Source organism: Lissotriton vulgaris, chromosome 5, assembly GCF_964263255.1.
Source record: "Lissotriton vulgaris chromosome 5, aLisVul1.2, whole genome shotgun sequence".
Taxonomy (NCBI): domain Eukaryota; kingdom Metazoa; phylum Chordata; class Amphibia; order Caudata; family Salamandridae; genus Lissotriton; species Lissotriton vulgaris.
Genome location: NC_141693.1, coordinates 1,497,815,546 through 1,497,887,634, shown reverse-complemented (window position 1 = coordinate 1,497,887,634; position 72,089 = coordinate 1,497,815,546). Strand labels below are relative to the sequence as shown.

General features: G+C 45.6%; 1 protein-coding gene across 1 annotated transcript; it reads left to right on the top strand.

The window, feature by feature from the left end:
* The first annotated feature begins 15,235 nt into the window (after nt 1–15,235).
* LOC147712838 (hatching enzyme 1.2-like) lies at nt 15,236–46,142 on the top strand. The gene is made up of 9 exons (XM_086923509.1): nt 15,236–15,386; nt 23,527–23,590; nt 23,709–23,795; nt 31,810–31,962; nt 33,552–33,669; nt 34,600–34,778; nt 36,074–36,155; nt 43,562–43,683; nt 45,973–46,142. Exons 1-9 carry the CDS (start codon nt 15,303–15,305, stop codon nt 46,002–46,004), a joined length of 921 nt encoding a protein of 306 aa, XP_086779635.1. The 5' UTR covers nt 15,236–15,302; the 3' UTR covers nt 46,005–46,142.
* The last annotated feature ends 25,947 nt before the right edge of the window (nt 46,143–72,089 follow it).

The window sequence follows — 72,089 nt, the reverse complement described above, 5'->3', positions numbered from 1 at the left end:
CCCAAGTATCTGAGTAAAGGTTGATTATCGCCTCCAAAAGTTTGGTTGGTGTCCCCAACTTTGCATTTTGTCCTATAGCTTTGCTCTTAGTACTTTGTCAAACGCCACTTTAAGATCGATAAAGCACATGTACAGAGTGCAGGATTTTGCGTAAGCTTGATTAGCTAGTAGTGTGACCGCGGAAATGTTCACGAGGGTGCCCATTCTGTCCTGAAAACCGGTTTGCGTGTTTGGCATCAAATTTTGCGGCTCACCCAGTCTTCTAGATCTACCAGCAGATTCGAAGCGTACATCTTAGCCTCAACGTCATTTTGTGCTATCATTCTATAGTTTGCAGAGTCGGAGCATGAACCTGATTTATGTATGGGATTTAAGATACTTCCCCACCAGGAGTCTGGGATCATGCCTGATGCTAGCATGTGTGTGAAAAGCAGAGTAAGGATACCAGACCAGAATGAAGGGTCATGTCGGAATAGTGCATTTGGCAAAACGTTGGGTCCTGAAGCTCCCTCAAGCCGTACTTTTTTTACGATTTTGAGGACCTGCTCTTCTGAAATAAGGGAGAGTTCTGATACTTCTGACTTAGGTGTGTCGTAGGCTATTCTTGCAGTAGGAACTCCATGGTTTGTGACGCCTAAGGATGGAATAGCGTTGTATGTATGTTCGATATGGGCTCTCCAGGTGTCCTCAATTATGTCCGAGTTGAAATGCCAATTCTTGCAATTTGATAGCTGGTTAATTACTTCCCAGAAGAGCTTGGAGTCTCTTTGTTTGTTTGCATGAAGGAGTTTTTCCCAGAGAAGTTCTCTAAAATCTTTCTTAGCCGCCTTGATGTCCCTTTTTAGGTTTTTTCAAGATTTTGATTCCTTAGACTGTTAGTGAACCACGCTGCCCCTGCTGATCTTCCTGCTTTGCGGCCATTACCTTGCTTTGAGAATTCATTGTTTCGATTGGGAGTAAAGGATACCCAGGCCTTTATACATGATGATTCAACTTTGAAACTCTCCAAATGGGCAGTGCATGTAGCCATGATGTCACCAATGTTATGGCATTGCGTTTGTAGGGACATCGCTTTATCTGTTATGGAGGTTGCCATGTTTAAGAGCAAAGTAAAGGTTTGGGGATGGTGGTCGCTTTCTGTCCTTTCTTATATTTAGAAGTTCAAAATGTATGGGAGAATGTCCTGATCTGATAGTGTATAGTCAATAGTTGAGCCTGTTTTTTGCGTAACCCTGGTATATGCTGGGAAGCTCTTGGGCAAGACTCATCCATTTAGCACACACATTGATAGTTCCTCAAGCATGGATACATATCTGTTACTGAGTGTATCACGTCGTTTGCTGGGTTGAGTATGGCATATTGATCTATCTTTCCTGCCATGTAGTAGGTTCATATTGAAATCTCCTGACAGAATGATGTAGGTGTGTGGGTGAGCGAGTTTTAGAGTGGCTAGTGTTGTTGTTAGAGTCTCGATACTTGATCTCTTTTGTTTAGATGAAGAGTGGATGTAGACATTCAGTACTAGCAAGCTAAAAAAGGACGAGGCCACTAATTTGATGCATGACATCCAAGTCGAGTCAAGGTCTACTTCGGAGACTTGCCATGAGATGTCAGTCGAGATAAAAATAGAGAGGCCTCCTTTAGCTCTTTCCTGTTTCGAGTCTCTCTTGGCCAGATTAAGATATTCTTTATATTCTATGATTGGTGAAGGGTTTGTCTGCCATGCCTGTATGCTTGACTGCTTTTGGATGAGCGAAGGTGATGGTGATTTTCCTTCAAGTTTGTACTGTCCCTTAGTTGGGCTATATTGATCCGGACCTTTCACATCTCTCCGCACACCCTCTGGTGGGTTCAATTGCTGTAGCTGGGTTGGGTAACCGGGGGAACTAGCTTTGGAATTGTCAAAAAAAGTTGCTATAGTGATTTCATGACCGGTTGAGTCGGGATTAGGTCTAAATTCTATGCTTTCTAAATTCCAAGTGCCAATGTGACTCAAGGAAGGAAGTGCTTTGAATAGTTTTAATAATACACTTCTGTTGAGGATGTCATGAGTTCCCCTTGATACGTAGTGGGGGATAAAGTCTAACTTATTGTTGTTGTTAGTAAAGTCAGAAAAGAGCATCCCTCGTTCGATATCTTGCCCCTTTTTGGTTTGTTTTTCCTCCGTGATTTGTCCCGGGAGGATCGGGCATAGATTCTGAGCATTGCATATGTTGTTTTGTAAATGTGTGTTGTTGTTCTTTACAGTCGTTGCTGTGCCGCTTCCCATGGGGTAGCTGTTTGTTTTATCAAGGTTAATCCTGTCCTCACTGTCACCCTCCTTGGGCGGGGTGGCGTCCTTTAAGCTGATTGTGGTAGATTCTATAATATTCCATCCAGGTATGGGTATTGTTTTCAAGGTTTGTGTGGCCTGGGTTGTTGAGTACCATTTCTTTTCCTTTTCGTTGGGCTTGAATATACTGGATACATTTACTGGCTGTGAATGTTCCATTATGAGTTGATTACAGCTTTTTGAGGTGTTTGGCTTGTTAGTGGATGGCTGTAAATGTTCCATTATAGGTTGATTGTGGCTTTTTGAAGTGCTGGGCTTGTTGGTAGGTGGGGTTGTGTCAACCTCAGGGCTGACGTCCTCAGTGTTTGTAGATGTTGCACATTCTTCACTTTGGGTTACATCTTGCTCCTTCGTGATGCTGGTTGTGTTCGCTGCCTGTCTTGTTTTTTTCCCTTTCTGGCCTTTCTCTCTTGGATAGTGGAGCTGTTACTTTTGTTAAGTTTACTGGTTGCTCGTTGCAATAGTCTATTGGTGGAGTGGCCAAGGTGCCTGTGTTGCCCAAAACTCTTGTTGGTTGTGGTGTATTTGTACTTCCCGGTGTTTGAGCTGAGTTAGTCCCCAATACAATAGTATTTTGCTCCCTGAGAGGGCTGGGTGTTGCCTGATCCTCTTCCCTCAGTGTTTCTTTTGCTTTCTCAGCTCATGAATTGGTCTTAGATAAGGTATCCCTGGTGACCCCCCGTAATTCGGACATTAAAGTTGGGACTACAGCTAATTGATCTATTATTAGAGTGCAGTGGCAGTGACACATTTGATAGGTAATTTCTCGGTCTAGCTGCACCCTCGTGACCATTTCATTGAAGTGTTGCAGCTTTTGTTCCACTCCCTGAACATAGATGACTAGGGTGTTTAAAAGATCCACATGGACGTCTAATTTATCGGCGTGGTACATCATGGCTTTACCGATGGTGTCCAGGGTGTTTAACAGATGCAGCCAGACTGTAGATGGTGGTGGGCTGGCTTTCTGTTCCTGTAGTAGTTGGAGGTCCGGAGACGGGAAATCCAGGGAATTCGGAACCTCACTTGTTTTTTTTCCTTTTTTGTGACTGTGGCGCCATGGGAGAATTTTCAAGGTTTTTAATTTTAAAGGGCGTGTCTCGTGTTGGTCGAAAAACGAGAGTTCCTGACAATTTTGGTGGACTATTCCGATGGATGAAGTGGCGAGATGAATTGGTCTTGCTTGTTGGTATCCAAGTCGTCAGCGGCTAGGACCTCCGGCGATGTGTGTGTGTTTCCAAAAGGACTAAGGATGTTCAAGCTCCTCAGATATGTTGTGATAAGTTGATGTGTTAGGACCACCTCTATGTTACAGGTTTAGCTGAGTGAGGATTGTTGTTGCTGCTGTGGTTGTGATTCTGAAGTAAGCGGATGATTAGTGCCTTGATGGCTTTAGCTTTGTAAATTTGTCCGCTTTCTGGAAGAGCTTTGGTTGTATAAAATTGCGAGCCTTTGGCGTCACTATTTATCGCGTATTGGGAATCTAGTCCCGTTTCCCTAAGTTCTTCTGTTTTGTTCTTGTGACTCTTGCTGCTTCTGTCCTGCAGGGAATTCGTATCGTCTTCACTTTGAGCGTCAGAGACATCAATGCTAAAATTGATGTTTGTGTTTGGGGTGTTTCAGATCAACGCAGTCCTGGCTACTCTTGACGGTTTTTGTGGCCACTTTTAAAAAACCGGTGATCAGCGCCCGTTTGGGCATGAATGGTGCCTGGATGGGGCCGATGGAGTGCCTTTCTTGCCTCCTTCATGAGTGACATGTGGGGCTTACTCAGTGACTTTTTTGATGATGGTTAACTTAGCACTTGCCATTCCAGATCTTTCTGCGGTGGGCGTGGATGAAGCTCCCAACACGTGTTGCTTGTCGCTGGTTGATTGCCTTGGCTCTGTTTGGGTCGTTCCTCCCTGCGTGATTCTAGGTGAGGAAGGTATCCTCCATGACCAACGCTGGGGGGAATCCTTTTCCATTTCTTTTTTGGGATTAGCTGATGTTTTTTTGTTTTTTTTTCTCCCCTTCCCAAGTTTTTCCAGACCTCATGGCGAGTTGTTGTCCACCCGCCTAATGAACTGGAATGAACTGGAACTGTCGGTTTGGCGGTGAGTTTGGAGAAGTTCGCTTTGACTGGTAGCAGGTTTCAATGTTAGTTTTGTTTAAAAGACTTTGATTTAATTTGATTTAATCAAGCTGACAAGTTAGTAATGTGTATTTGGGTTTTAGCATGTCCGTCCTGTGAGGACAAGCCACGGGGGGGCAGTTGAATTCCGAGTCTCCTCACACCCGTCCCCGCACCTGTGTCTTCTCACCATTTGTCCACGCCTCCACTGCTGGTCACCATCAGCTGGCGAGCGTGCTCCTTCTCTTCGGACTCTTAACGGTGCTCTTTGCTGCTCTTTACTGTGCTCCGTGGTCAGTACTGTCAGCCGCTGTCAACCACCGCTCGCTGATCGCCATCTCCTTGCGCCCTCTGCTGCAGTAGTTTAATGGTGAGCTGTCAGCCGCTGGTCCTGGTCCTCGGTCTTTCCCTCTATTCCTCTTTTTTTATTTTCTCTGTCTTTCAGTTTTTTGTATTTTTTTATCAGATGGGCCTTCCTAGGCCTCCCAGGCACCACTTCTGCCTCCTCCGCTCCCTCTCCCTAAGTGGAGCTGGAGAAGCAATCAGTCGTGGCAAGAGCTCGCTGCCCCCCCCGTAGCTCACTCACCACCGCGAGGTTGTGTGGGGGCTTGAGGGACTCTGTGATGTCGACGCTGGCCAATGGAGACCAGCGGGGAGCCAAGAAGGAGATTTGCGAAACCGCGAAGCAGGGGTTATTCAGCGGCTCGGCGTCTCCCTCTGCAGCAGTGGTCAGCACGAAAACACGCCCAGGATCCTCAACACAAATCCCCATACTTCATACTTCGGTAGTTGAATTCTCTCCTGGTTACCCTGTTTTGGGTGGGAAAGTGCTGCAGGGTGGCACTGCAAGTACTCCTGAAATGGTATGAGGATGGCGGGCTAGGGCTGCCCAGATTTGATCTCTATTATTACGCGGCTTATCTTCAGCATGCTGTGCAGTGGTTGGATGAGGGTGATAATTGGGAAAAGCGTCTGCTTGATCGGCGAGTGTAGCCGGAGGAACTCCCTATGATTTTGATAGAGGGTGCCGGGGCGAGCTCGGAGATGTCATATGTGGTTAGGCAAATGTCTGGTTTGTGGCTGAAAATTGTAGAACGAGTGCTGGGGCGGGCTCCCTTCCACCCGGAATTGTCTATCCGGCAGTTAGTCCCTGTGCAAAGGATGGTGGAAAACATGTCATTCCAGGCATGGAGAGAGTGTGGTTGCATGGTATTGGCAGATTTATATATAAATGACACCTACCTTATGTTTGAGCAGGCGTGTGAAGGGGTCAGTCTTGTACAGGGGCAACAGCGTCAATATGCTGGCCTGAATGAAGTGGCTAAGGTGACATGGCCAACGTATCCGGATATGCCCGGGACCACTGTGACCTTGGATATATTGCTGACATGTGGCAGTGGGTGTATATTGGTGTCTTTGTTGTACAATGCCGTGAGGGCGGACTCTGGATCTTTGGCTCTTAGGGCGTGTGATGCTTGGAACGAGGATATGCAGGTGCCATTGCTGGAGATGGACAGGGTGAGAGTATGTACGTCAATCCTTATGGTGTCTTGTAATGCCCTAATGAAGTTGTTGCATTATAACTTCTTGCAACAGGTGTATATGACACCGTCGAGGCTCCATCATATTGATGCCTCCCGTTCGCATGAATGTCCTAGATGTCCTAGTGCCCATACGGGGTTTATGCTTTTTGCGTGGGAATGCCCGGAAGTTCATCAGTATTGGCTTGCTGTAGTAGTGGGCTCCGTGGAAGGGTGGGAATCGGGCTGGGAGCAATGCCTTCTAGGGCTGGGACCGCAACACAAGAAGTGTTGGCTAAACAGAGGGTTGCCATTTGCTGGATGGGTGAGTGGGCCCCCTCTTTTGTGAATTGGATGAGAGATGTGGCAGAGTGGTCATTCCCAATGGAATTGCATGTGAAGGCCTGCTGTAGGGACGAAAAGTTGAAACAGGACACAGCAAGTTGGAGATAGCTATGTAGAGCATTGTTGAATCCAATAGGCCGGGCAATGAACAGACCAGTGAGTCGGATGGTGATAATAGTATGTAGATGTTGGTACTCGTGTCAACCCTAATTGTATATTATGCTGCACCTGCTGCTGAGTCATGGAAAAGTGTAAAGTGTATTCAACTGTGCAATGTGCTTGGGACTCTAAAGCGTGAAATGTAAATAAGTTGATGGATATTGTCTCAAAGGATTTTGTATATGACCGCTCAGTTTAATGTGAAAACTTACTAATAAAGTTTTTTTTAAAGTGTAACATTCGATGTTATGCAAGCAAGCAATGGGATATTAAGGAAAAGGGATTAATATCCGCTCAAAGATGTCCCCTCAAGGTACTTTAATTTTATTGGCTGACACATAACATAGCAGGGGACAGACTAGAGTAAACATTGTTATAGACATTCTCTATTTGTGATATGATGTTATGTGGGGTAGAAGTAGAGTATAACACAGCTATCAGAGTTGCGAGAAACATTTTAATATCCAACCACGGTTGCGAGTTTTTGTACGTACACAACATGTTAATAACTGAGAAATCTATGTTTGTTCAGTAAAATATGTGGCCAAATAGTAAAAGGCTTGTAAATTGAAATATCCAAAAGAAAAGAAAGATTACCCAATAAACACATAATGGTAAACCAAGGAGACTGGGGAGCCTTGTCATTCCAGGTGAACGACTTTTCAGAGATGAAGTTGGGGAAGACATGTCACCCACAAGTGCAACATGGTGTGAGCCCACAGGAACTAGATCGCATCTAGGGATCATTAGGGTCCTTTTTGGTGTCTCTCGATCTGGCTGGGGCACAAACCAGCTGGGTACTGGATCTCTGCATGAAAGGGCAGGCTGCAAGGGTTCAAAGCAATAAAAGGTAATGCAGGGAGGGTGTGTGTCGGACAGTCCCAACTTCAACTCACCCACACTTTTAGATGCTTTGTAAACCTCTTCTGCTCTCTGGTAAGTGGAAGCAGGGGCTTCCAAAGACTGTATCTACATCTTTGACTTCTTGTTTCGGCTGGGGCTTTGGTACAGGCAAGGTCCACAGCAAGTCAGGCCATCAGACCCGTCTATTGCGATCCTAGCCTCACGAAATGGGCAGCGCTCCTCTCCAAAAGCTCTAAAAGCATGGAGGTCTATCAATGTAAGTATCAAATCATATCTATATTGACATGTTTATTTCTGCGATTAGAAATCCTACATACCCAGGTTGGGCAGAGTTTTTCTCCTCATCTTTGCTTCTCTGAAGGTCATCGTCTGCCGGGAATGGCCTGTTGCCTACATGGCACCAGGTAGATACAATCTCAGGTACTCGCCTGCTGCGGAGAGAAACATTTTGTTTGCCTCTCAGGCAGCACCTGGGACAAAGAAAGCAGGAGAGAAAGAAAGGGGGGTGAGCTGTCCTTGTACGTTCTCTGAAGGTATCATCGATCCTACCTTTGCTCCTGCTATTTATACCCAAATTTGTTTGGGGTCATCTGATCTCAACCTTCAACCAACAAGACAGAGGTCCTCATCCTCGGCTCCATCCCCTAGGCCTCGGACGACTCCTGGTGGCCGACCACACTGGGAGGCGCACAGACTCCCACCGACCACGCACGTATCCTGGGGTTCATCCTCGACTCAACTCTCTCCATTACAAAGCAGGTCAACACTATCTCATCCTCCTGCTTCAATACCCTCCGCATGCTCCGCAAGATCTACAGGTGGATCTCCACCGAAAAAAGAAGAGCAGTCACCCAGGCCCTGGTTAGCAGCAGGTTGGACTACGGAAACCCCTTCAAGGCAGGAGCCTCGGCCAAACTCCGGAAATGACTACAACGCATACAGAACGCCTCTGCACACCTGATCCTCGACATCCCTCGTGACAGCTACATCACACCCCACCTGAGAGACCTGCACTGGCTTCTCGTCAACAAAAGGATCACCTTCAAGCTCCTCACCCAGGCACACAAGGCACTCAACAACACCGGACCTGCTTACCTCAACAGACGACTCACCTTCTACACCCCGAACCGCCAGCTCCGCTCCACCAACCACACCCTCGCCACAATCCCCCGCATCCAAAGAGCAACCACCGGTGGCAGATCGTTCTCCCACCTCGACACAAAGACCTGGGACACCCTCCCCATCCCCCTACCGCAGACTCAGGACCTGCTAACCTTCAGAAGACTCCTCAAGACCTGGCTATACGAGCAGTAGCAGCATACCCCCCCAGTGCCTTGAGACCTTCACGGGTGAGTAGTGCACTATACAAATATTCTGATTGATTGATTGATTGAACCGGAAAGAAATATTCAACAAAAGTGTTGCTTATGTTCTTATGTTTGCGTTTGTGTTCGTGAAAGCTAGGCATATAATATTTGCATCTATTCAAACTTATTAAAAAAAAGTAAACATTAATGGGCCCCATTTGTCACAGGTCATTGGGCTTAAATTAGAAGGGAAGGGCCAACAATGTATGTACGTATATGTTTTTCATTTACACCACTTAATGTCTGTTACAGTTAAAAACAAAGGTTATGTTTATCTCTATATCAATGTTTATTATCGACAAAAGTATAAGGACATGCATCCCTTTGACTCCAGGTCCATTGAGGATGTCTCTGGTATCACGAAGAATAACAACAATACAGGTGCTGCGAGGGCCGCCTGGTCCAACGAGATCCCTTGCCAGGCTTAATTCTACTAGGACTGCCCCTGGGTCTCGTGCCAGACTGGTTCTAAATCGCCCTGGTGCCCAAGTGCCAGCACACCACAAGGGCGGGGGTCCCTTAACCAGTGCCCCCTCCGTTGTTTAGGGATGCCTGTCCCTAAGTATGACATAGCCAAGTCTTAGAATAGATCATCCATCTGCCTTGGACCTTTAGAGGGAAATCCATCAATGAGCTGAGCTCTCATTCACTCTCGGAAACTCAACTGGAGGAGGAGAAGGGGGACCCAAGGCTTTAAGTGGGCCGGGTCTCGCTGGTGCTGAGCACCGGCAGTTTTTTAAAGGGGGCCTCGAAACGGGTCTCTCTTGGGCTTTGTTTTGTTTTCTGGCACAGCATCTGTTTTTTACTGGACTGCAGTGACAGCATGTTCAGGTGAGCGTTGTAGGGGGAAATCCTTCAAAGAGATTCATTTTTTCTCTGGATCACCCCTTCTCTTTTTGAAACTCAGGAGCAGCAACATTGTTGTGGTGTCACCAGGGCTTTAAGTGAAAGCTTTTTCAATAATATATACAAGCCATAGTTGCTGATTATTTATCTTATGCAACTAACAACCATTGACAAAGCCAATAGTACTGACTTGTTGTAGGTATTATGTTACTTGCTGTATCATATATCTGGATGCAATGACAGAAACAGCAAAATACAAGTCAGGCGGCACACCATGCTAAGCACAGATTTTTAGCTTATGTATTTTTAAACCACGCCCACAATTACATTACTCACGCCCCTTTGAGAGACCCCCCAGTTTTTCATCCCACTTAAAGCCCTGGGGGGCCCTTGGCCTTTCTTTGGCGAAGCTAAACAAAAGCCAGCCCGGCAGTGATCTCACCATTAGACTGGTTGAGTTGACCAGCTGCATCATTGCTTTCAGGGCAGCTCCCCTGCTGATTTAGGGCTTAATGTAACCACTGCCCCTTCTTACCTACCATACCAAGCCTTGGGTTCGCACCCTCCATAGACAGATAATTCACTAACACTATAATCTTTTGACTACAGCTCCAATCGTGCTACTGTAACACCTCCTACGGTTCCCCAGTTCCACAGATGCTGTGCATCGACAGGGACGTATGCACTAGCGCTGTTATTATGTGTGACATTAGTTCAGGACAGGCTTTGCCTAGGCGTCCCTATGAACAGGAATGAAAGGGTTCAGGGCTGTGTAGGTACTTAGCATTAAATGTCCAGAAAAAGTACCACACTGATTACCAAAGAGCGACAGGTCTTTAAAGGAAGTAGGCAAGCGGCGGCGGGGAATTTGAGGCTATGTGCTGCACGAGACTCAAGTGAGTCTCTCTCTCAATGTCAGCCCGCCGCGCGGCGCAAAACAGTCTGACTCTGCAGGCAGCTGGCCGGTTCAATCAGCAGGGTGGCCAGCCAGGCCAGCGTGAGCGCGGCGCCCGGGGACGGGAAGAGTGGCCCACACCAGCAGGCGCAGCCTGGAAGAACTGGGCTGCAGCACAGAGAGCAGGGCCGGATTGGCAGTTGCAGGCACCGGGCAATTCCCAGGTGCTCCGCAAGGGTGGGGGCCGCAAAATCGGCCCTGTAACAAAATCGGCCGAAAACCGGCCCCAAAGAGCTCGGTCGGACCCCCAACCTCCCCCCAGGGGGGGCGGTCGAGCTCTTTGCCAGGGCCGGTTTTGGTTCCCAGTCCGGCCCTGAGAGAGAGTCAAGTGCTGCTCAATGCATCCAGGCACCAGTGCAGTGCCAGTCACAGACCTCCACCGCATGATGTCTGAACTCTAAAATCAAGTGATTTAGTCGACTAAGTCGGTGACAGTAACAGGTACTAGGTTAGCATGTGGTGCAACTGACATCATGCATCCAAAAAAAATTGGTAGCAAGATAAAAAGTGGCATTAAATGTGGAAAGTAAACCTGTGGTAATGAGGTAGCACTCAGGTCGGTATCAACATCTATATTTCGCAGTGAGCAAGGTTGTGTAGATCATGGTACAAAATTATAAAACCTCACTCTAAAACAGCACGTTGTATGCAGACTTTGGAACCGGGGAGCAAGTGATGTTGTATTAAAGAGTAAGATTTCTAAGCAACATCACTTTCCATTCTCGCCCTTCTATTTAGATATTTCTGAAGATTTGGGTTTTGAACTGCTGCCAGCAATGCAGTTTTGTTGCCGGAAAACTAGGACTGGCTAGGGCTGTCTGTGTCATATGATTGGCCAGTTGTCAGTCAGTCATATGATCAGCAAGAGATTTTTTGTAGCCGCTTGTCCCTTGACATGCAAAGGCAGAAAGGCTGTGAATGTAGGAACAATAGTTCTGAGGAAAAAAGAAATAATAAGGGTTAAGCCATCCAGAAGGTGAGACAGGCAGCAACTACGCAGAGAGGTTATAACTGCGGAGGGAACCCTTCTGTATTTTACAGCCCACCCTTCCCCCTAGTCCTACAAAGAACTGTGCCAGGTATTCACATCCACTTGCCCATAGCACTGTGACCTATTACTAACTACATGAATCATGATCTGAAAAAAATAATTTCCCATAAAAAGCATCGATCTGCAGGGCTGCTCTGTCTGGTCATCCTTCCGGATTTAGTGAGCCTGAGTCCTGGTGGTTTAGTTTTACCTCTGCAGTCACGTGATTTATCACAGTAGCAGGCGCAGGGCTAGGGTGACCAACCGTCCGGAAATTTCACGGACTGTCCGTAATTTGGAACTCGCGTCCGTTGTCCGTGAGGATCCCTTTTACGGATGCCTTTTGTCCGTAATTTTGCCCATCACAGGGAGCAGCACTGCTCCCCTGTGTGAGAAGCCTTAGGGCCATATGTATGAACACATTTTCTTATAGGCACACAATGGGTAAAAACCTTTGATACATCTGGCCCAAGATCCCTTAATGCTGGCGCCGAGCACAAGAGCAGCCCCACCCCGCCCATTGTCATTCTGTATGTCCGCAAATTGCCACATACTGAATTTTAATGAGGCAGTCTGGGGTGTGACAGCATGTGGTGGCCTCCTCCTGCCTCAGTGTACAGCAGGGCATTCTGTTAGATAAAAGGTAAAACGCCCATGCTGCAATGTTAGAAAACAGTTTACATAAAGAAGCCTGTGAAACAAGTTAAAAAAAGCAGGTTATGTTCTTTCACTATCTCATCATTTTAGAACTGAAGTATTTTTAATATTATATTCAACAAAGCCATGGTTACTGCTTTTTTATTTTAAGCAAATAACAACCATTGACAAAGCCATTAGTCCTTGTGTTTGTTGGTGTAATGATACTTGCTGTATTATATATCTGGATGCAATGACAGAAACAACATAATACCAGTTGCGCAAAACACTATGCTAAGCACAGATTTTAAGCCTAGGTGTTTTAAACCATGCCCTTAATTACATCAAACACCCACTTTGAAGAGACCCCCCAGTTTTTTTACGCCACTTAAAGCCCTGAAAACAGCACCATGTCACAGTCACCTCATATCCTGGCACTGTGCATCATGCATGACCCATGATTTCTAGTTTTCAGATTGCCTATGTGCAGGGGCATAGTGAACCCTCACCCACTCCACTCCACCCCTTGCTTTAAGAACTACAGCAAGGTGAAGTTTTTGATGGGCCTCTTCTGACTGCAACTCTGCAGACAAAGGCTCAGCTCATAATGTGAAAAGGTGGGTGAGTAAATAAGTGAAGGAATGTGTGAATGGCTGGATGGATTAGTGAAATGATGAATGTATGAATGAAAGGGTGAATGGATAGATAATGAAAGAAAGGATGGATGGATGAGTGAAGGAGTTAAAGTATGGATGACACAAAAAGGTAAATAGATGGATGTATGGGTAGAAGGGTAGATGGATGGGTAAAAGGGTGGATAGATGTGTGAAAGGATGGATGAGTGACCCACCCACCTCCGCCTGACCCAAGACCACCTCGCCTTCAGGAAGCAGCTCAAGACCTGGCTGTTCGAGCAATAGCGGACCCCCCCTCCCCAAGCGCCTTGAGACCCTCCGGTTGAGTAGTGCGCTATATAAATGCATTGATTGATTGATTGATGATGGGCGAGTGAATGGGTGAATGGATGAGTGAAAGGATGGATGAATTGATGAATTGATAAGTGAAAGGATGGATGGATGGATAAGTTAAAGGGTGGATGTAAGGATTGATGAGTGAGTGAAAGTATGTAGATGGACAAAAGGATGGATATATGAATGAAGAAGTGAAAGGGTGGATGGATGGGAGAACAGATGGATGAGTGATAGGTTAAATGGATGGATTCATGAATGGATGAGTATATGGGTGGAAGGATGGATGGATAAGTGAAAGGGGGATGAACGTGAAAGGGAGGACCAATGACTAAAAGGGTGAATGGGTTGAAGAATAAGTGACTGGGTGGATGGATGAGTAAGTGAAAGGATGACTGGATGGGTGAAAGGGTAAATGGCTGGATAGATGAGTAAATAGATGGATGGGTAGAAGAGTGGAAGGATGACTGTATGGATGGATGGGGTGAAAGGGGGGTGGATGAATAATGGATGGATGAGTGAAAGGGTGGATGGAGGGATGGATGAGAGAAATGATGGATAGAAGGATACATGGCGGATAGGTTTGCAAATGGTTGAATATGTTTGGATATAGGTGGGCACATGGAGGGACAGAATGAATGGTGAAGGACTGAATGATGTGAAAAAGAATGATTACACCTTGTAGCACCCATTATCCTAAGTAACATTTCCTATACATTGACTTTCATGTTTATATGAGTCATTGCTTCTATATAATGTGTGTGTGATGTAACGCACTCTGACACCCAACCCTACATACTTGGGGAGAGTAACACTATAAAAGAAATTAAATACACATGAGAGACGGTCTATGTGAAAATTAGGGGCACCCTTGGAGGGTGGTAGCAAGGCCGGACTAGCGAAACGGGCATCAGGTGTTTCCCTGGGAGGCTGGAAAGGGAGGTGAGCGGTTTTGTTACTTGGGGCTAGCACTGCCAAGTTCCTTGTATATCCAGTAGTTTGCAATCAACAATAAAAGCGGTCTCACTTATATTCAGGTGTGGTTCACCATCCTCTGGTGACTAATATACCTGCTGGAGCGAGATGCCAGTTTTGAATCGTCTAAGGTAGCAAGCAGCGGCCATACTGAAAAAAACGTGAAGTGCACGATTGACTTAACCTAATATAAACTTATTTTGACTTGTACTTAAGTGGTTGTCTATTTACTTACTTGTGTACTATTGCACGACCTCCTCTGACGCATCTGTAAAACTTACCTTTTGTCCCGAAGTTTTGTCCTGAATTTTGACCTTTTGTCCTGAATTTTGACCCTTTGTCCGGAATTTTTACACTCGCCATACTGAAATTGCACCCATGCCAGTTGGTCACCCTACGCAGGGCACAGCCAGGCCAGCTCTGTCTCCTAACTTGTGTAATATCATGGTTATGCCTTCCTTTACAGTACAGTCCGGTTACAGGAGGGAGCAATGGTTAGTGTCCTTCCATTTCTGGTGCTCTGCAGCAGTTTCAAGAAGTTCTTGAAGTTTCTTGTTGCTCAAATGGCTGTAATTTCTGATATTTAAAAGTTTCCCTGGTCTTCAGTGCATTTTTTTTGCCCGCGAGAAAGTGTCGCACATAGTCCTTGAAATGTCACCCATAATTTCACTCAAATTTTTTTTATGTCACACATGGCAATCTGAAACCTTGGCAGCTATGTAACCATATTAGCCCAATTACTCTCACCCCGGCCCAACATATACAGTTTAGTGTGCTGTCCTTCCATCGAAAGCGCCTCGGGTCTTCTTAGGGGTTATGAAGCGCTACTTAAATGTCTCAGCAAAACAATGTAAACTCGTATGAAGTATACATTTATGGCGGCAACACTGAAGCTCTTTTGCTGGTTTATTTCACAGGATTGCAAAAAGCACACTTCATATTTTCAAATCGTTTCTAACTAAAACTTTTGAGCGGCATGATGGTGCAGGCGCGTGATATGTTTTTGGGAGATGAAGGCTGTGGCTAGTTCTGGTGCACGCGTCCAGGCTCTGGCCAGCGGGGATCCATCGGTTGGGACACACAGTGGGTTACCAAAGACTTCCTCCCTTCCAGAGACCTCCTGCTGCACCTTGGACAGGGGTATAAAGCAGGGGTCACGGAGAGCGCCAGACGTCCGGCCGAACCTCGAGGAACCATGACCCTGCTGCTCCTGTGCGCTGCCCTCGCCCTGCTTCCGGCCACGCCCCTCGGGGGCCCGCTGCCAAGTCGCGCCAGAAAGGTGAGATGGATGATAATAGCTGGTTTTCAAAGCGCCTCATGTTAAACTTACTCTGTTTTTAAGCGCTCCAATTAACTCCTTTATGTATTAACTTATGTGTCGTCCTAGTATGGATTTAGGGGTTTCATGTATGCTGCAGTGACTCCTATTGGGGGGTTTTGGTCGCTTTAAAGGGAAATACAACATCACGGACAGAATTCGACAGTCATATCAAACGGGCAAAGAGAGGGCAGTGGGCGGATGGTGTAGGCCAGGTAGGATCTGCTAGCAGAGGTATGCGAGCCACTGAAAGGCCACGCCGGATCCCGCCTGGCGCAGCTCTAGCTCCGCTCTAGCTCCCCTTGGACCATCGAACCCAAAATGAGCTTTTGTGTGGCTTCAACCTGCTACCCACACTCTCACCTCACGGACTGAGAATTAACGACAAATCATTAACCTCCGATACCAAACAGGCCAGGGAAAGAGATTTCCATCTGGTGGCTGCATTGCCAAATGTGTAACAAGAAAACCTGGCAATCAGTCCGACCTCCCTGCTTAACCAAGTTGTGTAATCCTGGGCAAATATTTTATTTTGCCTAAACATATTTTTCTTAATTATCGAATCCAAGAGCACGTTCAAAGAAGTTCAGGATAAATGCTGTACAAAACCCTCTTGTGTTTGTTTTAGTGGACTATCAGGTTGCTCCATCTTTAGTTAGAACCTAGGCCACATGAAGGGTACACAACAAATAACTTGCCTCTTAGTTACGCAATGGCTTTGTCGTATGGGCGGGGCAGATGGGTGAAAATGTTTTTAGTTCACTTTTAAAAACTATCACTTCTAATAAATGTCTCAATGCAGTGATACAGTCTGGGGCCATATTATAGAAAGTGCCCTATGGGTGCAACAGGCATGTGTGCCCCCGGGGCACTTTGGTATTACAGAAGTACAGATAGCGCTGGCGCACATGTAGCGCCTGCACAATCTCAAGAGGGTGTTCCCATGCAATGAGGGAATCTGTTTGGCTCTGCGTCCACGCCGTATTATGGACGTGGACACAGATGCACAAATTGTGTTATCCTAGGCAGATTCTTTATTTTACAGAACCTCCTTTTTGTTCATTATCACAAAATAGACCAACTTCAAATTTATCCTTCACTGTATCACTCTCTTAAATTTTCCCAATGTTTTTATGATTGCCATATTTTACGCTCATGCATTTTTCCTGTCTTCCTTCCTTATTTTTCGCCTTGTACCCAAATTTCTTTTTTTATTGCAAACGCATTTGTACATTTATGCCCTTTTAAGAGTCTTTAACTTTGTATTCCATTGTATTCTGTTTTGACACCTGTCTTTATCTTTTTATTATTATCAAATAAAATTCTTTTGAACTTAGAAATATGTGACTACAGCATGAAGGCTAAACAAAAACCTCTTGCGTTTGATTTAATATTCTATAAAGTTGCTTCTTAAAAAATAAGGCTCTAGGCCTCATTTAGGGTGCAGTTGCCAACTGCCTTGCTTTTGTGTTCACTAATAGCAGGGCAGGGACAGGAATGTTTCTCAGTTCATTTAAAAACTTTCCCTTTTAAGAAATTATGTCTCAATCCGGAGACATACTTTGCTGTGATAAGGTGAAAAACTTCCACGTGTTAAAGAAATAGACTTTTGTTTATGTTGAAAACACCATACCATAATTTAACCTGGTTTGTTTCATGAGTTACATGACAAATATGTTTAAGACTGGCACAAACACTGGCTCTTAGAGCCAGAGCAGACCTTTTGTTTAGCTCTGACTCAGCTCTCCATGTTAATTTATTGTCTCGTCCACCTCTTTGCATGTTTCTTGATGATTTGCATGCCAAATATTCTCATTGTTTGGCTCGTGGACTGGTTTTTTCGAGCCAAGCCACTCTCTTGGCTTTGGTTTGGCACCCTGGTAATTTGTTGGCTTGCACACCTCTAGCTGCTTGATCATTCCATACATGCAGGATGGTGAAGGCTCTCCAAAATTTGAACCTCAAGCCAGGAAAAAGATGTTGCTTGGCACACCTTTAAAAGAGATTGACAAGTGTGTGCCTGACGCATGCTTAGTCACTTACTGGGCCTAAGGACTGAGCCAGCGAGGTCAGGGTGCCTAGATTCAGAGGAATGCACATGGAGCATAGAGCTTTTTCTTAATATTTTTTTTCAAAGTCTTCTGGTGCTTGTTCATTTTTTAGGTCGAAGAGTTTGCTAAAGACCTCTTGGAGGCACTCAGAAAGCTGACCTAGGAATGCCTTCCGCTTGTTTCCTACCATTGGCTTTGTGGTGTGCAACTCACATTTTCTGGCTTTCTGTTTGCTGGTGTTATTTGTTTAAGGCTGTTCAGCTTGAGTTCGTCCCTCTCGTTGCACAAACCTTGTTTACTGTATTCTTCCACCAACTCGATTACTGTAATCAAAACTTTAAATCTTGTTCTTCTTATATTGTTGCATGGCTGTGCATTCAATGACAGAGGTCAAATAGCAAGCACTCTCTCCTGATGGAGCTTGGTGTTTACTTTTCACTCACTGACTTCAAATGAGAGAATTTATATGTCAATCATGCTGAGTATCCATGTAAGAGGGAAGGGTGTAGGATGTTTTTTTCAAGCACATAACTAAAAGAATAACTGCACTGACGTTTCAGAATTTATTAGAATTACTACAAATGAGCACATTTTGTTTGTAATTCCGAAGTGTGGTAGAAACAAATATTTGAATACGATCAAAACACATCAATACCCTAGGTGATGACATTTGCACACATTATCATTTGTGTGCAGTAACACTGTTTTTCAGTGCAAATGTAATGGTCATTTCTATTGAAAATTTGTTGTCTTTAATGAAAATGCCCTACCACACCATGCATACTCCACATTCTGCCATTCCACTCCACTCCACGCCCTTCCACTCTTTGCCACATCACTCCATTCTTCACCACTTAACTCCACTTCATGGCATGCCACTTCACTCTATGGTCCTCTACTCTAAGACACTCTATGACTCGCCATACCACACCACTCGACTCCTAACCAATCCAATCTACCCCACATCACTTCAATCTACCCCACTCCAATCTTTTCCAATTTACCCCACTCCAATCTACCTCAGTCCAACCCACTTCACAACAATCTGCCTGACTCTACTTCAAACTCTACTGAAAGTGATCCAACTCCTCCCTACTCTAATCTACCCACTCTTCTCCAATCTACAACACTCCAATCTTCACAACTGCAATCTACCCAACTCCAATCTTCCATAATCCACCCTACTCCACTCTAATCCACCCAATCTACCCGACTCCACTGTACTCAATTCACCATACTCCATTCTACTCTACACAATCTACCACACTCTAATTCACTCCAATCTACCACATGACACCCAAATCTACCCCACTCCTGTCCAAGCTAAGCCACTACACCAGCCCCAATCCAACCCACTCGACACCATTCCAATCTACCCAACCCCACTCGGCCCCAAATTACCCTACTCCTATCTACCCCATTCCATCCAACCGCTCCAATCTACCCCAATCCAATCTACCGAATTCCAATCTATCCCAACCTAACCCAGTCTACTCCACCCCAGCCCAATCTACCCCACCACAGCCCAATCTACCCCACACCACTCTATACAACTCCACTCCAATCTACCCCACTGGAACCTACCCCAAGTCAACTTTACCCCACTGTAATCTACCCTACTCAACTATAATCTACCTCTCTCCAATCTACTCCTCTCCACTCCTATCTCACTCCCATCTTCCCACTCTACTATAGTCTACCCCACTTCCCTCCAATCTACCGTACCATAATCCACCCACTCCACTCCACTTGAATCTACTCCACTCTAATCTACCCCACTCCACTCTAATCGACTCCTCTCCTATCTACAACACCCCACTCCTGTTTGCCACACTCCACTTCAATCTACCCCACTCCAGTGCACTTCACTCTGCCCCATTCTTTGGCACTCCACTCCAATTTACCTCAATATATCCCACTCCACTCTATCCTAGTCTACACCACTCCAATCCAATCTACCCAACATCACCCCAACCTACCCCAATTCAAGATACCCCACTCCCCCACTCCAATCTACCCCATTCTGCTCCAGTTCAAACAACTCTATTCTTCTCCAGTCTCTTCTATCATGTCCATGGACTGGGACAAAATAGTTTTACACAAAGATAAATAACCTTTTACATATTAACATGAACGTTTGTGTTCTAATAAGGCATTCTACCTAATAGACTTTAAATATTGTTAACATCGAATCACTTTATTTAGGCACCCATTTGATGTCCCACATATTAACATGAATAGTTGTATTCAAATTAAGCAACCTTCTGAGTAGAATTTTAATACAGCTATGATGATTTGCCTGTAAACTTTAAAGCTTTTTGCTTCTTTAACTGATTTTATCAAGTGATACTACATGGTGCTGCTATGTTTTACTTAGCATTGATGCACTTTACTTAGGCATTCAACTAATTCGATTTCTGTATTTTAAATGAACTATTGTTACAGTTTTAATTAACTGAAACAATAAAGAAATCATTCACTACTACACTCTAGTCCACTCCACCCCACGTCAACCTACCCCACACCACTCCAATCTACCCCCACTCTACCCCACTTCACCCCACTTCAAACTATTCCACCCATCCCACTCTACCCCACCCCACACCACACCAATCTACCCTACTCCCCCAATTTACCCCACCCCACTCTACCCCAGTGTACCCCACTCCAAACGATCCCAATCTACCCGTACTCCATTCCATGCGAGCCTACTATAAGCCACCCAATCTACCCCACTCCACTCCAATCTACACGACTCCACTTCAGTCTACCCACTCCACTCCAATCTACCCCAATCAGCCCCACTCAACTCTTACCCAATCTACCCCACTCCAATCTACCCCCATATATTCCACTCCACTCTACCCCAACCTACCCCATTTCAATCGACCCCACTCCACAGTACCCCAATCTATCCCATTCCACTTTACCCCAATTTACCTACTCCAATCTACACCTTCCACCTCACTCCATGTCACTGTTAGCCATGTTGAACAGCAGCCACACAGGTGTATATAATGGCTAAAACACATTGCCAAAGCCAATAGGTCTAGCATAGGAAAGACCCATTGGCTTTGCCAATGCTTGCTTTGACCTGGCCCTCTTATCAGTTCCTTACTTTTCCTGTTTCCCTTTCCTTCCATCATCCTACCACCCTCACCTTGCCCCTCGGCCCCAATTTTGTACAGGCGAAAAGGAGCTGGGGCACAACATAGGCGATTCAGGGGAGGGTCGCTGTGTGTTCACAGGCTGCCCTCTGCTGGGAGGCAGTCAGCTTGGTCTGATTTAGGAACACAGAGAGACCCCCCCCCCTCCCATTGATATTACCAGCCTTAAAAAGAGGTGAAAGAAACAAAGAAATTTAAAGCTGTATGGGGTTGTACAATACCATGGCTGAGCGAGTCCGAATATTTAGTCGGCGATACGCCTGGCTCTGACCCTGGCACTGTCGTGTACAGGGTAATGGGTTAAGGATTCGTATTTTGGTGACTGGCTTTGGCCTTGCTGTGGTAAAAGGTGCGCACTGCTGATGCTACATACCCGAACTGGCACTTGTCTTTTCAGGTCCTGAAGCGTCAGAATGAGTCTGTGCTGTCATTGGAATTGCCCAGGAACCCCGGTGGCATCACTAACCTTCAAGATAGTCGACAGGCCCCCAATACTCTCACAAAATTCATTCTTGAAATTATCAGCTGCAGATAAGACTCTGAAGCGGAGGCACTCCTATATATGCAGGCTAGAGTGATTAGTAAACATTGCGGTGTGGTGAGAGTGTGGATGGAGCTGGAGCTTAGAACACCCTGCATCGAGATCAAGGTTTGGTAGGATGCAACAAACTGTTCGTTGGCCAATGCTGTAATGGTGGTCACCATGACTGCAGCCATTGACAAGTAAGCAGAGAAGGACTGCTGCATGTGTGAGTGTGTAGTAAGTTGTTTGCTGTGGGTCTCTGGAGTGTGACAAAGATGTCAAGGGCCACAACTTTCACTGAAGCCCCTGTGTACGTGAGCTGAGACACTCACAGTGTTGATGGGTACTTAGCATTGAGAGTGGATTCATTTTGAGACTTTGTGACAAACTGCATTTTAATGTACTTTTAGTGGTACTACTAAACTATTACAAAATACTGTTCACAAACCTACAAGTTTAAATCCTCACTTTAAATTCTCCTTTCTTTTCTATGGAGCGATCAACACGCATGCCAGTCTATTACTTAGTAGTAAATGCGGGAGAGACCAGGGGAGTGGTAAATAAATGGGATGTAGTTTCTACAAAATGAGTGGGATTTAGGGAGGAGTAAGAACACGTTATGGGAGTATATTGAGTAATATGAAATGGGTGTGCACTCACACACAAAAAGAGTCAATGCATTGCTATTTACAAACTGCATTCTAAAGTTACTACAGCCAAAAATGACCTGAAACAGTAGTAAATATGCTCCAATTCAGCGCTGGAGTAAGTCCAGCACCACACATGGCCAACCACTGGAACTGCAATAACCTCGCATCAAAATCATTGAGGTAAAGATGAGTATCGTGTGGATTGGAACATATTGGATTTGGCCCTACCACTGAAAAACACTTTTGTTGCTAAGCTTGTGCGATGAAAGCGGTCAAAGAAATTGTACACAGACATGCTTGTAAATGGACTGGGCAGCTGACTGAATGGGGGTGCAGTGCTACTGTACTCGGATGAGTCACTTTCCTATTTTCTCATTGTTTAATCTTGGTTGGTAACTAAACGTGCAATTTGAAATATTTGCTAGTTCTGTAAGGCAAGATTAGGTATTTTCCCTGATCTGTAATCTCCTGTGTATGTTAGATGACATTTACTTGGATCTGAGCAGCAGACATATAATATATGAAACTTATTATTGTTGCTGTGCAAAAACTCTATTAAAATTTACTGAGAAAAAAATGAAGGTAAACACTTAAAATAAAGACCTTTAGGAAATAATGTTAAATGATTTTAACTATTTAATAATATATATAAATGTAATTTAAAATTAAAAGACTATCCAAAAAGAAAACCTATTTATTTCTTTTAAAATATATTGACAACCATTTTAAAAATTGTAAAATTAATGTATCAGTGTTGTTAGTTTTATTACTTTGAAATAATTCAATATATTACATTTATTGATTATTATTACATAATTCAAAAATATATATTTTAAACTTTAGATGAGGATTTTATGAATTTTAATTTAAGATAAAGAACTTATATTTAATGTAATATATTTAGATTAATTACATATTTAATTACAAATAAGTTAATAGTGCTTTAGCATCTTTTATTTTGTTCTACATTTAAAATAAATATATCTCAATAATTTGCATTATTGTTTAACATGACAAATATTTTTAACAATTTTTTCAAGTCTTATTAAGTGTTTTTACTTTTCCCTATACTTTACCATAAAGAGATGCCTGCCACCGGGGCAAAGATCTCCCTTTGGTAAAGTATAGGCAAACTGTAATGTCAATTCTCCACAAAAGCATCTGACTGCTAGGGCTCAGATGTGGACGCAAGTGACGTTTTGCTGGCGTATTTATAACTTTCCATGCAGTTGTTCATCAATTATTCTTACTATCAGAAGCAGTGGTTTCATACCACATGACGAATAAGCACCAACATTTTCAACAAGCATTTCCAATGGATTTCGTGTTAAAGTGTGCCAAATGCCTCCATGGTGGCTGAATGTTTGCAGAGCCATTGAACGTGCGAATCAGCGTAAACTTTATGGTTCCGGTAAAGCCACAGTAAGCATTTCGATGTTCCTGACAAATGCAACATCGTCCTCTTCCAAGAAGTACTTGTCCAAACTCCTCTCTGGGCTATGATAAAGGGTTTGGTGTCCCTTTTCCTATTATCTAGTCTTTAGCCGGCTAGTCATCAGAAGTCCATTTGGTGCCTATATGTGCCTTGTTAGCACAATAATTCCCAGAGCTTTGTCATTTTATGTTGACGGCTACCTTATCAATTGGTTAATGGTTTTAAAGTCGAGGCTACTGAGGTGTGATATTTCACAGATATGTTTATTTTCCCAGGCACAGAGTTGGCCCCTTGGCAAAGGATGGCATGGTGCTTCGTGGGAGAAGAAACACCACCTGGGTAATTATTCAATGCCACATGGATGCTTGAGGGAGAGCTTATTGTCACTTTATTTTCTCATGTCAAAGTCCCATTATCCAATGCCTCACTTTAAAATATCATTGATTTGTTGTCGCAGGATGGTACGATGCGCAGAGGGAGTACGGATCTTGGGAGGAAGACCCTGAACCTTCAACTCAAATCCTTAAAGTTAATGAAGCTTCTGGTGAGTCCTGGTAATGGATGGCTAAGAGCGAGGGCTGGGAGCAATGGCTAGAGCTTACAGAAGACCTGCAAGGTGCCATGATGACTGCTAAAGGTAGTACTTGACTTGAGCCAGTATTTGCTAGTGGTCGGCACCAGCACTTATTGGTCCTGCCCCGGTCACATGGACTATTTCAGGAGGCTTGTGGTAATCCAAGTATGTTGCCGCACGGTAATGTAACACAGTGGAGACTGCAGGTCGTCTGTGGGCTCTTTATGAGATAAATAGGTAACTCTTCTAGTAGTAGATGCAAAAGTAGAAGGTCAATAAATCCCCGCCTGGAACAGGGGAGGGGTACACACCTTACTTATCACAGATCACCACTAGCTAAGCCAACGGTCCTGGCATACCCCATCATGGCAAGGGTACAGGGTAGATTATGACTATTTTCACACAAACATGGATGCAAAGGGGCTCATTTGAGCTTCCTCAGGCAGTGACATAGATACCACAGTGGACCTGCTGGAGGATGTGCCAATCCTCCAGACTCCAAGAAGCTGCCTGCCTGGTCCCTGTGAGGACCGGCCATCCGAGGCATTGATATCTCTTGCTACACTAGTGAAGGTGCTTGATGGGGATGTCACTAATGCCACGCAGTTATGAGCACAGAGACCATCTATGCACACTAACCTGTTGGCCAAATGTTGTAGCACACGGACAGGGCAGCCCATGACTACACTCCTCAGTTTTCGGTTGGCTTTGCAGCTCCATTGGGGTGGGACTGGTCTTGTGCAAATAGAGGTACACACACGGGCACACAGTTATTTTCTTGGCATGCCACAGCGCCGGGATCCCTCCTTTTAATCTCCAGCCTACATAGTGGCCCATAAAGTTTTCGGTGGTTGCCCAGTGGCTGCTGACAGCAACCCAAATCCACCTCACCGACAGCCTGTGTGCGCTGCCTACCCTGGATGCCTGTCAGCCGGGACCCTGCCCGCTCAACTGTTGGCTCACAGTATGGACCGTGTACACATACAGAACTGCTGAAATATACAGAGCAGAAGTGAGCTCCAACTGGCGTGAACCAGTGAGTCAAGGAAGCAGCAAAGCTTCCTACCGGTTAGCTGCCCTTCCAGACCATTAAACCTGTCTTGCTGTTCCTCTTGAACATCGTGAAATAAGTTCAAGTGCCTCAAAAGGTTTTGTTTAAAGGTGCTTGTTGGGCTGCAAAAGCAGAAAATAACTGGTCCACTGTACCCATCCCACAGCGGTGGCTGTACGGCGGATTGACATGGTATGGGGGATCTATAAACTCCAGCACCAGAGATTAGAGCTCCTGATATTCACATAGATTTTGAGCCACTGATTTATGTCTCACTGATTCAAAGACATCCATACAACTGGAATAGAAGCAGGGGCCTGAGGCAGGCTGAGGCCAAGACAAGCACTCATTTGAAGTGCTGTACATCCGATTTGCATAAGAACCCTGCAAAAACTGGAACTCATCAAAGAGGTGCACACTTTCACAGTCAACTCAACTGCACTGATACAGCGGGGACCTGAGGAAGTGGTAATAACTATTTTGCATGAGAAACTGAGCTGATGCTTTGTGCTTTTGGCTTCTGAGCACACAAACTGTGGTCCAGGACCACAGAGCAAGTATTCTTAAGCACTACTAAAATATATGTCTCTTTGGCTTAGCAGATGCAAAGAGAAAAATCTATCACTTGGTGCATGGGTGCTTCTATAATGTCTGGAACAAGATCTCTGACTAGGAAGGGGCTAGATAGTTCAGATAGTTCTGATTTTCTTTGTTCACCTCTATTTCATGCATAGTAACTCGTTTTGTTTGTATTAACATTGGTTATATTACAGCAAGCACTGGCCAAACATTTAGTTAGAAAGGTAGAAAGGGGTTCTGTGTTTTATTGTGTTCTCAGATTTTGGCACAAACCACAACCACATCCTTGAGTAATTCTTGGAATGCTTGGTCTCACTATCCTGAGGGGCAACTGCTAAAGAAAGGGGAACAGCGTTTACCACGCAACTTTTACAATGCAAGCCGTTACAACGACTTGCGCTGGGGGGCGCTGTAGGATAGGGAATAGTTTAATTTACTATTCAAAACCTTCCCGACTATCCACGGGGACTGGAGTTGGAATAGTAAATTAAACTATTCACTATATAGCGCCCCCCAACGCAAGTCGTTGCAACGACTTGCGTTGTAAAACCTGCGTGGTAAAGGCATGCGTTGTAAAAGCATGCGTAGTAACGACATACATCCCTAAAGAGAAGTAATTGGTAATTGAGTATGAGAGGGGGCCCTAAGGCCACCAGCGGTAAATAACTCAAGTTGTCACAGAGCCCAGTATCCTCTGATTACAATGGTGAAACCTGAACAAGAGCTCAAATCACAAAATAAAAACTCATAACACCAAGCAGTACTTAATTTGAGCCAGTGGTTTCTGGTGCACTGGCACTTGATCATCAACATTGGCGCTTTTCATGAGCACCAGTTAAGGACACATTCATTTACGGGGAGAGGAAGTGGTTTGCCCAAAATCCCAGGATGTTAAGCCAACGCCAGACTCAAATCTTGTTCCCCAGCTCCGAAGTCTTCTGCTCTTGCTATTGCGCCATATCCTCCCTACTTTCATGGTCAGCAGTTGGTTCTGTTGTAGGTGGGGCTAACAGGAGAAATGGGCTGGTGGAAGCTGCCTCCTGATGAGAGCCACTACACCTGTGTTATTATACAAATTAACCACAGGCACTAAGTTACTGAAATGGCTGGGTGTGCTGCGGTTCTTGTGTGATAAAGAGACAGGCCTGAGAGAGGTAAGAAGCTAAGAACCTCAGTGATGGAAAGGCTAAAGCGTTAAGCTGGAGGCAGAAAGGCAAAACGCTTATGAGGAATGTGAAGCAGGCGAGCCAAGGTTGAAAATATTATTAGGTTTTTAAGGATGCAGCGCAAAGAGAAATAAGTAAAAAAATGATGTTCCTTGCATAACCCTGCAGCCAACACCATGCAAATTTCACTAGTGATAACTATACTATACTCAAAAATTCTGGATTAAAACTACTTAAGGCAGGAGCGTACACTATACATTCTTTGATACCATCAAACTCTTTTTGACACTCCACATTTCATTTAAATTTACTCTTGTTTTTCAACAGTTAATGAATGCTAAAAACCTTACTTGCGAAATTTGACTCATACTTTGCATAGTATTCTACTAGTCCCAGAACAGACCTTACCTCATTCTTATTTATTGGTGCAGGGGCTCCCTGCTAGTCTCAACCAGTGCAGGGTTAGTGTTTACACCCTTTCCACTCCATACATGTTAATGATTCAACTGCAAATCTGCATTTAGAATATTCTTCAGTCAAACATCTTTCACCGAACGTTTTGAATACTTTTTCTGGCACTCCATGATGTTCCTCTTTTTTTTCTCTATAAATTAAAATATCATCTTCGAAACATTTTATGTTTGACATTTTTCTGAAGAAGTGGTGCATCAAATGTTGAAAGACAGCAGCCGCTGAAGCCAACCAAATTGGCATTCTCCTATATTGGTAGCACCCCATAGGCATAATGAAAGCTGTAAATGCTAACAATTATTGATGGTAAGCAGCTGATAGATCAATAGTAGAAAACCATTTGGCATGCCTTGCCAGAACTAGCATTTCAGAAATTTTAGGTAATGGAAATCTGTCATTAAGGATATTATTGTTCAAATTGCAAATGTCTAAACACAAACAGATTTTTCTATTGCTGTGCCTTGCTACTACGACAGGAGAAGCCCATTCCAATGCTTCCACTGACTCTATAACACCAGCCTCCACCAACCTTTGCAATTCTTTTTCAACCTCCTCCCTTAGGAGAATTGGAATACTTCTTGCTTCATGGACTCTTGGACAAAAATCTTGTTTTAATATTGTCTGATGTTTGAAAACTGTCAAATTCCCAATCCTTCAGCTGAACACATCTGTACATTTTTTCAACACATTATTTCCTCCAACCTCTCCTTCATCAACAATCATTACTGTTAGGCTTAAGTGGTATGTGCAGGTTGTCTTGATCACACCAACCTGAAACTGATGGTCCATTCTTTGCCACATACAACTTGCCTGTGGTTATCCGATTTTTGAGCCTAAAAATTAGAGATCTATACCCTAGTAAATTAGTCCTTCACCAGAATACCCTTTCAGCTTTATGTCTGGCTTTTCTAATTTAGGGCCTACTTTTGTTGCAAACTTATTTTTCCACATCTCCTCATTTATGATTTTATAGGGAGATCCTAAGTCTTCCTAGATTTGTATCTTAACACCCCCTAAAGACATTGTACAAATAGGTTTTAAAAAAACAATTGGTAGTTTATATTCAAAACGAAAGACCCCAAACCATCATTGACATTATTTATCTGTGTTGATTTTGTCTATTCTTCCTCGCCTGAACTCCTTTCTTCTACACATTTCACCCAGTTGTTCTTTTTCCTTTTGCATACTTTCAAGAAGTGCCCCAATATTCAACATGTTGAGCACTTTTTCTTTAATGCAAGACATGTCTTACTCAATGCTAAATGTGAACCTCTGTCACAACTATAATACTTAAGAGCTTCTCTTTTCTTCTCTGCAGTCTTAGGATCATTCTTTAGAAATGTCGTATATTTGTCATTATCCTTGCTCCACACTTTATCACCCGCCTCCACGTGAGTGTCATTTAAGTCAGATTAATGGCCCTTACACTTCTTCTTGATAATTCTGCCTTCCTGACTATAGCTAAACTGTCTGCATCCCTATTTACCTCTCTTGAATTGGGGGATCTCTATCATGCATTACAAATTGGTTCCTTACTAATTCCTCTTGCATAGCTCTAAACTTGCAATCTAGTGCTTATCTTTTGAGATCCGCCACATATTCATCAATTGGTGTGTTAAGTTCCTGTTTCCACTTTAAGAATTTGCGTCAAATTATACCACCAATGAAACAAAGGGAGAGGGAGTGGAATAGACTTGTTTGCCTTTCCAACAGTTAAAACATTTGCAACAACAATAAAATGAGTCTTCTACCTATATATTTTATAAATTTTCCGTAACCTTATTTTGTTGCTGTTCAAAGTTTCATTGATTTGGAAAGCACAAGGAGGCCGATTACGATGGAGGTCGAAAAGCCCCACCCTTCGGTCAGAGGCTTTCCAACCCCAATCGCCGGTTTCAATTCTGACTGGCTGATTATGTATCAGTCGGTCATAATTAAAAACCGGCCAGTAATTTCGGATAGATTCCAACGGGCTCTAGGAGCCCGTCAGCCAGTTGAAACCGGCTCGTAATCCCAAAGTATGGGCCTTTCCGCCTTTGGGATTATGATGCTCGGTTTCCGGAATGGTTTCCATGCCGGCCTATGCAACATGGAAGCTATGTTGGAAAGCGTGTTTGGGGGCGATCAGCAGGGCCCCCTTGTGTGTGCAACCTCTGGTTAGAGAACGTGGGACACCTATGGTGCCCCCCGTTGATCCCTGCTCCTCGTGGTAGGCACTTTGAGGTGCCTGCCACAGGGTGCAAGGATGAACCGCACCTCCCATTTCCCTATGGGAGCATGTATTACGGCCGGTTTATGGTCATAATGCATGCAACCATAGGGAAATGTAGGGGTGCAACCAAACAGTGTTCGGTTGCATCCTAATTAGGTGGTTGAGACCACCGACTGGAAGTCGGTCGGTTCTTGGACCAACTTTGTAATTAGGCCCATAGTGTTTATAAACAAATACTCACTCACCTACCTAGTAGGCAACATGCTTCATCATTGGGTTCCCACCCTGGTGGCCAAGTGCTTCCAGGGTGTGCTGTGACGCCTGATTACAGCGGAGCTGATTACTATGATGGAGTGATCTTGTGGCTGTGTGTGTGCCAGCGTGAGGTGAAAATAAAATTAACTCGAGACTCCTATCCACATGTAGCGATTTAATTTTCAGGGCTCCCGGTTAATATAAAAAAATCATGGGGGATAGTTATGGGATATTTAAATTGCTCCCGCTAATCCTTGATGTGGTTAACATGTTTCAGCCAGATTTTTTGCCTTTCAGGGTCAGATTGGCTTTCTTCAGGACCAAAGAATATGATAAGCTCTGGGTGTTGTGCAGTCAATACTTACAGAACCCCCACTGTTAGTGAAGACAGTACTTGTATCCGGGCTTAATTATAGGTAGCTTGTTCCACGTTGGGATACTGTGAGGAGGTGGGCCCTGTAGTCAAACCTTCCTCAAGGTGCCTCACCAGCATGCAAACCTAACGCATCCTTGACAGTCACGTAACTTGTAGTACACATGCGAGTTTAGCATATTCTTAGATAAGTGGGAGCAATTTAAATGTCCAACAACTATCCTCCATGATTGAGTGATATTTCTTTTATGAGCACCAGGGGACAGATTTGCAAGCCCCTTGCACCACTTTTCCTATGTTAAAAATGACGCAAAAATGGCGCAAGGGCCTTGTAAATAAGCCCCCTTGTGTTTTTTGAATCATTTATACTACTACACAGGTTAGGTGCAGAATATCGATCAAAGCCACTTATAGCCTTATCAAAAACATTTGCACCACCTCCCTCCCCTGTATCTTTAACCATATGTTCATATACTTTCAATCCCTCTGGACCAACAAAATGCAAAAATATCTTCTTTTTCTGATCCTCCAACATCTTTCCTTCCTCATCTATGGTATAAAAATAGTTTGAAAAAATACTGTAGGTCTAAAATGTCCTAATGTATTCTCACGCTTACCATAAACTACATGCTGTTTTACTATTTCTGACCACCACTTAATCTCCACTGTCAGTAGGAAAGGTTTATAAATCTGCCAATGTATCCTTTTTGTAGCTCTGCCACTGCACCGCATGGTTCTCCTGGCATTTAATGCTATTCGCCAAATATAAAGACACAACGTTGTCTTTAATCTCAAAATACAAGTTTATTCCTCATAAACGGCAGTACATAAATGCCTGTCCAACGTCTCTGATTTCCCTGCGGCAACTGCGGATCCTCATTCCTTAAGCATTCTGGAATCAGAAGCAGCTTCTTACAGGCTACAATGAAAGTAACATGGAATAACAACATAGGTGAAAGCAAGATAACACAACAAGACCAGTTAAATTAAATGTCACCCTAACATCTCTTACCCCACCACTTATTGGTGCCACCAAAGAACCAAAAGAATGGGAAGTTTGATATTTTCTAGCTCCCAACTCACACAGATGACGTTTGCATTTTTGGCATGACACACAGGCCCATTTTAATTGTTCAAGAACCATTAACAATTCTATGAGGACTATGTGGGAGGTGATAGATTAATGTATTTTAAACAATAAACAACAAACTGTATATACAGTGTTATGACCAAGTGCAAAGTACGGAATTGATCCTGCTGGTAAACTATATATAATACGGACAATGCCATACCATGCATTTCCTTGGACATTCAGGCTGTACATACATATGGCTGATATTTCAGCTCCATCTTGCATGTCCTGCAGGGGTGTGGTCACTCTATGGAGGAAGAAAGCCGGATGCGTTTGATGCAGCGGAACTGCAAGACCTCTAGCAGAATTCATAACCTACTTCCTTATGACAGGGTGTATTTTAGACGCCCACATCCCTATCCTATGGAAATGAAGGTAATACACTTTCACCTAGAGATTTGTAGCAAATTCTTCAGTTAAGACCATTAACGTGAGTTGCTTTCAGAATCTGTTATAATTTCACAATTTGTGGTAACATGCAGCTATATTCCTGCTGCTCTCCCGGCATGGAACAATGTTAGCCGAGGACCTTGTAGAGTTCATAAACAGATAACTACAGGCAGAAGGGTTTATAAAAGAGGTTTCCATGATGCTGCTTGTACTCTGTGGCTATAGTGGTGAGGGTGCAAGCATTACCTGCAAAGGAGTTCATAACAAGCATGAAGCCTGCAAGCTTTTGCAGTAGATGGCTGAAATATTCAGAATATAACCTCAGTTGCTCTTCTCCTGTCTTCATTGTTCTCAGGTGAATCTCCCTTTGGTTGGCCACCCCTTGTATTTGGTGACATCGCAGTGGACCCCCTGGGAAACGCAGACCGATGTGCCTCCGACCGGTGCCGCTGGCCCAGCGCTGCCAACGGGCAGGTGCTAGTGCCCTTTGAGATCTCTCCCACCTACTGTAAGTAATAAGTCATTGTTTGTTTAACAAACTTTTATGGTTTTTAAGTTGTTCCTGCAATTGGATATTATTCATGAAAAAGCTGGTCTCATCACTTGCATGCAGTCCCATAAAAATAAAACATTGATTAACGTTTCAGACTGACTGATGTCCTGTGACATAAAAATTATTATGGTTAAAGGGTTTATAAAGCGCATCCTCGCCCCCAAGGGATATCCCAGCGTTAGACCTCTTACTTCCCAGTTCTAACCTTCACCAAATCCACCCATTCTGGATTTCTTGTCTACAATATATCAAAGCCTCAATAGCAGACAGAGATCGCGAGTTGGCTTACAAAATGTAACTCTGTCACATAGGCTTGCTGGACCATTGTCGTAAAGTGCTCTGTGCGCGTGGCAAACTAGCCTAACAATGAATATCTTACGAACTGGAAACCAGTGAAGAGAATTGAGACAGGCCAAAGTGGAACTCCTGCTAGGCCTGTTACAAATCAGTATTGCCGCCGCATTCTGAATAGACAAGACATGTGAACAAAGAATCCGGCATACCCATAAATAGCGCATTGCCGTAGTCTAGCCTACTCATAATCTTAACTTGAATGCTATTCCTTCACCATGTCACTGGGATCCACCAAAATAATGTACAAAGAGTGCACAGATGTCTAAACAGCTCCGACACACTGCATTTACCTGTTCCTGCATTGAAAGAGAATCATCAATTAAAAAACCCAAACTCTTCACCACCCTTTTAGACCTTGGTGTGGATTCTAACAACAAAGCCCACCAAGAATCATTCCATACCATCCCTTGCAGACCCCACAAAACACCAAGATTTCTATTGCATTAAGTTTTAAACAATATGCCTGCAACCACCCTGCTGCTTCATAGAGGCAGACACTTGAATTCCCCCGAGTCTCAGAGTACTTGTCATTGATGGAAATAGTCAGCTGAGTATCACCAGCATACATAAAGATCTCAAGGCCTAACGCCTTGACAGTCCAAGGTGACAAATAGATGTTAAACAAGGTCAGACTTGGGGAGGATCCCGGAGGAACTCCACATTTCAGTCCCTAAGGGCTAGGTTTAAAATGGGTAAGCTGTACCACATTAGATCTTTACTTAACAAGCTAAACCACTGCAAGGTAGAGGATTGCAGACCAATTTCATGCAGCCTTTGAAGCAAAAGGCGATGAGACACTGTGTAGAAAGACGCAGACAGATCTAAAAGGATCAGGGCTGCTAACTTGCCCGATCCACGAGAGACCTAATACTATCCAACACCACCAATGTCAATGATGTGGACATTTCTGTGATCGTATGTGCATGAATTAGCAAATCAGAGACCCATAACTGCCATTACTGCAGGCCATACCCAGCTGTGGCTATTGAAGATATAGCTTGGACATTTAGCCTGCTCTTTGGCCTGGAATCACATATGGTCAACTTAAGTGGCTCTTCAATGCTAACAGTTTCATTGAGTTTGTCATAAATAATGTAGACTGCCTCTTTAGGTGTGGATGTTCTTGCAATAATCTTGTGAACTCACAACTAATGTTTTGACTTGTTTCTCTGATTCTCTGTTCCTATCAGCCCCGAATGAGCGAGCAGTGATAATGGGCGCCATACAATCATTCGCAGCACGCACCTGTATTTCGTTCAGACCTCGAACAAACGAACGCGACTATATCTTCATCGAACCACAGAATGGGTCCGTATGTGTGCTTCATGGGGCATTTTCAAGAGGAGTGTTTGATGGGTATTTCTCCACAGCCTATGTGATGGCACAGTGTCTGCTGGGGCATTGTTGGCATAGTGCCAGATGAGACATTTTTATGACAGGTTGTGTGATTGTAGTTGATGGCAGTGTCTAATGGCTGATTCTTAGGTGAGTGCATGTGTATATGTGAGTGATGCTGTTTGGCATCAGCACATCTGATAGAGATGTCTCTATCAGAGAAATTAAGAATATATAGCAACTGTATAGCAATCATTGGAAGCCCTAAAAAGATAAGGACAATGTACAAAGTTGTAAGTGCTGCATAAGAGTAGTGTGGCTTTACTGGAATGAATCAGGTAAACTCATAGTTGGGCTAACACAACTTGAGTATAAGTAATAATCTAATTGTGGATCCTGTGGGCTTGGGATACTAAAGGGATAGAATTCTCAACTAATCCCGGCAGGGCTGATCTGGCCATAGCGGGCAGCGAAAATTCGCCCGGTGGGCAACAGGGGTGTGGGCCGGTTTTGTTCCAGTGGGACAGTTTTGCATTGATTCACAAGCCAATAAGTCAAGTTCTCACTGTGCACTGTTAGTAATAGGTGTATAGGGGTTATCATTAGAGGAACGATGGGCTCTGTATGTTAGGACTGGCAACATAAAGAAACTTATTCCGTAAGGAGGTTCACTAAAGCACCATTAGAAAGTAAGAAAAGGGATGCGCTATTTACATAGGGTTCCATTATTGAAGTGGTGAGAACCTATAAAAAGACACCCATGGACACATATATTTCACCTTCAGCCCCTTGTTCCAGTTCTTTGAAGGGCAGTGAGGCCTACAGGTAGCCGGGTGAGAGTCTAGTATAGGCGAGCAGCCATTGTAAGAGTGCTCATCACAGTGCGCCCTTCCCCCTCTGCAGATGCTGGTCCTTCATTGGACGGATCGGGGGTCGTCAGGTAGTGTCCTTACAGAGGAATGGATGTGTCTTCACTGGCACGGTGCAGCACGAGCTCCTCCATGCCCTGGGCTTCCACCATGAACAGAACCGCAGCGACCGCAATGACTTTGTCACCATCCTCCTCCAGAATGTGATGCCGGGTAAGTCTAGATGGTGCAAGGTAACTAAGCTGGGTTAAGACTTGATCTGTTCTATGCCCTGTAGATGCCATAGAATATATATATATTTTATTTGCCTGGGTTTGGTGAACCTCTGTATTCTGCAAATCTGCTTTTTTGGGATGCTATGAGGGCGAGGGTATGGGCAAGGCAAGGGTTATGTAGTCTTATGGTGAAGTCATTAGCTGGAGGCAATGCCAAGCCTTTCACTGTGACAGTGTGCAAAAAAAGTTCCAGAGTTCATCTTTATATTGGATAGATAAATATAAAAGGTACAAATAGAACAGCCACAATGACACATAAACCGGTATTGCTGGACCAGCAAGCTCAGGTCCTGGTTAAAAAAAAATGTAAGCATAAATTGCAGCATAATGGTGTAGGTGTAAACCAAGTTTTACAACAGTACACAATTGGCGATATCAGCAAAGTATGTTGTTTTCCATTTTTCGTCCTTTTTCACCCTATAACCCATTTTATTATTGTTTTCTTTTTTTTGTGTGGAGTCTTGGGGGCGGGGCCAGGGTGAAGACAGGCTGGAGTGGGAGTGTGTGTGTGTGTGTGTGGGGGGGGGGAGGGGAGGGGGAGGGCACTGCCTTCACTGTGCATGTGGGTTTGGCCGGCCATCCCAGTTTCATTGCCGGGTTGGAGAGAGCAGGCACAATCTCCCATTCGGTCTGGGAGCGAAAATCATCGGCACCAAGGCCATTCGTGAAGCTGTTCTCATGCAAGAGAGAAGCTTCAGGATTGGCCGCAGGACAGTCAGGGAGCCTGTGCCTGCCTGCACTGGAGAGGAGAGGAGCAGATTAATCACGATCCTGGAGGGCGGCAGGTATGTTTAATTTTTCTATTTGTCTCTATCGTGCCCCCATCCATCCATCCCCCTGCACCCTCCCTGTCTCACCTCTATTCCTAAACACAAGCCGCTCCTGTAGATGATTAAGATGTTTACTGAAAGATGGCACCGACAATGCAAACAGATTCCTTGTTCTCTCTGTGCCTCCTATGTTCTTCCACATTAAGAGGGCCAAGGGTTACTCCAAGTTGCACAGGACCTTCAGTTGCTTCAGAGAATTCTTCAGTTGTCTTGAGAACGAGAGGCCTCCTCATCTAGCTTCCCTTTTCTCATTCCTTACTATATGCAGTGGGGAAGTACACTTCTTCTTATTAGTACTTTAATTTACTATTTGTCATGATATTATTGGAAACTGAACCTGAGACTTGATTAACTTGTATTTTAATAACATGAACAATGATTGCTTGTAATTATTTTTTCTTAGGCTTGGAAAGTAATTTTCGGAAGGTGAACACCAATAATCTTGGCACACGTTATGACTATGCTTCAATTATGCACTACTCAAGGTAAGTTTTGTGAAACAAAATTCAAGATGCCATTGCTTAACAGAGAACAGCGGTTTGTGAATCATGAAATATTACCTAAATGATTTATTGGATCTTGGGAATCTTGGGTTGGATATGGCACCAGGGGCCGCATTATACATGCAGTGCATTTTCCTTCATTGCGCTGGGCGCACCTTTTAAAAAGTTTGCCTCGCGCAATGAAGGAAAATGCACTGTATTATGATTAATGGGCTCGCCCCAGGGCAGCCGCAAACTCGCGATGCCCTGGGGGCAGTGCATTCAAGTGAAAAACCAAGCGTCTGCTTTGAAGCCGCTTCGTGTTTTCCGAGTGCAGGCGGCACCCGCCTGTTCTTTTAAAGGAGATGTCTAGGGGTCCATAGGACCCCCTTTGCTGCTTCAGAGAGCTCTCTTAGGGGGCACACTGACAGTGTGCCAGCTTTTAGGTGGTGCACTGTCAGTGCGCCTCTTGACAGCTTTTTTGTCTCTGTGCTCACGTTTGTAATATAGCACAGGCACAGAGGCAAATGGATTTTTTCATTTGCATGGCGCACTCCCCCAGGAAAATGAGGGAACGCCCCCTGAAGATAGCGCTGGTGTTTTATGTACACCAACAAGTGCCAGTGCTATTGGTATTACAATGGGCTGCACAAGCATCTGCGGCCCCTTCTGTAATACCAAAGTGCCCCAGGGCTTGCAAAGCAGGCGCAGACACCCGTTACACCCCCGAAGCACTCTGTGTAGTGGTGCAGAAAATTAAAAATATTATTTGAAGAAATAATAGGCGAAAACCAAATACCATCCAGTTGGAAGGGCTCCATAATTTCACCCATCTTTAAAGGAGGAGACAGAACATCCCCAGCTAATTACAGACTGATTGCCCTCGTAGATGTGGAGGTGAAGTACTTTGCATCCCTCGTCCTGGAAGATCTAATAAATTGGACCGACGTCACAAAGAGAATACCACTGAACCAAACAGGCTTCAGGAAAGGAACTGGGACACTAACTAACATTATGTCTCTCTCAATGCTAGCCGACAAATATCTTTGGAGAAAACAGCCCCTTCATCTATGTTTCATTGACTTAAAGGCAGCATTCGATAGTGTGGATCGGAACATCTTATGGAGGAAATTGTGCAGCTGGAACATTCCGGATAAAATCCTGAGAGGGATCTTACTCCTTTACTCCAATACCTGGATGGAAGTTAAATTGGGGAGTGGAACACGGCTCTCAAGAAAAATCAATACCAGCAAAGGCCCCAAGCAGGGCTGTGTCCTAGCCCCCCATCTTTTTAACCTTTTTATGGCAGACCTAACATCAAGTCTAAATAAGATCCCATCTCATCCACCTAAACTTGGCTCCCTTCCTCTAACTCATCTATCCTATGCAGACGACGTGGTATTGTTGAATCTAACGAAGATTGGCATTCAAATGTTACTAGTAGGGCTGGCAGAATTTATAACAAATAACAACCTGGAGATTAACACAACAAAAACAAAAACAATGCTTATCACCAGGCGGCGGACAGCCAGTACATACATCTACCTGGAGGGAACAAAGCTAGAGGCTGTGTCCAACTTCAAGTACTTGGGCTTCTACTTCGATAATCGACAAAGCCATCAGCAGCAAATGTCGTACATCACTCAGAGATCAAATTCACTCTCATTTGCTTTTAGATCTTTGGCCAAAAAGCTCACGGGGCCATCATATAAACCTCTACTGGCAACAATAAAAGCAAAAGTTCTACCAACCCTCTCATACGGCAGTGTAGGATTGCATGGGAAAGATGCGGATCTGCTTAACAAAATGCAGACAGCCATCTTCAAATCTACCTTCCAAATACAACAGGGAGCCTCACCAGCTCAGACAAGGTTAGAATTTGGAACAGTAAATGAATCGGTGGGAAGAAAGTACGCAAGTATTAAGTACTGATATACACTGAAACAGAACACGTCAGCCTCGGAATTGCACCAAGCACTATGGGAAGAAATTAGATCTGACACTAAATCCCCATACAACCAGTATCTTGAAAACTCCATAACTGAGACTGGAACAAGAAAACTCTGGGAACTTAACCTGCCTTACCCGGCGTTCAAACAGGCTATAAACAAGTCGACAAAATTCCACTCTCTCTTACTTGATAAAGCCACGTTTACCAACAGAAAACACGCATGGATGGTAATATCAAATTACAAAACACTTGTGGCAGCCCCATACTTAACAATTACATTTCCAGCTCACAGAAAACAGAAATTAATGGGACTCCGTTTGGGGAAATTTCCATCCATTATGGACCAACCAATCTGGGTGCATAATGGACCAAAAACCTGCAGACTATGCGGGAGGAGCAACGAGGACTTTATTCATCTTGTCTGCATCTGCCCGAATCTAGCTCAAGCTCGAAGCTCTCTGTTAAAAAAGTCTATGAACAAGCGGGGTATAAGAACGTGCAGATCTGCAATTATGGCAACCTTGAACCCAGCAGACACGCGATTGAACTGCCTATTACTAAAGTTCCTTGCAGCCCACTCCCAAGCGCTAAAACACACCATGGCACCCTGTCAACAAAAGGATAACACAACTGTGGTAGCTCGGGCAGAGAGCTCTCCGGAACATTAAAGAGGAAAAAATCAAGAACTTCAGAACTAAGCTAGACAGACTGCATTTTTATTACACTTCATTCGATTTTAAATAACAAACTCGGTTTTAGACGGAGAGTGTTATAGAATATACTAACAGAGATTGTACATATATATTAAGAAATTTTAAACACATTAGTCGATTCCTGTAAAATGTATTGTTGTGGTTTTAATTAACTGAAACAATAAAAATCTTTCATTTCATTTCATTTCACTCTGTGTAATATGGCCCCTGATAGCTACTAGCAAAAATTGCTATCTCCCGTAGGAGAAGCATCCCCAACGGCCACACCTTTCAATACATTTCAAATAAATTCCAAGTTTCTGTGTGCTTTGTTTATGAAGTTGTATTTTTTTTATTGGTTTCAAATTGATACTATTCTTTCCGTAGTATGCATATCTTTCATAATTATTCATTCATTACTGCCCAATGCATTTCGGGCTTAACGCTTCATCAGGGGACTATTTTATGGTAGTTTCGCTTAAGCGGTACTATCACGCCGGTGGCTCGTGAAGATATATGAAATGGTGGTATACATTGGAGACCGTCACATCGGCATTGTGGAGAGAGCCATAGAGGCGTGGTGATGGCTAGTGTTTTCAAATCCGCGTTGGTTACGAAATTCCTCTCATCAGCAGAGCTACTCTCATTATCACTTGCATATGCCTTCACCGACTCGCCTACACCGATACACCTATTAATCACTGTCATTCTAACATTTCTAGGCTGCACAGATAAGTGGAGGTAATAACGATGTTTGTTAGGGATCCTGACTACCAAATGGTCATTCTAGAATTGGACACAAAACACTGTATAGTCCTGACCAAATTTTTCAATATTATTCCATCTGATAAAATTGGAAATGTAGTAAAAGGTATGATCAAATCATTGAAATATGATTGTGAAAATAAGGAAAAAGATTACTATCTAGCACTATGTACCAACGATGATAAATTATGTGGTGTTCTGATTGAAGACCGGGCATGCTCATCCCACTTTTGACATTCTGTGTTGGAAGAGCAACTTAATGAATTCATTTTTAACCTTAACTTGGGCTTAGTAAACAAATTAGGTCAGCCATCCATCCCCATGCCTTGGACATTTATTGGTAGGGGTTTTCACACCACCATAGATTACATTTTAACATCATGTAATTATGTGCATAGGTTGCACTTATTTACTGTCTCAGGTAACTCTCTCAGCGATCACTTTCCACTGTGTTTGTCAGTGATATTATCCTTGAGTAGAGCACTTAGATTTGATAAACGTGACCAACTTTTAGAAAACATAGCGATCGGAAGATCGAATGGGTATTCCCTGCGTTGGGCTATGGTGGACCAGGTTGCAACAACAAAGATAGTGGTGGACAGATGTAGATCTGCCATCGGGACTTGTTTGAATGAGTCAGCTGCCCCAGATAATATTATGGTCTCATTCCAAGTGATATCAAACGAAATAAAAGAATCCCTTCTAAAAAGTACTAGCAGCAGAAGACACTCGAATGGATGGTTTGATTCCAGGTGTACCCGGGCATACTCCCTCCTAAAAAAGAAGTTACATAAAACTCGCAGAAATCTAGATGATGTGAGGAGTGCTAGAGTGGGATCTGAAAAAGTCATAAAGGCCAGAAAAACTACCCTGAAAAATGAGGCCTGGGAGACCTTACATAAGGCCTCAATAACGAATGAAAGTTCAGATTTTTGAAAGGTAGTTAAAGATCCTTTCTTGTAAAGCGAGGCTGGCCCTTCTATTGAAATTGCAATCGCTGAGGAAGAATGGAGCAAACATTTCTGTAGAGTATACAGTGGAGAGGGTAACCCTGGTGTGATTTGTAATTTTACTTTGGAAGACTTTAAATTGAATTTCCCTCCATCCTATTCTGACCTGTTGTTTACCCTGGACGAGGTGGAGCAGGCCTTATCCTTAAGCAAGGGTAGTAAGGCTCCTGGAGCAGATGGGGTCCCCATAGATCTGTTCAAATCAAACATTTCCTTGTGGGGACCCATTCTGGTTCAGGCAATTACTGCGAGCTGCAGCACCACCTTCCCATCGACTTGGGTGGAATCTACTATTGTCCCTATCTTTAACCCCTTCCATGCTCATGACAAGGTCAGCTCGTCATGGGTGTTACCTGCGCTGTGCGTTTGACGAGCTGACCTTGTCATGAACAATGGGGATTGATTGAATGCAGCACAGGATGGGAAAACCCCATAGCAGCCAAGGTGTTTTAAAAGGGGGAAAGACAAGACCCTGGCTGTTACCGTCCAATCTCTCTGCTGGACGCAGTAACTAAAGTTATAGGTAGGATTATTTTAGAATGCCTTCAGGACTGGGCAGATGAGAACTCCGTCCTATCCGACCTGCAATACGGATTTCGAGCAGGATTAGGGGCGGTGGAACAGGGTTTAAATCTGTCTATCCTGGTGGGGAAGTACACGAGGGCAAAGAAGGGGAACCTATTTTTAGCGTTTGTGGATGTCACAGCCACTTTCGACTGCATCGTCCACAGCAAACTCTGGTCTATTTTAAAAGTTATTATGGTTGATGTCCAGATCAATGATTTTCTTAAGCGTTTTTATTGTGACGGCAAGGTGCCTATCCGCAATGGACTGAGGGGTGACCGTTCAGCTTCATTCCTGATCAGGAGTGGAGTCAGTCAAGGTTGGGTCCTGGCTCTGTTCCTTTTTAATCTTTAAACCAATGGCCTGGAAGAGGCCCTCCTGAAGGATAATAATGATTTTCCTCAGGTGCCAGGACGTCCAATTCCAGCCCTTCTTTACGCAGATGACCCAGTGCTGATGTCCCGCACACAAGTAGTTCTACAGAGGTTGCTGGACAGTTTTTTCCATTTTATGAAAGGGTTAAGAGTAAACTCCTCTAAGACTTGTATTATGCGATGTGGCTCTGGTGTTAAGAAATCTAAAGATATGTTTGTAGCAGGTCAGAAGATCAGGGTAACCAAAAGGTTCCCATATCTGGGAATCCTTATTGCGCATAATGATACTTGGGCACAAACTGTGGCAGCGAAAAAATTGCTACTCCTTAGAACAACTTCTGCCCTTACTAACTTTGCCAGGAAACTGGGAAAAAGGCTACCTGAGAAGCTTGTTAAAATAAGGCAAAGTGTGTCTCTTCAGCAGTGTATGGCGCAGGGGTCTGGGGGTTCACTGACTTGCTGCCTATCCAACGTATTGAAAATCATTTTCTAAGGTACATTTTATCTGTCCCAAACAGTACATAATCTTGTATATGTTACCCGGAGCTGGGACTACCCTTCATCTCTGATTTAATAAAGCTTGAGCCTGTGCTTTTATGGCACAGGCCTTGGACCAAAGACAAGGCTAAATTCAACAGAGACATTTTACTAGATATTCTGAAACTAGAAGGGGACTTAAAGAGCCCATGGATAAGGGATGTCCACAACTTCTTACAAGATCTTGGTCTTATAGACTGCTTTTATAACCCAAAAAGTATTGGGACAATAAAAAGAAAAGAATTACGAAAGGAAGGCCTTGTGTTTCTGAACTCTATTAGATTGTGCTCCGAGACACTTAATCAACAGTCCTGCACCACTAGCTGATTTTATCCACTTTTAGCCTTCAACCTTATTTGATTTTCGTACCTGGAGTATACAATAGGTTTTTATTAACCAGATTTAGGTTGGGGGTATTTCACAGACTAGTTACTTTACCCATAATGAATGATTGGACTCATAACCTTCGACCCTGCCCCTGTGACAATAGCTCCTGTAAATCTACAATACATGTGGTTCTTTTTTGTAGATTCTATACCCATGTAAGGAAAATGCACTTAATACTAGTTTTAATAATTGTTTGGGCTCCACCAATGTCGAACTGCTCTTCTTGCACTACAACACCTAGATAACGAGCATAGTGTTTTTAGAATTGTAATCTTTTTGAAGGAAGTTCTGAGTCAAAGGAAAAGCATGCTTATTTAATCATCGATTCTATCGGATAAAGATTTCAATTTAATATTGTCTTAATTAAATACTGTTTCTTAAATGTTGTATTATACTATTAGTTATGTGTACATGTGTAGGTTAATTCTGTAAATAATGTACTGCCTGATATGTTTTTTAATGTTTTCAATTTAACACTTCTTCTTTTTAACCATGCATCATACCAGAAACTATGTGTACATTTGTAGGATATTTTATGTACTTGTGGATATGTTTTTTAATGCTTCTTCGTGTGCTTTTATGATTGTCTGATATAGCAATCGAATAAAGCTTTCTTTGACTTTGACTTTGAGTCACAAACTATTGCATTGTCCCCTGAAACGATACAGAAAATGGTGCAGGAAATGCAATCTCGCTCAGGTAAATCGAAGACGAAATCAAGGAAAAGCCTACTAGAAAGAGTGGTCAATATTATGCTTTACCAAAAAGACATCAAGTTCTGTCTAAAGCCAACATATCTGAGATCAGGTTATTGGACACCCTCGCTACTGGAAGTAGAAGGCTGTACCCCATCTTGAAATCAATGCAAAGAGTTTTCTATAGTTTATGGAGATGTACTTAGCTCTTAAGATTTAACACAATTGGTGTTCATGATTAATGGAAACTAACATTGACTCCAGCTCACATGCTGCCATCAACATGCAGTCTTGTGAAATACTCTTACTATGTGTTTGCAAGATGACCCGCCTTTTCACCTAGAGTGTTCATAGAGGGGTCATTGCCTCTATGTGGACAAGGCACAATAGTAGAAGATTGCGTTGCATCTGCTCATACTTGTGTCTTGTTACAGGGATGCCTTCTCACGCAATGGAAGTCCCACCATTGTGCCCAAGCCCGATCCTAATGTCCCTATTGGGCAATCTCGACGGTTCACCGAAACCGACATAACAAAGATCAACAGGTTGTATTGCTGTAAGTATACAATTGCGTCATAAGTGATTCACTTCATTTAGTTTATGTTGCTTTGTAATTAATGGGATGGTGTGGGCACTACTGTAATACCTGGAGGCACCCAGGGAGTGTCCCTTCCTTATACCTCAGTATTATACTATTAGTGTACCCAGCATTGTCACTTAGTGCTAATAATATACGTCATGTTATTTTATGGTTTATCTGTAGAACAGTGTTCACATTTTGTATGACTTTTCAGCTCTGTACTAACTCAATGCTGATCTTTCTTGAAAGGTATGCTTTGGTTCCCTCTGCTTTCATGAGTTTTTGGGACATATTTACAAGTGAATGGCGAAGCGTGACGTTAAGCAAAAATTGCTAACCATTCCGAAAATGAAGGGACGCGCCTTATTTACAATGTTACAACACATCCCTACGTTTTCCCTAGTGCTGGCACTAAACTCAGCTGCCTATTGCCAACGCAGGCACCCTTGCACCATAGTGCAAGGGTGCTTGCATTGAGGGAATGATTGTTTTTTGTGCAGGAAGGTGCTCCTTCCTACACATAAACAATCACTAATGGTGATATGTAACTCCTATCTGTCCTGCATTGTGCAGCACACATAGAAGTTGCAAATCGTAATTTATTTAATTATTGTTTATGTGCAGGAGAGGACACCTTCCTGCACATAAACACTCATTCATGGCTATATGCTGCTTCTATGTTTGCTGCAGAATGCAGCACACATAGAAACAGCAAAAAAAGAGGAGAAATTAAACTTTTTTCCTCAATTCGCCATGTTTAGACCTTTAGTTTTCCTTGGTCTTAATTTTAGAGCTGCCCCATATTTACACCACACATGTAAGTAGGGGGCAGCGTCGAAATCAATTAATGTTGCAGTGGGATTCCCACCGCAATGCCCATTACCCGCCACTTTCACGCAAAAATTGTAGCATGGAAGGGGGCCTTATTTACAAGGTGGTGTTAAGCCACTTAATGTAGTTTAACGCCGCCTTGTAAATTAAGTGAAGGAATTATCACCGCAGGAACATCGCAAAAAGCCATGTTCCTATGGCGATAAGCCCTTGTAAATATGCCCCTAAATGTTCTAGTTAAAGTATAGAAAACCTTCCATCTCCCTGTCTATTCCATAGCTAGGCATATTGTGATGTACACTGAACAGCTGTAACGCATCCTCCCTTTTCTGCAGGTTTTGTTCTCTCCCTTTACATTTTAACATTCCTTCTACTTTCCACAAGGTCTTGTCATATTGTTTACCTGCTTTGAGGTCATCCTACATTCAATCTTGAAAATACTCAAAAGCAAGGAAATCTTGCAGTGCTGCTGCCTGTGATGTGACTGGTCTTTGCGTGGGGGTGTGCACTGTCACTTAAAGTGCTATAACTGTTCTGTGTGATGCAAGGGAAGCTGGCACTGTTGCCTGTGCTCTCTGTCTTCTGTTTATCAGAAGCTTGCACAAATGCTACTTGTTCTGTGACTGTTCTGAATGAGCGCAAGGGAAGATAGCACATGTTGCCTGTGCTCTCTGTCTTCTGTCTGTCTAACAGAAGCGTGTAGCGCTGCTGCTTGTACTCTGACTGTTCTGTGCCTGTGATGGATGCTTGGATGGCTGCTGCTCATACTTTACCTCCTCTCCTCTTGTGCAGTGCAGAGCTCCTGGATGTAGCATGCCTCTCCTCTGTGTAGGGGGATTGTCCTGCTGCTGCTTGTGCTGTGACTGTGCAATGTTTATGATGAATGTGGTGGTGTGCACACCTGACTTTTCACAATAATCCATAATCCATATATTTAAACATCCTTGGCCTCTTGCGTGCAACCTGGGTTTCGCCTTGCCATCGCGCAATTTAGTCAAAATCTATTACTGGGGAACGCAACATTAACGTTCCACACCCTGGTGCACAGCATTTTATTTAAAGGATACTAGATCCCCCTTTTCTAAAGGATACTAGATCCCCCTTAAAAAGGGGGATCTAGTATCCTTTAAATAAAATGCTGTGCACCAGGGTGTGGTACGTTAATGTTGCGTTCCCCACTAATGGATTTTGTTACTGTGCAGTGGACAGGAGGAAGGCATGTACTGCCATTGCACCCGGTGTACTTGTTCGGTATGCGCAAGGGAAGTCTGCAGTACTGGTGCTGTACTGTACTGTCTGTGTATGAAGGAAGCTTGCCCTGCGGCTGCTGCCCATACTGTGACTTGAAGCTTGGTAACATCTTTTCACCATGCAAATGTCAAAAGCAATGCAGTGGTAAAACCTAATAATCCGCCTTCTTCTTCCCTCTTGCAGCGAGAGGGACGCATTCGAGAACTCTACTCTGAAGCCTGCGGGTGTGAAGATGAAAAGTGCTTCAAAGAACTGGACTTTGCATCTGCTAACACGTGGTCTTTGTTCAGCACATACTCAACATTCCTAAATAATAAACCTATGTGGACATCTGCCTTCCGGTTCTTGGAAAGCATGTGTGTGTCTCCTGCCCTGTGTTTTAAGCATGCTTGCACCACTTATTTTAGTGTCACGTCAGTGGCAGATTTAAAAGGAGGTCAAAGATGCCACGCCCTCTCCCCCTCATCTCAGCTTACATTTTGTTTCTGGGGTCTCCCCTGTGGGCTGGTGTGAAGTAGCGTGGTTTGGAACTGCAGCTGACCAATGGGGGCCCACCGGGAACCCGTGGGGCAAAGCCTGTGAGACTGTCTGCAAAGACTGTCTGCTAAAACGAAACAGGACTAGTGGGACATGATTACCAAGAGATGCAAATTTATGACAAAGCATGGGTCCCAGATGACCAACCATGAACGGGTCCCGGATGACCAACCATGAACGTTGTGAGATGTTGATCCATGCTTTATGTGATACGCAATAAATTGCAGCCTTTTCTTTTACCATAACCTTGTGTCCTTTGAAGTATGTGGGAAGAAGGGAGGGGTTGTGAAAATTCACACAAACATAAATTGCATGTAAGACTAAAATGTCAGCAATTACCTTGCAAAAGTGGACCCAGTCCTTATCTTTCTGGCTTACATTTTGCAAATGTATTACTTGCGCATGAAAGGAAATGCTGTGCAATTCACTGTTTCGTCTTCTTGCGTTACCTCAGCATGTGTGGGTCGTCTTATTGGGTTACCCCAGCATGTGCGGGTGCATGCCGCATCGGGATCTACCAGGGCACGGCTAGGTACTGTCATCCAGAAGAAGATAAAGCATCAGGTGCAGTGTCTCTGGGGCTGGGCTGCTACCGACAGGCAAACAAAGAGACCCCTAGAAAAGGGGTCAGGCAAATATCCTTTTGTGTAAGTTATAAGGAGAACACGGTAGGCTGGCTGGGTGCATGGGGGTAATGCTGGATGTTCAGTGATCTGAGGGCCTCTGGGTTAGAGGGGCTCAAGAAAAGTGGAAATGAGGTGATATCTCGGGTTTTGGGGGATGGATGGGAACATGTGTTGGCATCTCCAGGGGCACAGTGAGGGAGAAGTGTAGCTGTACACTGCTGTATGGTGTCTCTGGGGCCAGCAGGGCTGGGGTAATTTTCTCTCTTTGTCGGGGCAGCAGTGGGGTAAGGAAACTTGAGGGGGCTCCACTGCAAAGTGCATGGAGGGGCACCCTTCCAGACTTACTCAGGAGATCTCAGGCCAGGATACTGCACTGAAGGGGGGCCTGGAAACCCCCCCCCACACTCTCCCGCACTACTGGGGCTGCAAGGGCCTGTGTTACCCCACTGGGGCAGCTATATTGCAGCCTTGGTGGGGGTAGCAGAGCAGGCGGCCGGTGGGATTGGGGTGTGGTGGTTATGTTGCTAGGGTAGGGGCTTGGAGTGGGCAGTGCCTGAGGGGGTGGCAGGGGGTGTGGTGGCAACTGGGTCGTGACTGATATGGAATAGAGCTGTGAGAGCCAGTCACCAAGTAAGAGGTGGCTAGCAATACATTTTGGTACAGGTGAGCAGTGACTGAGGCGAGTCAGGTGGATTGTGCCTAAGGGGAGGTGGGGGCGTAGAGGTAAGGCTGGTAGGGGATGTGGAAGCAAGTAGGTTGTGACGGGTGAGGTAGGCGAGTGGCTAAAGTAAAGCCAAGGGTGTAGGAGCTGGTGGTTAGTGAATGAGGTGTGGGCAAGGATGTGGAGGGAGTTGTGCCAGACAGCTACTAGTGGGTGGGATGGGGTGTGTGGAGGGAAATGGCTCAGGTAAGTAATGAGGTGGCTAGTGACGGAGCTGGGTGTAGGTGGGTATTGATAGGAGGTGGGGGAAGATGAGATTTGTCTAATAAGTAGGGGGGGGCTTTAGGGAGCGTGTGGCTAGCTTGGCTGATACATCTGTAGTGGGAGCAGGTAGATTTTCCTGAGTCCTATCGCACTCCCACTCCTCTGTCACCATCCCAATACCCATCTCGCTCTCAAACCCTATCACAGTCACATCTCTGTCACCATCCCCACCTCTAACGCTCTCAGGCTTGTTGTCCTTCTTATCACCCTACTGGGTCTTCATACCCTGCCAGCCCCTGTCACTCTCTACATCCCTGTTACCTCCTAGTCCATGTCCCCCCTTTAACGCTCTCAGGCAGTGTTGTCCTCCTTATCACCCTACTGGGTCTTCTTACCCTCCCCGTCCCTGTCACTCTCTACATCCCTATTACCTCCCACTCCATGTGACCTTGCAGTCCCAATCGCTGTCATAACCCATCCCTGCCACTCTTCCCTATCTGTGATTGTGATTGTGAGAGAGATTTATATAGCACATGAATGCCCGTAGGCGTCTCTGCACACAGTTCCTACCACTCTCGCTATCATTATCACCTTCCGTCCTTCACAGTCTCAGTCACGATCTCACCCCAAATGTTTTTTTGTGTTATGTTATATACTCTTATATAGCGCTCGACTCACCCTGGGGCATCTCGGCGCTGCCTAGAGAAACAACACTGATAACGGGGCTGAGCTGAGAGGGTGTTTAACACAAGAAGGCTTATAGTTGTTTTCTGAAGGTTCCATACGTCAGGATATCCCTCAGGGCTTTAGGCAGACTGTTCCAATACTTGGTGGCCAGATAGGAGAAGGCCATGCCTCCTGTGCGTTTAAGTCGGATGCGAGGTATGTAGAGCAACTGCAGGGAGCCTGATCTCAACAGACGTCCAGGAATGTATTTGTTCAGTTTCTTTTGTAGGTATTGCATTGCATTGTATTGAATTTTCGCAGACCTCACATGGTTCACGGTATACTGAATGTTTTTGAGCATCACTCCACACAAAATACCTGCATTAGCGCTTTCCCCTTAGGCACTTCAATGCCTGGATCTGCTGAGGTGTAGAGGCCACCTCTAAACCGTACCCGCAAAACCACCGACGCGGTCTGCCATCTCAACCCTGGTATACGCCAGCGCTTGGAGAACTAAAAAGAGCATGTAAAAAATCCGAGCGGCATTGGAGAGCTGCTTACTCTCCTCAAGCCAAAGCCGACCTCCGTCTAGTTCAAAGAGAATACTATGCTGCAATTAAGACTGCAAAAGGCGCTTACTTTGCAACTAGAATTTTAAAGGCAGAGAATAATGATAAGGAGATCTTCTCTATAGTCCAAAGCTTTCTGTCACCTCTAGCAGAAAAAAAAAAGATTCCGATTTCCGCAGACTGGTGTGAGGAGATCTCAACCTTCTTCATTAATAAAATTAAGTTAATTGAAGAGGGATTTGCCTTAAGTGCAGCGGCCACTTTTCCGCTAGCAGAGGCGCCAGGTACTCTCTCAAGCAATTGTCTGGCCAAATTTACTATGGCTGACCAAACAGACATTCTTGCTCTGCTGAAAGCCCTCAAATCAGGTTCCCCCGCGGACCCTTGTCCGGCAAGAGTTTTAGCTGGAGTAGCGGACTGTGTAGTGGCAGAGGTTACAGCCCTGGTAAACTGGTCAATGCAATCGGCAACGGTACCCAGACAGTGGAAGCAAGCAAAACTTCTGCCCCTCTTAAAAAAGCCTTCAGCAGACCCTCTTGTCGCAGCAAACTACCGCCCCATTTCTTTGCTTCCGGCATTGGCGAAAGTCTGTGAAAAGGTGATCTTTCGTCAGCTTAACGCCTTTGTTGAAGAATCTGGGGCGCTTCACCCAGCCCAGTCGGGCTTTAGGTCTTCCTTTAGCACAGAGACAGCCTTGGTTGAGGTGGTGGAAGCCATCAGGGAGTGTACGGACGGGGGCGGCAGAGCGGTACTAATTTTATTGTACCTCTATGCCGCCTTTGATACGGTCCCCCATCAACTCCTTTTGGCTCGCCTCACAGATATCGGCCTCACGGGGGCCGTTTGGTCCTGGCTGGAGTCCTTTTTGGACTCACGGTATCAGCAAGTTTGGATGCCCCCTCATTCTTCCTCGGCCAGGTTACTTCAGACGGGGGTCCCACAGGGCTCAACATTGAGCCCACTTCTTTTTTTAACATCTATATGACCCCTCTGATCTACCTGGCTGAGAAGCTGGGTGCAAAAATTATGGCTTACGCCGATGACACCCAGCTCTTGTTCACTTGGGGTAAAACACAATCTGAAACGGCCACAGCACAAAGGTGTCTGGCGGCCGTATTCACTTGGTTGGCACAGGCTAGGCTTAAATGCAACAAGGGAAAATCGGAAATTATACTATATGGTCACTTTCCAAACCAATTTATTGAATTGGTTTGGCCTCCCGATTTCCCCCGTCCTCTCACCGAGGGGGGCCCTGCCAAGAATCTGGGCATTTGGTTTAATGATGATCTGCGATTTGCAGAGCAGATTAATAGACTGACGGGCGCCTGCTTTGGGACCCTTAAATCCCTAGGCAGATTTTTCCCTCTCTTGCCCCAGCCGGCCAAAGAAACAGTTGCCAGAGCCCTGATACTGTCCCGACTGGACTATGCCAATGCTCTCTACCTGGGCTCCCCCTCTTTTCTGTTAAACAAGCTGCAGCTTATCCAGAATGCGGCGGCAAGACTTCTGCTGGGCATCCCTAGACACATCAGTATAAGATCACAACTGGCCACACTCCATTGGCTGCCAGTGGCCCAAAGAGTGCAATTTAAGGCTCTGGTTCTCACTCACCGAGCCCTACATGATACTGGCCCGGCGTATCTGAAGAAAAGAATGACATTTCACGTGCCCAGCCGACATCTCAGGTCGGCTTCTCAACGCAGGCTGGTAATACCACGCTTCAAGCGCTCTAGACTGGGTGGCTCATCTTTTTCGGTTAAAACAGCTACCCTCTGGAACGCCCTTCCGTTCACTCTCAGGGACACCAAAGACCTGAACTGTTTCAAAAATCTGCTCAAAACTCACCTTTTCAATCAAGCCTACTAATACAATGCTGTGCTCTCTCTAGGACTTATCTGTGGTTATGATCCGCGCCAGGATACTCAAGAGTAGTCGTGCGCGTAACAAATACCCATATAACATAACATAACATAACATTGCGGGCCTCGGCCGTTTAAAGCATTAAATGACAGACAGCAAATTTTAAAGATGGATCTTTTTTTTATCGGTAGCCAATGTAGATCTTTTAACAAAGGCAGAGACGGGGAGCCTGCGGGCATATTTAGAATCATTCTGGCGGTGGTATTTTGAATGGCCTGTAGTTTATTTAATAGTGTCGACCCCACCTCGGCCAATAAGGCGTTCCCGTAGTCCAAACAGCTGATCACCATCGCTTGGACCAATGTTCTGCGATGGTCTGTTGGAATATACGGAAGGATTTTGCGGAGTAATCGAAGACTATAATAGCAAGAGCCTGTGGTGGCTGCTACGTGGTCCTGCATTGATAGTGATTGATCTAGCTTTACGCCCACATTTTTGACACTCTGTTTACGGACAGGGGGAGCACCCAGCTGCGAAGGCCACCATTTATTGGAGCATACTGCCGAGGCCTTTCCGAGCAACATGACTTCTGTTTTGCCAGGGTTCAGCTGGAGGCAGTTATTTGTCATCCAGTTAGATATTGCCAGTATGCCTTTGGCAAAACTGAGCTCATCAGATTCTGGGTTTGGGCCGATGTTAAACAGCAGCTGGGTGTCATCGGCGTAGGAGATTGTTTCAAACCCCAATGCTTCTACTGCCTTAGCCAATGGCGCCATATAAATGTTAAAGAGGGTTGGGCTAAGGCAGGAGCCTTGGGGGACACCCTTGTCCAGTGATATTGTCTCAGAATGAAAAGGGCCCTTGATGACTGGTATCTGTCCGCCAGGAAGTTCTGAAGCAATTTGAGGACTACACCCCGGATAGTAAAAAAAAGAGGGAGGTCCCTTGGTGGACACCCTGGGTGCCATATGATGTTAACCTCTCCGCAAGCCTGGTGTGGGAGATGGTATCAAAGGCCGCGGAGAGGTCAAGAAGAATCAGTATAGCTGATCCTCCAGCATCTACAGTCATCCTCAGGGAGTCTGTTACGGCTAGCAGGGAGGTCTCCGTTCTGAAGCCCGGGCGGAACCCTGATTGCCAGGGGTCCAAGATGGTATTAGTTTCTAGGTAGCTACTTAGTTGCCGGTTGATAATGCTTTCTAGCGTTTTGGCAAGCAATGGGAACAGGGAAATAGGGCGGTAGTTGCCAAGATCTAGTGGGTTAGCCAGAGGTTTTTTTAGGATAGGACGAACAAACGCTTCCTTCCAGGATGTGGGAATTATACTTGATTGGATAGAATGGTTGAATATTTTTTGAAAGACCGAGGCACAACTGTAGGCCAGGAGAGTCATAATTTTGGGAGAGCGAGGGTCTATGGGGGACCCTGATTTGGCCTCGCTTAGTGCTTTGGTTATCTCTTCTAGTGAGACAAGGGCGAAAAAATCAAGAGAGCAATCTGTCATGCTTATAGATCTTTCAGGGCAGGGCAGGGCTCGCAGATGTGTTGTGTTAGGTAATGGAAAATTGGAGTAGATGATTGAAATTTTCTCCTGAATTAAAGCGGCTAGGGAGTCACATAGTTCTTGGGATTCCACGGGCGTTTGTTTATATACTTCGGGTGATACAAAGTCCCTGACGATGTCAAAGAGGGCTTTAGAGGAGTTACTAGAACTCTCAATTTGACTCAGAATATACAGGCGTCTCACCGACTTTAGGTTCCGGTGGTAGCCGGCCAGAGCTAGTTTGTACATCTGTCTGTTCTCAGGGGACTTGCTCGCTCGCCAACGTCTCTCTAGTTGTTTGCAGGAAGATTTTTCCTGCCTTAATTCTGTGGAGTACCATTGTGCTGAGCTTCAATTAGGGACTGATCTAGGATTGTTACTTATCGAGATAGTCAAGTCTAAGACTTTCACAAATGCCTTATTAAAGGAGGCCAGCATAGTAGATACGTCTTGATCGTATGTTTGTGGTTCCACAAAGAACACTTTATTGACGGCCTCTGGCGTAAGCTTACTCCAGGGTCTGCGGGATGATTGTTTCCTGATCGCAGTCTGCTTGGTAGATTTAAAGTCGATGTTGGGGGTGGAGAACTTAATCATGGAGTGGTCGGTAGAGGTGAGGGGCTACGGGGAGTCACACATGAGATGATCAATATTGAAGAAGATTAGGTCCAAGGAGTGACCCGCCAGGTGAGTTGGACCATTTACTCTTTGGGAGAGTCCTAACTGCTCCAGATCTGCGAGGAGTTTGTTTACCACCTCCAGTGTTGCGTGTAATTCGCAGTGAAAGTTAAATTCATCCAACATCAAAAATGTATTTGACGCGAGGACATGGATGGCTATATAGTCTACTAATTTGTCTGCAAAATCGGCTCTAGGGCCAGGGGGCTGGTAGACTAGGGCTCCTATCCAGCTTTCCGTGGGGGATATAATAACTTTAAAAATACCTATTTCAAGGCTCTCGTCTATTAGCATGGATTGCCAGGATATACTAAGATTGTTTTTTGAAGTCAATGGCTATTCCACCTACTATTTTCCCCATCCGATCGAAAAGGATGAACTTGTAATTCTCTGGGATGGCGATGTTAATGATAGGATGGTTTGAAGGGTTCAGCCATGTTTCCGTAAGGAAACAGATCTCTGGGGAATGAGAAGTAATCATATCCCAGATTTCGAAAGGATGTTTGGCCAGGGAGCGCACATTGCATAAAATGTAAGATGGGCCCTCAGATGGAAAAGCTCTTTGAGGTCGGGCTGGCAGCGCGTGAGATATATGCAGGTCCTTTGAAAAGAGCAGTGTCTGCAAGCTACCGGGCCTTCCAGTAGGTTAGGGAACTTCTTTAAGCAGCTTATGTTTGGGCTTTGCTTGGCTAGTTCTACAGCTCTAATATTGTGTAGAGAGTCAGAGGAGTATAATAAGTGATTGGGGAGAATGGATTCTACCTGATTTTGAACAGGGTCCGTGGCCTCTTGCCATTCTCCCTGTTCCTTTTTTTGTCTTTCACACCCGCAGTTCCAACCGCTCTCGCTATCATTATCACCTTCCGACATTCACAGTCCCAGTCCCAATCTCTCCCCAAATCGTGCCATTCTCCCTGTTCCTTTATCTGTCTTTCACACCCGCAGTTCCTGCCACTCTTGCAATCCTTGTAACCCTTTTCATTTTACTTTATCACTTTACCAGTCCCTTTTGTCATCCTGTCGCACTCCCAGGCAACCCAATCACAATCATATCACTGCCACCCCCCCCCATCTCACACACCCCAGTCCCCATCACCCTCCTTATCCTTGCCACCACCCTGTGTCTCTCACTCTCTGTTACCTTCCTAGTCCATGTTACACTTTTCGTCCCTCGTGCTGTCAAAGTCCCTGTCACCCTCTGAGTCCCTGTCACTTTACCAGTCCCTGTCATCTTACCAGTAACTGTCACACTCCCATCTCTGCACAATTCCAATTTCTTCCAGTCACCCCTTCCCTCCAAGCCACCATCCAAATATTGTCACACTCCTATTACCCATCACCCTTGCCATCCATGTCACTCGCCTCATCTTTGTCGCCCTCCCTATCACTGTCACCTGTGTCACCCCAGGTGGTTATACTCCTTATCACTGTCACCCTCCTTATCACTGTCACATCCCAGTCCCTATCAACCCCTCTCTCCCTGTAACTGTTCCCATCTCTGACCCTCACAGTCCCTTTCGTCAATCGAGTCACTGCCACACTCACAACATTACCAGTCCCTAGCACCATGCCAATTCCTCTCCTACTCACAAACTCTATTACCCGTCCCTTCCTTGTCACCTGCCACATCCCTAGCACCTTCCTCTTCGCCGCCACCCCATCTTCCCTGTTGCTCCCTATCTCTGTCACACTTACATTCCAGTTTCAGCTTAAATATCCCTGTTATTTTTCACATCCCTTTGACCCTACCCATATGTAACACCTTCCCTGTGCCTGGCACCCCCGTCCCACTCCTAGACCTTGTCACCGTCCCCACGTCTATCATATTTCCAATCATTATCACCCACCACCTGCCTGTGACACTCCCTATCACTTTCACTGTCCCTGTGTCTGTCACCACCCCATCCATGTCATCCTTCCCTCCCTATCCCTGTCACCCGCTTTATCTCAGTCTCTTTAGCACTGCTGGCTTTATCAATGGTCTGTGGAATCTCCAGGCAGGGGGTGCCAGTTAGTTCTGAACCATCTCTGGCTTGATGTAGTGCACTTCTGACATAATGATGGCAATTCTCGGCACAATGTAGATATTTTAGGTGAAACTCTGGTTACAAATTCGCTGTGTAACATAGATATAAATTTTTTTGTATCTGATTTCGCAAACCCTAGAAATGTTTATACCTGTTTAATTGCCTTCAGAGCTGGACAGTGCTTTGACTGGATCCATCTGGATTCTATTATCACAATGAAAAAGTCCAGAAACAAAACAGTGTTGGTTTAAAACATGCACATTTCCAACTTAGCATATAAGGAATTCTTTTGATATTTAAAACTTCTTTGAGATATCTTCTAGGGTCTTGCAAAGTTTGTGAAAAATACCAAAATATATCTAGGTATATTCCAACAGAAGTATCTAGAATGTCTTGAAATATGTCGTTTACAAAATGCTGGAGGACAGTGGGGGCAGATGTTCATAATGCCTACACTTGCTGTTGAAAGCTGTCTTCCTTTTACACCCATCCCCGCTATGGATCGAGCTGTAGGCTTCACTGATATCGAAGCTGGGAAACACCTTGGGGGAGAGGATGGTAATTGTGAATTTATTTAATTTATTTATTTGAAAAGTTTTATATAGCGCGGCTAGACCTGGAGGTATCAGAGCGCTTTACATGAAAACAGGTTGCACATAGTTACATTCCTTACCATAGCATAAAATAAAAACATATACAAGTTATCTGGAGCATGAGGGAGGGTGAGGGTTTGCGACAGGGGTGCTGGAGAAAAAAAAATAAGGTTCCGTGGGGCTGGAAATGGGAGTCATCCGCAGGATCACGGAGGGAGAGGTCAGGGGAGGGAAAGGAGACAGTGTGGAGACAAGGAAAAACAATGTCCAATGTCTGGCTGTGAATGATAATTGCATTTAAATCTATAATCCATCCATTGCTGAAATTCACCATCTAGTTTTGGTATGAAAAATAGAGCAGCACCTGCAGGAGTATCTCGATGGTGGACAAATCCTCTAGACCGGGTTTCTTCAAAATGATCTTTTGAAACAATATATTCCTTTGGTGATAAAGCGTAGCTTCTGCCGTGTGAAATCTGAGCACTTGGTTGAAGGTTAATAGCACTTTCATATATTAGTTGTGGAGTGAATTAATTTACTCTCTTCTTGCTAAATACGTCTTGGAAGTCCCTATAAGTAGGGGAAATACTCAGTTCTTATTGATGAGCATGATTGGCAAAGCATAATAATAGTATGTTGAAATGTACCTATGATGTTAGCCAACAATTCTGTCTCAAATATTAACTTCCCATAATCCTGTATTCCTCCTTCCGTTGATCTCAGGATGGTGTGTTCATAGCTAAGTGGTTCAGAGAAATAAAAGAAATATCCAGGAGGTGACAACGTTGGAAGTTAAAGATTCTAAATTGCCATCTTCCATTGCAAGTAAGAGTCTTGTTTCACACAGTATGTCTTACCCCAGCGGTGTCCCATCAATGCCAGCAATAGCTTCTACCAGTCTTTTTTTATAAGTGAAAATTCTTGCTTTTTACAAAAATCTTTATCACTGAAACAAACAGATGCTCAGTATCTGTCAGTGCAGTAGTATTTTAAATCCCTGAGGGGTATTATAGGTAATCTGGATGTGAAAATTAGAATTTTTTTATAGCAGGGGTGTGTCCGGGGTTTGCTCTTTAATGACAGGCATGCTTGTTTGGTTCTCAATTGGTGGGGCAATTCACCGCCAGCTTTTAGCTTCTCTAGAGGCCTATTATAAAATGACAGAATTGTAGACCCATTTGTTCAGTTATCTCCAGCTTGGGGCTGTTGGAAATGAATGATATTAACTATGTCTCTGTTCCCTTGCCTAATTGTCAGTAGCCCTAAATGAGCTGGCTGAGTAGCCTGGCACTGATAAAACATCTTGATGAAGCTAGTCAAAAAGTTCTGTAAATTGAACAGTGGGAGACTTTATATTAATCAAAGAATGGCCTAGATAATAGTTTCTTCAGTCACATTTGAGAGAATACACAATGCTTTTGTAATATCAATAAGGATGGCTTGTGGCTTCTTAAAAAAAATTAGGTGACATTGAGCCAAGAATGCTTGAGCCATGTGTAGGCCTCACTCATACTTCTAAGGAGGAATCATTCATGTCCTTATATTGGGTATACCAGTCCTTAAGTTAAGAGTTGCCAAAATATCTATGGATTTCATGGACATTTCCGAAACCAAAGCTATACTGGAGCTACTGATTCCTGGATATTCTTTACCTTTACCCAATCTTCTTATTCTAGTTAACAAAAGGCTTCCTTCTTGTCAGGCAACCTCAAGATCTTCTGTATCTTATTAATAGCCTGACCCACTGCTTGTATGGTGTTAAGATCGGAGTCCATGGAGACCCACGAATCCTCCGGCAATAGAGATTCATAAGCCAGGCACAAACAAAACTTGAACCACCTCGATCATGTCAGGGGAAAATGGGTGAGAGGGATAGGGAAGTAAGAGAGAAAGCATTGAATATATCTTGCTTTGCCTATTCGATATTTGGGATGGTTGACACAGCCTTAGATTGGATGAGGCAGCAGCAGTGATAACATTCAGACACATTGCATCATGCATGTCTAAAGATATAAATACACACTGCAAATATGAATATCTGTATTAGTTTAATGGGTTGTGGTAATTAGGTCGGTTCTTAACTAAGTCTGGGCAGTGAACTACGCTCCACTCTCAGAGTTTGCAGAGATTTCCATACTACGTGTTACACAGAGCTCTCAGAGTTCCGAAAAACTCCGCAGAGTGGAGCTTTATTCCTCACTCGCGTTTGTCAACGTCAAGTTGGCAAGCGCTAGCAAGGAAAATTCACCTCCCGCTAAGATTTTTTTCTTTGTTTGCGATCATCAACATTACGTTTGGGATTGTGGAAAATCAACCTCCCGGCGAGATTTCTCAACACAATGCGGTCAGATTTCTCATTTGCGAGTGGTCCTGTATGCTTGAGACTGCTCGTGTTGAGAAACTGTCCGTTTGCGTTGAGAAAGCTGCTGCTCGAGTAAAAATCTACTCAAGCGACAGAAAGGAAGCAGCGCCAGCTTGCACTGTGCATGGTGCCGTTTGCGAATATTGCACAATGCAGACAAGCACCTGGCACTGAAAATCACTGCAAACAGCATTTATCCAATGCACTCTGCCGCTTGCGGAGCTTTGTGTAGCGCTGCGTAGTGTTTTTTTTTGCACTTCGTAGAGTTCCATGTAGCAGAACTCCACCCAGGCTTAGTCTTAACAAATATTGACTCACACAATGCTCCAAGTGATAAAGTTGGTGCTGAACACAGAAAGCACCTGGAGACGAGATCGGAAGCACCATGAGATGCTATTACCTGGAGCCTGGCTGTCACAATAAGAACCGCAGGATAGACGGTCCGAAGCTGACACAGGAGCAATCCTCAAAAGGTTAGTCCTAATGATCTGAAGGAAAACTTAGCAAGCTGAAGAAAAAATGGGTGCAAAACTCAAAATGGTGGACACACTGATCAATCGACCAAAGCAGTTGCAATTCAACTTGTTCTGGCTGACTCTCCTCCTGAAATTGTTTCTCAAGCACCATTGCCATTCTTCTGATTGGTTCATACTTTTTGCTTAATCCTGAAGGCCTTCCTCTTGTGTTTCATCCCCAACTGCCACTGCCTGGTCTTTCACAGCATCCAAGTACCGTAACTCAGTCTTTAACTCTGCATTCTCATAAATCCTTTACACTGCACAGGAGGGCCATTGTTACCTTTCCCTTGCTTATGTCTGGCCAAGACACAAAGCCCTTACATTTTCTGATGCTTTTTCAGGCAAGCCAAAGCTCCATAACAATACATTTGTCAATGTCACCGGATCGGCACAATGTATCACTTGGCTGCGTGCAGCCCATGAATTATTAACCACTTACTGCAGCTAAACATCTCAAGATCCTCTAATAAGCCCAAATGTGAAACCCTAGGAGTTAGAATGAATCTGGACCACATATCAACTCCATACTCTACGTATAAAATCTACGTCATCCATCTCCCCTACTTCTTGTTCCCACTTGGCCCGAAGGCCTTCGAGTCTGTTCGGCCTGTTATTCATAATAGTTTTATATGTCAGGGATAAGGCCTTTTCAGGGATCCTTTCCTGCAGCAGGCGGCCCTCCAGTGGAGTGTATTCGGGGAGTGCCTCTTGTAATCCTCTGCCCGCCATGCATGCCTCAATTGTATGTATGTATTTAAAAAACTGGGAGCGGTGGAGCCCTAATTCTGTCTGTAGTGAGGGGAATGACTTTAGTGTCCCGCTTTTGACTACATCTCCTAAAGTAGAGATGCCTATGTCGCCCCATTACTGAAACCCTCTCAACTTGCTGAGTTCCTTCAGCCAGGAGCAATCCCATAACGGCGTCACCGTCTGTCGTGATAAATATCCCTAGGTACAGAAATCCCTCTCCAGTTGTCTGTAGTCTCTCCCGCAGCTGGGGCCATTCATTCCGTCCCCGGGGGTCATAGAGTGTCGACTTGTGCCAATTGATCTGGTACCCAGACTTGGCGCCGTATCGGTCCAGCTCATCAAACAGTGCCGGTATCATGGTTTACGGTTGTGTAACGTAAAGCAGAACATTGTATGCGTATAGGGACAATTTCTCTTCCTGCATCTCTGCCTGTCCTACCCGAAATCCCATAATACCTTCATTCTGTCTAACCGCGCAGGCCATCACCTCGATGGATAAGGCAAACAGCAGGGGCGACAGGGGGCATCCCTGTCGGCTTCCCCGTTGTATAGGGAAAGCCTTTGACAGTGCCCCGTTAACCCTGACTCTAGCACTAGGGCCAGTATAAAGTAAACAAATTTTGCGTCTGTGTTTGGGTCCAAATCCCATGTGTTATAGTACTCCCTCCAAGAAGGGCCTGTGGACAGCATCAAACGCCTTTTCTGCGTCTAGAGACAGGGACCAATGTGGCTCCGTCTTACCTTCCACCTCTCAAAGCCAATTATGCATCCTTCGTAGATTATACCTAGTTGCCCTCTCCGGGATGAAACCCGTTTGGTCCATATGGATCAGTCCCGGTATGACCCGCTTCAGGCAGAGAGCCAGAATTGTTGCATATAGCTTCGCTTCCACATTCAGGGGGGAGATGGGTCGGTAGGACGAGCAGTCCTCAGCCGGCTTCCCCGGCTTGTAGATTGGGACAATTGTGGCCTGTCTGAGGTCCAGAGGGAACTGTCCCTCCTCCTCGGCGTCCCGGAAGAGGCCCAGTAGATGACGAGTCAGAAGATCCACCATCTTTTTGAAGAACTCCGCGGGGAAACTGTTTTGGCCCGGCGCCTTTCCCGCACGGAGTTTGGTCAGTGCCACCCTAACTTCCTCCTCAGTGACGTCAGATTCCAGGTCAGTTTGGTCAGCCTCCTCGAGTTTCGGGAGGATGATGGTTGCCATATATTGCAGTGCATCCTCTTTGGACCCTAAATCACCGGCCTCGTAGAAGGTTTTATAGCAGTCGGCAAATGCGTCAGCTATCTTGTCATCCATACAGGCCCAGTCATCATGGCCAATCCTTACTCTTTCCACCCATCTATCCTCCCTCTCTTTCCTGCTGAGCCACGCCAAAAGCCTTCCAGATTTATCACCTACATCGTAGATGTGGTGTAGAGTAGCCAACGCCTGTGTCCTGGCCTCCCGGTTAATGCAAACCTTGATGTGTCTCTGGGTGAAAGTGAAGGGAGGGTTGATGGGGAGAGGTTTGGGGACAGGGGAGTCTACTGTGCTGTGAAGCTGAAGGAGGGACAGTATTCTAAAGAAGAACCAGACCTTCTCACCAAGGAGTCTGCTACCTGAAAGAAATATTAATGTGACCTCTGTTCTAAAGTACTGAAATCAGGATGCCCATAAAGTGTCTGCGTGAGAGTTTGACTCAATCTTAACCACTGGGAATTACTCAGTACAGCATTCCATGTATGCAAACACACAGACATGCATTAGTCTTAAAAAACCCTACATTGAATGTCATCCACTGAAAAATCCAAAGGTAAATAAGATAACATTGAATGCTGTTCTTAGTAATTCCAAGTTGGTAAGAACATTTTATATACACATAGACACATAAAACATTATTTAAGTCTGGCCTAGAGACTGCTTTAGCTGTTCGTCAGCATCATGTCATTAAAAAACTCCTCTATAAACTGTATAAATATATATATATATATATATATATATATATATATATATATATATATATATATATATATATATATATATATATATATAACACAAAGTTTGTGGCTGTTCCCGAGCCTCTGATTTCGGCGGGCTCACGGCCGGGGTAGCCACTAGCCACCCCCGAAGATCCGACACGTTCAAACCCAGCGCAATCCTTCCTTAGGTAGCAGACAAGGAATCACACAGGAGCCGTGGCCTCTATTCAAGTGCAGGTTTATTCCAGACACAACTTCCCTAGGCAATGGGTCAGTCCATTTCAGCCCTTGACTGTCTCATATTGTGAACAACAGCGTTTTACCACCCACCTAAACAGAAGTGAATTTCCCTGTCATGGATGGTGTGCCAAATGTGTTACTTAGCCAATGCTGTTTCATTCCATTCTTTATACCTTTTTATTAGGTCAAGCTGATGATCTGCATGCGCTGATCTGCGAGGCATGCAGTAATCTCTCTGTGGGGTTACACCAATCCCACCCCTTTCCATTTGTTGTTTAATGTGCCTTTCGAAATTCCTTTTATTTTATTGGTGTAAAGCTCGTCTTTGATCTACCCCTGTCTCTTGAACGCTACTCTTGTTGTCTTTGCTCCCGCCCCTCTCACTGTTTTAACCCAGCGTCCTCTCTCTTTCAGCAGATCCCTCTGCAAGGGCTTTCTCGTCTACACCCCTGTCTGTTTTACTGTGCCACAACCGATCCAGCACTGGCACGGGCCTGCCTTGGCGCTGGCATGGTCCTGCCTCATCACTGGCACGGGCCTGCCTTGGCGCTGGCATGGTCCTGCCTCATCACTGGCACGGGCCAGCCTCAGCACTGGCACAGGCCTGTCGGCCTCAAAATAGCTCCAGGATCTGCACTTGTTCGCAACGTTTTTTAATCTCAATCCAAGCACATAAATTGGGAAGAGCAAAAGCAAAACATTACTTAGTAGATTCCATGTCTGACGTCAGCGAATTAGCCTCAAACATACACCGCGTGCGCACCACAGGCTCAGCAAGGAAGGCGAGTAATACGGTCAGTGGCAGGGCCGGACTGGGAACCCAAAGCAGCCCTGGCAATTTTGTTGGACCAGCCACCCCGGGTAGCCGGTGGGGGGTGCAAGTGTGAAGCACTGCTGCTTTTGTTACTGTGGGCTGACATTGCTGCACTGCTGCAAAACCGACCCCCAGTAACAAAACAGGTCCCCACCACTGCAAAACCATCCCCCACCCTTCCATCCTCCCAGGAAACACCTGATGCCTGCTACGGCCTGTCACTCAGCAGGTTTTTTAGGTTTTGGCTTTGAGGTAGATTTAGCTGTTTTTGCAGACTATTGTTTTTCCCCAAAAATCATAGGTAATATACTTAGGGAGAGGGGCTTTAATTCAGAATGCTTCATCCTTTGGTCTGATAAACTGGTATTAAACTGTCATTCACATTCTGCGTCCGCCTCCTAGTTCCTTTCTCTTCAGTGACAAATTTGGTTCACAGTGTGCTTTAGTTTATTGATTTTTTATTTTAACTTTATCAACCGGCTATTTCGATTGCAAGCACTTTGGATGCCGTGTTAGATGAGGATTTATTTTCCATCTCCTTCGTGAAGTTTAAGTGACAAGAAAACATTGTGCCTGCAATCTGAGAGTTTGGTTTGATGGTGATATATTCGTATCACCTTCACAATGAACAATAATAAAATGCATGGTATTGGCATGGTATTGGCATGGATGTCATCGCCGCCACCGATGACATCCGAGCCCTGATGGACAATGGAGAAACAGCGGCCCTCATCCTCCTAGACCTCTCCGCGGCTTTCGACGCGGTCTGCCACCGCACCCTAGTACGGCGCCTCAGCAACATCGGAATCCAGGACAAGGCGCTGGAATGGATCATCTCCTTCCTCGACGGAAGAACACAGAGAGTCCGCCTACCACCGTACAAATCAGAGGCCTCCGAAGTCATCTGCGGCGTCCCTCAAGGATCATCTCTGAGCCCCACCCTCTTCAACGTCTACATAAGCCCCCTCGCGGCCATCGTACGCAAACACAACCTCAGCATAATCTCCTACGCCGACGACACCCAGCTGATCCTCTCCCTGACCAACGACCCCGCCGCCGCCAGAGCCAACCTGCACGAAGGGATGAAAGAGGTAGCCGAGTGGATGACGACCAGCCGCCTGAAACTGAACTCGGGCAAGACGGAGGTCCTCATCCTGGGCTCCTCACCCTCCGCCTGGGACGACTCCTGGTGGCCTCCCGCCCTGGGCACCGCACCCAAACCGACAGACCATGCACGCAACCTGGGCTTCATCCTGGACTCCTCCCTCTCCATGACCAGGCAAGTCAACAACGTCTCCTCGGCGTGCTTCAACATCCTACGCATGCTACGGAAGATCTTCTGGTGGATCCCCACCGAGACCAGGAAGACAGTCACCCAGGCCCTCGTCACCAGCCGACTGGACTACGGCAACGCCCTCTACGCCGGTACCACCGCGAAGCTCCAGAAGAGACTCCAGCGGATCCAGAACGCCTCAGCCAGACTCATCCTCGACATCCCACGAACCAGCCACATCTCCGGACATCTGAGAGACCTTCACTGGCTCCCCGTCAACAAAAGAATCACCTTCCGCCTCCTCACCCACGCACACAAAGCCCTACACGACCAAGGCCCGAGCTACCTCAACAGCCGAGTCAACTTCTACGCTCCCAAACGCCACCTCCGATCAGCCAACCACACCCTCGCCGCCGTCCCCCGCATCCGAAGAGCGACTACAGGAGGAAGGTCCTTCTCCTACCTGGCCGCCAAGACCTGGAACTCCCTCCCGACCGACCTGCGCCTGACCCAAGACCACCTCTCCTTCAGGAAGAAGCTGAAGACCTGGCTGTTCGAGCAGTAGCGGCACCCCCCCCCCCCCACCCCCAGCGCCTTGAGACCCTACGGGTATGTAGCGCGCTTTATAAGTGTCACTGATTGATTGATTGATTGATGGTACAACTGAAATCGCTGTTATTTCTAAACATCACTAGGAAGCGACTGAATGTTTAATGTATTAAAAATTATTGCAAGCATACAGCAGCCACAAACAGGTGCTGCATTTTCTTTTTTCATTTTATTTTGTGGCCTATTCTCGTTTTAAAATGTGCTGGCTTTTCCAGTGCTTATTTGCATCCTTGGTTTCCCACTTGTTCGTTGTTTTCCTTTCTTTTTTATCTCCAACTTTCTCTCTGCCTTTTTCTCTCTTGCTCTTTGTCAAAGTCTGGTGATGAAAAATAAATCCTGGTCCAAAAATAGTTCGTGCGGGCGCCCACCATCTGTATCCACTTGCACAAATTAAGCAGTGGGCCCTTTCGTGGGTGCTGGTCACGTTTTGCGAGGTGTGTTCACCACAGTTTGCATGTTTCGTCACCTGACTCTACAGAGCGCGAATCTCTTGGTAGTGAACCTGGGCACACTGACCAGCAGGTTGTTTCAGATGCTCTGTTGAGCTGGTGTTAAGAAATGTTTTGTGCACCCGTCATGCGCTGCGGGCGGTAGTCCGCTTCCCTCGTCGTGACTGGGGATTTTGCAAACTGCCCTGTGGGTGGACGTGGTTTCAGGCGCTTGTTCAATTGTGAATTTCTCAACCTCCGTTCGTTCCTCCTGTTTGCAATCAGAAGCCGTTAAGTGGCTATTACATAAGTGAGAGAGGAGCGCGCGCTGGTTCTTTACAGCAAAGACAAGGGCTGTTGATAAACTGGGGGCTCGGGGTGTTGGCCGGAATTTATTCGGGGTTCAGCAAGAGCCTCAGCCAGTCCGGAGAACCTTTTAATGTTACTTCCATATTGTACTAAGCAAGTGCACCGCGCATGCTCAAACATTTTTGAGGGGGCCTGGTATTTTTACTTTTGTATAAAACGAGGCCTAGCCATTCGTTTTTTTTCTTCCTGAAAATAGTACCCCCAAATATGTTGGGTGCACAGCCAAAGACGATACGCGCGGTTTCTGAAAGAGCTCGTGACATATTTCTGTACTTTAGAGTCCGGCAGAGAGCCCAGCAACATTATTTGTCTGCAGCAGGAAAATATTATTGTCTGATGACACTACTTTGGTCACGAAGCGCTATTACCTTGTTCTTTGCATGCATGCAGGGGCGTACATGGTTGCGTGTGTAGTGCTGATTTGTGTGACAGGCACTGTCACTGGAATTATGCGGCAATGGAGGACCAAACTATGCAGCAAGGTTGATTAAATCGTGCAGCCAGAAAAGGCCAATCATGTGGCGCATTGTGACACTTTCTGTGGCAGAATAATTTCACTATTTTGGTATTTTAACACATTAATACTGCGTGGGCAATAGTTTCACCTCATTAATACCAACTTAACCCCTCAACCAGCATCTAAAAGGTGACAAGTAAACACTCACAAAGTCTGCCCCTTTCCTGAACCACACGTGGATTTTTATCAGTAACTTTCATCTGTTGGAACTAAAAACTTTTCTTGTTAAAATCTGCAAATTAGACGTCACTAGATAGAATATGTGGCAAGTTAAATAACTCCATAATTATGCAGAAAATAAGTATTTCTTTTGGCTCTACCTATGTGTAGGGAGTCAGGTGATGTTTGAAAGGATGCAAAGATTGTTTGTCTTTCCACGCCAGGCTAGCTGCAGAGTAATATAGAGAGAGTGACTGAAAGTCGTGCTGAGTGGATCAATGGGGCAGTAGCATCGGCCAAAGTCAATCAGAGAGTTTGTTTAGGAGACTCCAGCGCACTAGTGTGAGACTGCAAATGAGGGAGATAGAAATATATATGGAGTGTGTACTTTATATGTAACTAACAGCCCGCCCAACGTTGTCTGGGGCAGAACTGTGTGCAAAGGGTTTTAGTGGGGCAGCACCGCTGCAGGAGATGCGCAGCAGAGCGGCCAGCCCCGGAAGCAGCAGAGCCGGGGAAGGAGCGGACTGAAGGGGCGGAGGAGGTAGCGCGGCTGAGAGCCAGGGGGAGCGAGCGGGACCGAGGACAGGCAGCGGACGATGCGTGTGAAGGTGGGCTTCTTCGGCACATACCTTGCTCTGGTGCTGCTCTGGGCTTCCATGCGGACGATGTGTCTGAAGGTGGGCTTCTTCGGCACGTACCTGGGGCTGGTGCTGCTCTGGGCTTCCATGCGGACGATGCGTCTGAAGGTAGGCTTCTTCAGCACGTACCTGGGGCTGGTGCTGCTCTGGGCTTCCATGCGGACGATGCGTCTGAAGGAGGGCTTCTTCGGCACGCCCCTGGGCCTGGTGCTACTCTCGGCCTCCATGTCCCCCAAGGTGGCAGAGGAGTCCGGGGCCCCTGTGTCTGGAGCGCACATTACGCTTCAGTTTACTTTACCAAAATGGCCGACCCCGTCACTCTTATGTGATGTCAGCACGCCTACTGCATTGAACGTCGTTAACGCACATGCCCACCTCAGACATGGCGCTACTTCCAAGGGACTACTTTGGCAAAGAATGTACTTTGCCCTTGTAACGTATATTTTTTGCTGCTATATAGCCTATGTCCATCTGCTTACCCTGACATTTCCAACGCTGTATTGGGTGTTTTGATTGGCGCTGTGGTTCCTGAGTTTACGCGCCTCAAAGGTTCACAGTTCTCTCTTTATAATAGTAGTATAGATTAATGTGTTAAGTCTTTTGTGAGTAGTTGAGTCCTAATTTATCTTGCATAAAAATGTATATATTAAAGTTATGTGTAATTATGTGCATATATGTATAGTGTTGTTTAGTCCTGTGTCTCGTCATTTGAATGTAATATTTGTGTTATTTGTTACCTTTCCAGCCCTGATGAAGTTACTAGTATGTGAATGAAACACGTTGGCTGGAGTGTCTATGTTTGATAACTTTTATATAATTTGAAATAAAGAGATTATTTTTCATCTACATTTGACTATTGGACTTTGTGAGCTGCGCACCCCAATGGAACATAAAAACAATTCCTTGATCTGGAACACAGTGACGTCACACAACGGCTAGCGTTGGGGTAGCTTGCGCGGCCAACTCACTGACTGGAACTGGTGTGAGGTGCGGAACGGGTAGTCCGCCGTTGCTCCACTTGACATTCAACATAATGTCCCCTCTCACTTTCCTTTCTCCTGGCCACTCTGTCTACTTCCTTCTCCTCATGCAGGTAGTGGTTCAAAGGAGCAAGTCCTTCCCTGATGCTTACTGTGCTGTAGGGGCGTAGGCTGCACTGATGAGCCCCAATAAGGTTGAAACCAGTCTCAGGTGTTGAATTGCCACTCAGCTGGCAGGGCCTAATAGGGTGAACTGTTCACATCAGCACTGGACCAAGTGTACTTTGCATATGGTTGGTGCAATAATGCATGGCACAGATGAGGTACAAAACAACTTTATGTAATGTCCCAGGTGTAATCACCAGGAATTCAGTGATTTATATGCTGTTTGAATTACCTCAAGTGTTGTGGATTTGCCCAAATACAGGTCACCTGCTTGATGTGCTATAGGCACTCAACCTGCAACACATTGTTGAGACACAACAAAGCTAAAACCAGGTGGGATTGCTTGTCTTTTCGTTCATTGGGGATGTGGCCTACACCTTGACTGGGCCCATCCTAATGGAGCATGGCAGGCTGGCTTGTAGTTTGTCGCCCCTCAGGTAGGTCGCCCCCCAGCCGCCACACGGTCCTCCTGTGACACTGTCGCCTTGCCCCTTCCGCCGCCTGGTGCTGCGTGAGTCCCCCTGCAGATCGCTGTTCGTATTGTATTGTGATTACTTGAGATTCCTCCTGTTATGCCTTGTACCCCTTGCATTCTGTGCCCCCTTGCTCCCCCGCATCGCTGTTTCGTATTGTATTGTGATTACTTGAGATTCCTCCTGTTGTGCCTTGTACCCCCCTGCCTTCTGTGCCCCCTTGCTCCCCAGTATTGCCTCCCGTGCCCTGCCCCCGTTCTCCCCGGTTCTCTCTGTGCATTCTTCCCGCCGCTGTGTCCCCTCCCCCCGCCGTTCCCATTAGCCGCCCCACTCCTGCCTCCCAGCTGCTCCTCCCTCCCACAGCCCCTCATATGGAACCCAAACAGCGCCGCGCCAATGGCGTGCCAAAGGTGCACCAAAGGCAAGCCCATCTGCGCCTGGACCACACCCAGTGCCAGAACCCCTGGACCCAGAAGCCGCCACACGAGGCTGCACTACGACTCCAGCACCCTCCACGCACTCAATCCCGGATGAAATCAACCCTGCTACCGGGCCACCCCAAAGCGCACCCAAGGGCCCTTCACCTGCCGGAACTGCAGCTTCTCCAGCATCCGGCCCGCCAAACCATCAATCAGAGGACCCAACCACCTCCAATGCATCCTCCTCAACACCGCTCCGCTCGCAAATACGCTATCGAACTCTGGGACCTCCTAGACTCAACCAACCCCGACGTCGCCTTCTTGACAGATTGACAGAGACCTGGCTGAACACCACCACGGCACCGGACATCGCCATAGCTGTCCCAGAAGGCTACAAGATCTCCTGCAGATACCGCACCAACGGGGTGGGAGGGGGAATCGCCATAACCCACAAGAACACCCTCAGAGTCTCGACCAGCACCGACGACACCCTCACCACCGCCGATCACATGCACTTCCAGATCCACACGGACTCCAACACCACCCTCAGAGGAACACTCGTCTACAGACCACCCGGACCCCGGCCACAGTTCAGCGACGCCATCGCCGACCTCATCAGCACCCACGCACTCGCCTCCACGGACTACATCCTCCTCGGGGACCTGAACTTCCACCTCGAGAACAACAACGACACCAACTCCACCGCCCTGATTGAATGACAGCCTTGCCAACCTCGGACTCAAACAGCTCAGGACGACACCCACCCATGCCGCTGGACACACCCTGGTCCCAACGTCTCCTTCAACCACACCACCGAACCCCACTGGACAGACCACAGATGCGTCCACTTCACCTTCAGGAAACTCACCACACACCACCGCACCCAACAGATGCCACGCCGCTGCTGCTGCAAGGTCACTGAAAACCAACTGACCACCGCCCTTGCCCTGGGACCACCCGCCGACCCCACCGACCCCAATACCGCCGCCGTCAACCTCAAACAATGGATCAACGACTGCGCCAACACCCTCGCCCCACTCAAGACCTACACCACCATTAACACCAACAAGAAAGCTGCCTGGTTCACCGAAGACCTCCGGATCTCCAAGCGCACCTGTCAGAAGCTGGAGAAGAGCTGGCTCCGTGACAGAACACCAGACAGCCACACAGCCCACAAGAACGCCACCCGCAGACACCACCAACTCATCAGGACCACCAAGAGGACCACCTAAAAGAACCGCCAAGACAACAACGCACACAACAGCAAAGAGCTCTTCAACATCGTGAAAGAACTCTCCAACTCTCCAACCCCAGAGCCAACACCAACGACATTCCACCATCCCAAGACCTGTGCGACTCACTGGCCACCTTCTTTCAAGATCACCAACATCCACTACAGCTTCAACACCACCACTCACACCTCCACCGCAGAGACCACCACCCCTGAGACCACCACGCACACCAGCCGCCTGACCAACTGGTCCAACGTCAGCAACGAAGAAACCGCCAAGACCATGAACTCCATCCACTCCAGGTCCCAATCTGACCCATGCCCTCACCACGTCTTCAACAAAGCCAGCACAGCCATCGCCCTCCACCTCCGGAAAACAATCAACATCTCCTTCGAGACAGCAACCTTCCCAGAGAGCTGGAAGCACGCTGAGATCAACGCCCTACTGAAGAAACCCAAGGCGGGCCCCAACGACCTCAAGAACTTCAGGCCTATCTCCCTGCTCCCTTTTTTTTTTCCCGGCGAAAGTCACAGAGAAGATCGTCAACAGGCAGCTGACCCGCTACCTCGAAGACAACAATATCCTTCCCGGGGGAGGAGCTTAGCGTGCATCCAAGATGGTCGCATGAGCAAAGGGCTCCCGAGACCCTCACCGCCTCCCGCATATATCCTGCCACAAATCCTGATACAGACGACGGGTTATTGGGGATATGACCCTGGTGATATAATAGCACTTTTAAAAAATCAATTTGGATGCCGAGAACTGGACTTACTCCACTCCTACAGTTGAAGGCCTACACCGAGGAGCAGCCCGGGACTCGAGTCCCCGGAATACTCAGGAGGCAGTTGAACAACAATGGCTGGTGGAAGACGACTGGTGCCCCTGGTGTACTTTCGGTTTCGTTTTCTGTTCTTGATTACTGAAACCTGGCTGCCCTCTGCTCTTGTTGGCCCATGGTCTTACTGGATTGAACGCTTGTATGATGCGCCTTGTCTTCTGACTTTTCTCAGCATGATTCGCGAGGAGCCATTCATACCAGGTCCCAAAAGCCCCTTCGGGGCGCACCGCTCAACATGGCGAACAAGCCGGACAGCGAGAGATGGACGACCAAGACCACGCACCAAGGGGGTGCCACTCAATCCAATATCATGGATTGATACACTCGCCCTAAAGGATCCCCCAGTGGTAGTGGTAAAACCTCGGACGATCCTGGAGATGGCTCCCCAGTGACGGAGGAGTTGACTTTGCGAGACGTAATGGGCACCATTGCGAGCGTGAAAACATCCATGGGCCAGCAATATGAGACATTGGCCTCAAAGCTTGACACAGTGGCTATTGATGTCAACTTGATTAGGACTGACTTGGCGAAGACCAATGAACGGGTCAAGTCTTTTGATATCAAGACCGCCAGTCTTACAACCGACATGTCCGATCTCCAGACCGAGGTACGTAATTTAAGAACATCAAATGACCAGTTCGCCCGCCGGCTGGATGACTTCGAAAGTCGTGCGAGGCGCAACAACGTACGCATCATCGGAGTTCCGGAGAAGTCCGCTGAATTGACGACGGATCTCCTTGTGGAAGACCTGACATTAAATCCTCTCGCCCCTAAGGGCCTCAGCAACTTCTTCGCGGTGGAGCGTGCCCACAGAGTTCCGGGTGGGAAACACAAACCAGGCGCCACGGCCCATAATAGCCAGAATTTTCAATTTCAGGGACAGAGACGCTATCCTGCAGGCATCGAGGGCTAATGGCCCCACGAAATTCGAGAATGTGCCTATCAGTTTTTACCCAAACTTCACCAAATATGTACAGAAACAGAGGATGGGATTTACGGGGGTGAAACGGAGATTGAGAGACATGGGCTTGAAATACGCTATGCTCTTCCCTGCCCGACTACGCATTGAACAGCCTGAGGTAGTTAGTGACTGGCTGGATACTTTATCGACGCATCGAGACTGCACGGAACAATCTGGAGGTGCGGAAGGTGGCCCAATGGAACAAGAGGAGTGAGTGTGGACCGGCGCGTGCAGTACATGGACTTTGCAGCAGTGGTTTGTTGAAGTTTTGGGTTTTTGTAAATATAATGATTATAAATAAGCATGGGCGGAAAATCCGTTACGCTCGCGGATTTTGCGGATTTTCGGGAAATTCGCAATCCGCGAGATTTGCGAATTTCTCGCAAAATCTGCAAATTCGCACGCAGCGGATTTTTTTTGCGGCGCGCGGCGTTGGTGATACAATTTTTGCGGCGCACGGCGTTTATCATCGTTTGCCGGGTTGTTTTTCTCGATAGTTTGCGAGTGCTGCGCCATTTTGGATCTTGCTTTGTGATCCCGCGGGATTTGGCGAGCGCGATTACGTCA

Coding starts and splice junctions, on each gene's coding strand:
- LOC147712838 (XM_086923509.1), top strand. CDS start 15,303: ATGACCCTGCTGCTCCTGTGCGCTGCCCTCGCCCTGCTTCCGGCCACG. Junction 23,591..23,708: donor GGAGAAGAAACACCACCTGG/GTAATTATTCAA, acceptor TTGTTGTCGCAG/GATGGTACGATGCGCAGAGG. Junction 34,779..36,073: donor CCTCCAGAATGTGATGCCGG/GTAAGTCTAGAT, acceptor ATTTTTTCTTAG/GCTTGGAAAGTAATTTTCGG.